The sequence below is a fragment of the Hesperophylax consimilis genome, chromosome 30 (genome assembly GCF_061612785.1).
Source record: "Hesperophylax consimilis isolate HC1 chromosome 30, BYU_Hcon_1.0, whole genome shotgun sequence".
Taxonomy (NCBI): domain Eukaryota; kingdom Metazoa; phylum Arthropoda; class Insecta; order Trichoptera; family Limnephilidae; genus Hesperophylax; species Hesperophylax consimilis.
Window position 1 is genome coordinate 12,249,787 of NC_142865.1, and position 72,089 is coordinate 12,321,875.

Here is a 72,089-nt window from a genome sequence, read left to right on the forward strand (position 1 = left end):
CGTAATCATACGCGGACAATATTATGGCCCAACGCTGCAAACGACTCGCTGCCATTACTGGTACTCCCGTCTTAGGCCCTGCAAAAAACCGGTTGAGCGCCCGGCCTCACACGCAATTTTGCCAATCCACCGATGAACCGTCCCAAGCCTCCACGGAATACGTCTTAATACCTAGAAACATCGAAATTTTTGTTTTGATTATTCTTAATAAAATTATTGTTATATTCTAAAAGTGGAATATTAATTTTTAATTCGGCAAGCCACTGCCTCCCCAATAAATTCGTCACGCCGCCGTCAATAACATAGAGGTCTAAAGTTTTTTTTTTTTTTTTTTTCTTCATATGAAGCGGTTACTTTGTGATGTGACATTATAATTTAAAATTAAACAATAACTTTCTAAACATCACTTATAGGTAAATACTTAATGCCGACCGGGTTTCGCTACAACCGTAGCTTCATCCGGGCAGTATAATACTAAACATCTAAAATCTAAATTAACATGTGTTGATATCACGGTGAGTGGACAGTCTGAGCTACAGTGGAAGAGGTAGGGATAGTTGAGAGGCGAGTGCTCTTTGTCAATAGGGAACAATCTGAGTATAGGACTTTTATTTAGGTTTATTTGGTTGTTGATGACTTTGCTAGTGACGTTTTTGGCTTTCCTTAACTCTAGCGCCTCTAAGTTATCCAACTTAAGACCTATTCCGTTTTTATGTAATTGACTGACGCCAGTATTTTTGTCAAACGTATGGTTGGTTGCTATGAGATGATTTGCAAATTTGAAGAACCCATTACTGTTTAAGCATCTTAGGTGTTCTTTGACTCGCGTGTTGATATTACGCGTTGTTTTGCCTATGTAAAACGCGGGACAGTCACTACATTGCGGTGAGTAAATACCTGAGTGATTTAACCGATGTTCTTTGTCCTTAACGTTCATCAAAAATTTACCTATACTATTGTTAGTTTAAAAAGCTGGTTTGATATCTGGTGGGAGGTTTTTTATGCTTTTTTGAGAGAAATTATTGATGTACAAAATTCTACGCCATTGTTGAGGTTGATTATTATTAGTTGATATATTATTATTATGAGGGGAGCTGTTAAATAGAAATTTACTTGTCGATAATCTTTTTAATTTCTTCCATTTGACAACTACGACATCATCGCTCACGAACTGCTGAGATTCACCGTGCTGCATACGACGATCTTGTTTAAAATCTATGCTCTTCCGCTCGGGTATTCAATTCATCATTAGCGTACCTGTGCCGTACAGTCCCATAGCGTTCAATTTTTCAAGTAATGGTATGGACGAGAAGTAGCGGTCAAAATAAATGCAACTTCCTCTTGGAATGCTTTTCGAAAGATGCATTATTATCGATTACCCCGATTCCTAACGATCTGTCCCCAATGGGAGTGCTAGCACCTCGATAGACTTCAAAATCAATCATGAGTCGTAGCCACGAAAGCTTTTAGACCTTGGGGTCGTGGCTTAGTTTTGATGACCTGTCGCAGTCCACGCGGGCATAAACCACTAAAAGGGATCATTTGCTCATCTATAGAATAAAATCCCGGCTGCCTTTCCAGTCTATCACATGCCTTTTTAACCTGGTTTAGTACAGGCTGTACCTTCCAAAGTGTGTTGTTATTCCCTGGTGGAGGTGTATCACTGTCAACAACGTGTAACGCTGTACACAGAGTCTTGAGTCGGTCTCTGGCCATTACGTCCGCAACTAAGCTCAATCGCATTCCTTCTCGCCAGTACATCCGCGGGTATGGGATGTATCCCATGATAAAATGAATGAGCTTCTTTAACTCCACGACATTCATATTTAAAATACGGCCAGTGTGGCGCATGTGATAGTTATTGGTACACATTGCAGAGTGTTCGAAAAACTCGTCGTTGAAGTAGTCTTCAAAATATTTATTTGGTTCTCGAATTACTCCTAGGTCGTATAATAAGCTCTGCTCTGGCTCCCTGTCAAAGGTCATCAGTGTCGCACAGAGCATATGCTCCTGTTACTCTTTTAGCTACACCTACGGCTCCTTGACATACTCCATTTCTGACGGCGATGAGTCGCTGTTGTTCGTTTTGGTATAATGCCTCTATTCATTAATAGATTCATAATGCTAGATGCATTTTCTTTTTCAAAACCGACTATTTTCTACATTTTTGAATTTCCATTTCTTGACAATTTATTATTTTATTTTTTACTTAAAAAATTGTGGACTGACCTTAGAGCCATGCTAATTTACATATTCACTGGCCCTTTTATAATTTTTATATACACTGGCACTTTTATAATTTTCATATTCACTGGAACTTGTTATTTTCTACCTTTGTTTTTCACAAAACTGATAATTTTATATTTAAAAAAATATATCAAAAACTGTAAGCTAGAAATTCAATATTGAATTTCTAAATTACTTGAATTATTGTTCTTTTTGAAACTTAAAAAAAGTATTTGAAATTATTAAATAAACAATTAATGCAAACATTCAATTACTCGAAACGTATGAATATATTATTTATTTTAAACTTCCGATTTAGTTGTCCGGGTTAAATCTTCCCCAAAGGAAAAACTTAACCCTTCCACTCACTTTTCCACAAATGATCATCTAGTCAATCAACATTATGTAAGTGCATTATATAAGCAAAATAAATACAAAACAATACAAGAACAACACGTCAAATCACCAGAGATCAAATGGGAAAATAATTCACCGTCTCCAGATATTTTCATATCAGAGGGTTCGGCTCGGTAGAACTTCTAACAGGGCCTATAAATCCTACTGATCCCTCAACATAAATATTTAAAAAATCTTTTGTTATCCTACATGTATTCAAAATGACCGACTTTTGCATCTTTATATATAATTTTTTTGATAGATCTAATACGCCTAAATTTTTAATTAGAGAGCTAGGTATAATGCCAGTAGCCGAAATAACGAATGGTAATATTTTTATAGTCTGAGAATGCCAAATTCTTTTTATTTCATTTCCTAAATCTGTGTATTTTCTTATTTTTTCACTAACAGATTTTTGAATATTACAGGAATTTGGAATAGCGACATCAATGATATAAGTTATTTTTTTAATTTTGTCATGTAAAACTATATCGGGTCTATTATGACTAATCGCTCGGTCTGTTAGTATAGTTTTATCATAATATATTTTATAAAATTCGTTTTCTAAAAATGAATTTGGTTCGTATTCATAATATGGTACTACATTACGGCAGTCAATCAAGTTATGTTTAATTACCAAATTTTGGTGAATTATTTTTAAAACTTGATTGTGCCTAAATGTATACTCGGACGGTGCTAGTATAGAACATCCCGATATAATATGTTCTATAGTTTCCGGAAAAGTCAAACATTTTCTACACAAATCATCAATTTGATTTGTATCTTTGATTATATGCTTTCTATAATTTTTAGTATTAATGACTCTATCCTGAATGGCAAGCATAAATCCTTCTATTTCTGCGCTCAACTCTCCAATACTCAACCATTTGTTTGACGAAATTTTGTCAACATACGTTTGGTTGAGATAATTGAAGTGTTTTGCGTGTAAAATTTTATTTGACCAGGAATCTAATAATTCCTGGTTGGGATTTATAAAAATGTTGGCATTCTCATCGTATAAATTTAAAGGTGTAATATTTCTATCTGCCTTGCAAATTATTTTGTGCATTTCTGAGCTATGAGCTTTCCTATGGAAAAAAGTTCTTAGCATTTCTACCTGATTATGTTTCAAAGAAGTTATTTTGACTATACCTCTACCTCCTAAATTTCTAGGTAAATTAACTCGTTCTATAGTTGAATTTGGATGATGGCAATTAAACTTTGTTAGCGTAGTTCTAATTAATCTTTCTAAGTTATCTAAATCTGTATTAGACCATTTAATTATGCCAAATGAGTACGTTAATAGAGGTATTGCCCAAGTATTTATTGCTTTTACTAAATTTTTAGCAGATAGATTGCATTTTAAAATTTTCCTGATCCTAGTTTGAAATTTAATCCTAATATCCTAATATATTATTATTATACAATAAGTTAATTTTATTCTGGCTTGAATTCTTCTTAAAACTGTTGTTTTCAATCAATATTTTCATTATTTCAAAATAGAATTCTTTTAACCCAATGGCCTCCGAATTGTTTGGGTAAAAATGGTCCTTCACATCTGAATTAATTTTGTACCAAAAGTTAAAAGTGCAGTGGTGTACTAAATCTTACATAACTTTTAAACTAAACATGCGAACGAAACAATCTTTTTTAATTTACTTGTGCATTGAATCAAGGTATGTAAAAAATATATGCATTGTTTAAAAAAAAATAATAATATGATTAAACGAGGATATGAAATTTTTTTTTTTTTCAAAAACCATTTTTTTCTTCATTTTTTTATAATTGGATTAAGAAAAGTTGTACATTAATCATACCTATTACCATAATATATATTTTTTGCCATTTGGGCTCTTGTTAGCAGCCCACCATGCGTTTTACGAACAAGCTGGTCAATTCCCGAACCACACGCCATTTTGAAATAATTCAATGAAGCTGAAATATAACAAAATTTCAATCGTAAATATCAGGAAAAAAATGTAACAACGGAGTCCTGCCAATTACTACAAAATAAATGCTATATTATCTACAGAGCGATTGGCATTTAAAATTTTAAACACAGATGTCAATTATGTATCCCTTTTTCGTTTTTAAGCCGACAGACATCAGACCCTCAGTCGTTTGAGGCCAATGGGTTAACTAGTAACTGCAGTCATTTTTCTAAACAAAACAAAACTATTTCTTTTTCCTTGGTTTTTTTAAAACACTTTACATCAATTCCGTTTAAATCATTTTAGGTTGTCTGCGCAAAATTTAAATAAACTTTTACTATGCGATTTTTAACAATTAGATATTTATTATATTTTCTTTATCCGAGTTTTATAATGTTTTAGTAGAACTTTCACTTGAAATTATTATTAGATTTTTGATATTATTAACCTTTTTTTTACGTTTCATTAGAACCCAACGTTTATTTTATAAAAAGGATACCTACTAACTTTAGGGAAGAAAAACACAGTTATATAACAAATAATACAATTTGATGATTTCTTAAGAGATGTTACACAAGTCGCCAGTTTTATAAAAAGTAACACTTTTATTACGTTTATTTTATAAAAATGATATCATTTCCGTATAAAAATGATGTCATAGCAAAATGCAAGCGCGAGATCGATACTAGCAGTTAAAGGCCGTGCGCACAGCGTTTTGCGCAGTCTGGGAACATCACCGAATTTTATGCCGAAGAATTGCTATTCTAAGAACTGCCATTCGAAAAATGTGTATTTCGAAGAACTGCCATTCGAAAAATGTGTATTTCAAAGAAATGCCATTTGAAAAAAGTATATTTCGAAGAACTGCCATTCGAAAAATGTGTATTTCGTAGAAATGCCATTCGAAAAATGTATATTTCGAAGAACTGCCTTTCGAAAAATGTGTATTTCGAAGAACTGCCATTCGAAAAATATGTATTTCGAAGAAATGCCATTCGAAAAATTTGTGTTTGAAAAATTAATTTTGAAGAATATACCTATAATCATTTTTTACAGACCGTCATTTCAAATTTTGAAAAGTTTGCTTAGAAAAGAAATTATCATAATATTTGTGTTAGGAATTTAGCCTGTAAACGTAAACCATTACACTACGGAGATTTGTATTGCTTTTCAAAACAAACTACTACTCGTCAAGCAATCAACTGAATTCTCAATTAATTAATTATTTATAATGCTATCTGAAATTATTTATTTTTATAGTCGGTTTGAGTCTTGGATAAGTGGAGACATTAGTTTCTCCCGTTGATCACAGATGTCAGTTCATACCTCACCTCAAACAACAAATTATGTGATAACTAGATATAATATATATATTTTTGTATTAATGATTATTTAAAATTTGTTTAGATATTGTAACAATAATAATGACGATCGTTCCATTTTTAAATTTAATTCTGATTGCAATATTGTGCGATTATTGAGATTCTATTGTAGTCAACATGGCACGATCAAGTAAAGTAAATATTTGAGACAATATGTCATGTCAAATAAAAAATAGAACACGTGTATAAAAAAACTATTCAATATTATTAAAATGTATAATGTAAATAATGTCTTTAATTAGGTCTTATTTATTTTGTATTAAATTAAATATTAATACACAAAAATTTGGTTGTAAAAATAAAAAAAATGTAAATTTAGTTTAGGATTTATTTATAGGATAATATTGCTATTTATAAGATTTTGTTGTAAATTAATTCTTCGAATAAACATTTTGATAAAAAAATATTTTTATTATTGTAGAAAGCAATCACTTTGTGGTTTGACATATTTAAAATGAAATAAAATACTTTTTGTTTTAAAACCACGATTTTATAATAATTTTTAGAACTGACCGGTTTTGCTTTACTCAAGCACCTTCAGGGTACAAATTATTACTGTATTACCCTGAAGATGCTTGAGTAAAGCAAAACCGGTCGGTTCTAAAAATTATTAAAAACTCGTGGTTTTAAAACAAAAAGAATTTTATTTCATTTTTAAAAATATTTGTTTTATGCATTTTTAATGTTTATGTACCTACCCGGAAAAAGTCTGCAGACCTACACTAGTACTGGTCACACAGGTTTAGTAGTCATCAAATGCGGTGGAGTCACAAATGTTGTATGCGAATCAGTTTGTGGTTTTATTGTGGACTGTAATCAATATTTGACACAACACAACGGGGATCTGGTGAGGAGACACGAAATGAAAGAGGTTGTGAAGATCACAGCGTTTTATTGAGTCAGGATGCCGTAGATGAGTTGACTTCAGGACCGATGATGAAGACTCCGGATGCAGGCAGTGAGGTGCTGGTCAATGTGCGGGCCTTTGAGTTGACGCCGCTTGCCGGTGACCGGACTCGTGGAGGTGTCAGGTACTGGTGAAGACCATGGGTCTTCCGGGTGCTCCAGTGCTGAACAGGGAAGCCGAAGGTGCGGTGGACCTGGTCGGCGGTTGTGCGGGAGATGCATAGACCGGCGAGGTACCGCGGGGTCTAGGTGCGTGGATGTAGGACTGGTCAGATGTGCTGGAGCCAGGGCGCTGAGATTATCCCGTTGGGAGTCCATGTGTTTCGTCACTCGCGAGACTTGCAAATTGTTGAACGACTAATGACCGACTGACTGCTCGGTGCGTCAGGCCTATTTATATAGTCCAGCCGATGGCGGTAGTAACTACGCGAGACCGCTGGTAAACTGGAGGTTGGTCGTTCAAACCGGATACTTCTGGTAGTTTCTATAGCGCTGGAATTATGCCTAGGTGATTGTCTAGACCAGGGGTCCCAACATTCTAAAATATCAGTAGGGTGGCGGGCACCGCATATTTTTAATCGACAAACTTGGGGCAGCAATCGCAATCAAAATGATAACAACGCGGTTCCAGGGGGGGAATGCTATTTGCACATTACTCCTTGTACACGCCGAAAACCCTAAGTGAGCCAATGATCGCCGAACCGATCGGGACGGTACGAGCACGTGACTACTGTCAGTTTGGCTGTCGGGGCCATGCTTATTGCTTTCACTGACAGACAGAGCTGGCAGAGTCATGTGCCATGTGTTTTGGCGCCTTCGGCGTTCATCGGCTCAGTTCGTGGTGTTCGTTCACTTCGGGTTTTCTGCGTGTACAAGGAGTGATGTGCAAATAGAACTCTCCGTTCCAGGTTAGCGTGAAGAGTGCAGTCTAGCTCGCCGCTAGACAGGTTGCGACAAGTACTGTCAGCAAAGGAACCACCCATACATACAATATCGCAAACATACAAATGTATTTAATAAAACCTAGGCATTAAAAAAAATTAAAACTCTAACAAATAAATAAAAATAGTTCACATTTTTAATTAATGTTTATGAAAAAATTATTTCACTGTCGAATAGTGGCGGGCACATACGAATCGTTCAGGCACGGGGTTGGGAACCCCTGGTCTAGACCTTTCTAGTAGATGCGCGAAATATACCTGGTCAAACTCGCAACGTGTTGACGTAGGTAGTTCTCTCAGCGGCAAGTACTCGTAGGCCATAGGTAGGGACGTAGGAACGTTTCGCATTGCGTCTGGAGTGTTCTAGATAAACCTCGTAGCATCGCTACAGAACTATTGGGGTAACTGTGGTTAACAGTTAGAATTGGAAAAGGATTTTGACTTACTCTTGGTCTTTTCGATCGGTATCATGGATTTGAGGGACACTGCTTGGTCATCACTGCACAAGCTTCCATAATAGACTCAAATTAAACGCACTGAAGGGACATGTCCACTGGACCGGTTTTCTTAACAGACTGGTAATGTAAAATAACTTGTTGCAATGTCACTGATGTAGGTATGTAGGTACTCCACACTGTGAGACAGGGACAGGTAATCGAGTAACAGGTAATTGGGTAAAAGGTAATTGGGTGGAGGAATGCAGGAACATGTGTTAAAGGGAGATGCATATGTCTTGAAGAAGAAGATTATTCTAATAATTTTTTTTTTAAATTGCCGGCTTCTCGGGCGTTTATTGAAATAACATTTATCATAAACAAATAAGTAAGTAACCCGCCTCACTAGAAGATTTCTGTTCTGAGGCGGGTACATATATATGCTTACATATACACATACATACGTACGCATATATTTATATACACATACAATCAAATACTCATGCATGCACATAATCATAAAACATAAGTATACAAAGTTTAAATAAAATTATTGGAAAATGTTATAAAATGTCATAAATCCAAAAATAAAACAAAAATATTGGTAATTGCTAAAAGGTTAACATGGAGTGTACATAGTGTCATATAACCAAAGATCTAGTAAGAATTATTGGTAGTTGCTAAGAGGTTATTATGGAATGTAAATATTGTCATAAAACCAAATATCTAAAAGAATAACTGGAGATTATAACAAGGTTATCATTAAATGTACATAGTAATCATAAAACCAAAAATCTAAAAAGAATTATTGAAAGTTGATAAAAGGTTTTCATGGAATGTACATAAAAACAGGAATTTCAAATTCACGTAAATGCTAGCGTCTAAATCTAAAAATAATAATGTATCAAAAAATAGTTTAAACAAAATTAGTAGGTATTGATAAACTAAGCATGCGTAAAACATAAGCAGTATTAATAAGAAAGAGTAAATCTCTATAAATGTAAATAACACATGTATGTAAAAAGAGAATGAGAATTAGACTAAGAAGGGATTACTAGTAATTTATTGATGTTGTCTAACTTCGTAACACTTTCTTCAGGGGTACCTCAGGGATCTGTTTTGGGTCCACTTCTCTTCATCCTTTTTACAAATGATGTCGCCAAAATAATCGAGTCATTCGGTCTCTTGTCTCACTGCTACGCTGACGATCAGCAAGTTTATTTTTACTGTTCTCCAAACGAAAAGAATAGCCTCGAGATCTGTATAACTGAATGTCTAGAAGCAATAACTCGTTGGATGTCTTCAAACAAGCTGAAGCTGAATCCATCTAAGACTGAGTTTCTCTGGGCGGCCACAAACAACATTTCATAGACGATTCACCTATTTATATTTCCGGCAGCGATATCATCCCAAAAACAACAGTCAAACTTCTGGGTATCAATTTAGATTCAGACTTTTCGTTTAAAAGTCAAATAAATAGGACTGTAAGCACCAGTTTTTTTCACCTAAGACAACTCAAGTCTGTCCGAAGAAATCTTCCTACAGAAGCAACAAAACTACTTATAAACACTTACGTAGTCTAACGTCTCGATTACTGCAACGGCATTTATGCTAGCCTTCCAAAATATCAAATTGACAAGCTTCAATCAGTGTTTAATGCAGCAGCGCGGCTCATAACCGGGGTTTCAAAATATTCGCACATTTCAAAACATCTTCGTAACCTTCACTGGCTCAAGTGCCCTGAAAGAATCCAGTACAGATTGTGCCGGATGGTGTTTAAATCCATCAATGAAATGGCCCCACCCTACATCTCTGAACTATGCGTCCCGGAAGAGACTGGTCTGAGGCAGTCAACTCTTATATCAGCAACATCATCAGCTGTAGGCAGACTGATGGAAACTAAGCGCAAGCCAAATACTAAGTTTGGTGATCGCGCTTTCGGAATATCTGGGCCGAAGGCTTGGAATAAACTTCCTCCAGAACTAAGATCCATAACAAGTCCAACAGAATTCAGGTCTAAACTAAAAACTTACCTTTTTAAGCTGTCATACACTTAAATTAAATATACCATTCCTGAGAGAAAGCCTAGTTATATCCAATTATGTCCTAAATCCTGTATCTAAATTTCGCTAATAAACAATTAGTTAATGTTAATTAAGTGTTAATCTCAAGTGACCTACCAGGTAAGTATTGTACTGTATATTATCTCCATATATAGTTAGTAATAACATAGTAGAAATGTATTATATACTTGTACAGCGCCCTTGCACAAAAACGGCGCTATAAAAATCATCCAAATATTATTTTTATTATTATTATAACCATGTGTTGAAATGTTTAAGTAAACTTTTTTGAGTGTTGCAGTAAGTCATTTCTTTTAGAAAGGTGTTGATAATGAGAGGTGCTTTTTGGCAAAGGTTCAACTAATTTTTGGTACTTGATGTTGATTATGCGATTTCGTTCTTGTGTTATGTGGGTGAGTAATGTGGCTTGGTGAGGATTTTATGCAGTTTATTTAATGATGTTTTTAATGAATAGTTTCCTAATATCTAGTAGAGGGTTTTCCAATAAGAGGTGTTATTTTGAATAGCCCGCTATTTCGGTAGATGTTACTTTTGAAGCTGTCATTTTTTGACATTTGACAAATAGAAACTACGCCATTAATAAAAATGGAACGATACGCGTTTCGATTGGGTCCTTGAAATGCGTGAAAATGATCCGGAATTCCATCGAAAAATCATGTTGAGTGATGAGGCCCATTTCCACCTCGGTGGCTTCATCAACTCGCAAAATTGTCGCATCTGGGGCTCGGAAAACCCAAGATTTAAAAAGCCTTTCTATCGTGTGACTGTTTGGTGCGGTTTATGGTCTGGCGGAGTCATTGGACCTTACTTTTTCGAAAATGAGGCTGGAGCAACAGTTACGGTGAATGGATTGCGCTATCGAGAGATGATTAATGATTTTTCATGGCCGGAATTGGATGGTATTGATCTGGACAACGTTTACTTTCAACAAGACGGCGCTACGTGCCACACAAGCAACGAAACCATTAATCTTTTACGATTGAATATCAAAATAACACCTCTTATTGGAAAACCCTGTATATTATTTGTAATAAGGAGATTTTCCGTTGGATGCATATATGGTTTTTTGAACATAATCCTAATTAATGGTTTATGAGTTGTGTTGAGGAGCTTAGAAAACTTGTCAGCGGCTCCCCCCCAGGCTGATAAATCGTACGTTAAAAGGTTGACATAGCGCGAAGTAAACATTTTTTATTTGTTTTTGTGACATGTTTCTTTTTAAAAATGAATAATAGTTTACGGATTTTCATTATGAGCAAGTTAATATGAAGTTCCTAGTTTAATTTATGGTCCACTGTAAAGCCTAGATATTTCAGTATGTTGTATTTGTTCGCGGGGTTGGTTTGAGGGTTTTGAGGGAGTATATGGGTGTAGGTATAAAGGGTTAAAACGAAACGTGAATCAGAAAAATAAAAAGATAATGGTCACAACTAGGAATCGAATCCAGGATTCTCTCGGGACAGGCGTCTCATTATTTTTAAAATTCTAATAAACACACTGGAAATTTTTTGAAAACACTTGTCCCTTTTCATTAAAGTTAAAAAAATACGAGGGTGGTCTGAAAAGTTTCCGACCTCAACGCAAAGATGGCGGTACTCGTCAATAAAAGCTAGTTGTGCATCTTTTGACAGTTACTCACCAGTTTCGGCCATTTTGGACGCGCAGTTTTTAGTTAACAGTCGTTTTTAGTCAGTCTATGTGTGTGTTTTTGTGAAAATGGAAAAAATTGAGTATCGAGCTGTTATTAAATTTTTGTTTTTGAAAGGCAATACGCCTACGAAAATCAAAGATGAGTTGGACTCTGTGTATGGGGACTCTGCACCATCATTTACCACAGTGAAATTTTGGGCAGCTGAATTTAAACGTGGCCGTAAGAGCTTGGGGTCAAAACAGTGGAATGCAAAGGGGGAACCTGCTCCAAAAAAAAAAAAAAAACTGTTTTCTCGGCTGGGAAAGTGATGGCGACTGTTTTTTGGGATAGTCATGGAGTTATCTTAATTATCTCCAAAAAGAAAAAAACTATTACAGGAGCATACATCATTACTTGACAAGCTGAAGGTAGAAATTGCGGAAAACGGGCACATTTAGTTAATGTTAATTAATGACGGCCGGCATAGTCCAGTGGTAACGCATTGGACTGCCATTCCGAAGGTCGCGGGTTCGAACCCGGCGTGCGCAAATAAATTTTATTCGATTAATTTGTGTTATATTTCACAATTAATTAATTAAATAAAAATTAATTAAATAAAATAATATATAGTATATTTGCGGCACGTTCCAGAGTGGAAGATACTACCAGTATATCGCCCTGGTGTAAGACCACCATTCAGAATTGAAACGTTGCTCCAAATGGCTTTAGCCGTGTTTAGTGACTAGATCTGAATAGCCAGGTACTTCCCCACCTTCCTCTTTCCCTTCCCCACTTACCTTCAGCCTCACAACATCCCCCAATTGGGGATGCCATAGTCTCACTGGCTCCAGACGGGAGCAGTTGGGACTCTTGTGAGGTATTCACTATAAAAAAAAAAAAAAAAAAAAAAAACATTTGCAGAAAAAGAAAATCCTGTTTCACCAAGACAACGCATTTTCATGCCAATAACATATAACAAAACAAAACGTGTTTTAAACAATTTTCAGAGCTTACTTTGCGATTTTTTTCTATCGAGGGAATTTCACATAATTAATGTTTCGACATAACAAATGTATAAATATTATCTTCAAAAATAGCTCTTTTTTTTTTGGAACTTAACTAAAAGAGGTAACGAGAAACTTGTTATAAATCGGTAGATATTGATTGGGTATGGGGGGATAACGAAAAAAAATAAAACAATGACATAATTTATCATTTAATATTTATTAATTAAAATAATATAACATTCTTCTCAATTGAATACTTCCTTACATTTAATAATTAACCTAGTATTTCCCAAAAAAATGGAATGAATTTCCGAACACTTCCTCGTACTGCCGACTGTAATTGATTCTCCATGTTTTATTCACGACTCACGCAAAACCTGACATCTCTTGGCTGCTTCCAAAACTAAAACTTAGACATCCGACAATCTATTCACAAAAGTATTTCTATATTTGAAAACGTTTAATTAATTTAACCAGACACACGATTCTAGAATCGGTTTATGTTTTCAGTGCACCAAAATATATAAATAATTTTTATCAATTATTAGCTGTAACCCGCCACGCGTTGCTGTAACTCAGTCTGTCTGTGCAAATAGAGAAACAATAGTGCGTATTGTATTTCTTTTACGTATAACAGATGGCGCTGTTTAAACATGTTTTTATCTGTCACAGGTGACATCTATATAAAAATATGTACATGCATATTCGAGTTGTGTCAAAATTTCAAAGCAATCGGTGAAGAATTTTCAGAGATTTAAGATTTCGAACCAACAAACGATTACATTTTTATTTTTAGACACCATTTTATAGCATAGCACTAATAATATCATTGTGTACTAGCGCAGAGCCACTAAAAATCAGGGGATATTATAACTATAGGATTTGTGAAGCTGAAAGTTTATGTAACAAACACATCAGAACGAGGACAACAATTGCCACAGAAATGATATTACAACAGCAATTCTTTAATAACAACTTTTTTTCTCAATCAGTAATGCACATTATCAAAATATGAAATCCAATTTTGAAAATGACACTTAAATTCAAAATAAATCATCACTCACAGACAGAGCCACAATTGTAAGTAATATGTTTGATGGTTAGAAAAATACAAGTTATTGAAAGGTTATTTATTGCTTCTCGAAATTGGAACTTTCCGCCATCCAGGTGGTTAAGTTTTCTGTATTTTTTTAATACTTCCGATTTTATGTCCGCGTTAAATCTTCCCCATAGGAAAAACTAAACCCTTCCACACACTTTTCCACAAATGATCATCTAGTCAATCAACATTATGCAAGTGCATTATATAAGCAAAATAAATACAAAACAGTACAAGAACAACAACACGTCAACTCACCAGAGATCAAATGGGAAAATAATTCACCGACTCCAGATATTTTCATATCAGAGGGTTCGGCTCGGTAGAACTCCTAACAGGGCCTATAAATCCTACTGATCCCTCAACATAAATATTTAAAAAATCTTTTGTTATTCTACATGTATTCAAAATGACCGACTTTTGCATCTTTATATATAAATTTTTTGACAGATCTAATACGCCTAAATTTTGAATGAGAGAGCTAGGTATAATGCCAGTAGCCGAAATAACAAATGGTAATATTTTTATTTCTAATATTATTTTTGTTTTAAAAATGATTAATATCGTTAAAGAAGCAAAGCCAGCAGCCACTATGGAGTGCTGGTACCAACCCTGATGTCTGGCAGTGAGGCAAGAAACTGGCAGAGTAAGGATGAAAGAAGACTGAATGCTGTAGAAATGAGATCTGTGAGGCATACGTGCGGTAAAATCATGTATGATCGTGTCTAAAATGTTGAAATCTTGATGAATAAAATTAAGAAAGGGACCTTTAGAAGGTTTAGGAATGTGAAGCAGATGAACTTAAGTAGTATGGAAAATATATAATGCAAAAAGTGAACAGTAAAATAAGTCGGGGATGCTGTAAGGATAAACATGGCAAATATCAAATATTTATATAAAGCACAAGCCGTGTCACGAGTCAGAGTAACAGAAGGGGATGAATGAATGTGAATAAAGCAAGGAGTGTTTGCCAAGACGAGTTGTGTGGCGGTCTATTTTATCTGCCTACCCCTGCTGAGAAACGGCGTGATAGTTAGTTATTTTAATAAATAAAAAAGATATAGAATATTTTTAAAATGCTTTTTTTTTTAAATCACGATCATCTTTACACTAAAGTATAAAACTTAATTTAAATAAAAAAATCATAGAAAAGTTATAATTATTAACTATAATAATAAATACATAGTAAATTGATTTATATTTCCATTTGTGTGACTAGGTTAAGTAGAAAGTTCATTCATTGAGAAATTTGTGTTCTTAATTCCATTTTTGTCATCAATCACAAACATAGACATTTAAATTAATGGACGAGCCAATCAGGAAGAGGGGAACAAATCAACTTGTGCAGAAACCAATTTGTCAATAAATGAATCTGACAGTATACAGGCAACTCGCTTTTATTTTTCTCTAAAATAAAATTGGCTTACAAATGAATGGTCGTTTTTAACACGCCAAATCGAGTAGATAAAAGTTATTACTGGTTTCCAAAATTTTACATTTTGTTACACTATTTTGCTAGACACTTTAACAAATGTGTTATAATTTATTTATTTAGTTTATTAACCCTCCTGATGCCAAAAATATGGTCACGTGGTTCACCACTATTAATATGAACGTCTATGAACATAAATTATTTTTGATTTAACAAAAATAAAATTAAATGTTATCTCTAGAAACTGAATCAGAGAAAATGATTGGAAACTTTGGCACTTTTGTCAATGATTAAAAAAAATCACAAAATGGGAAAGTAACATAGATAATAGTAACAAAGATACGGCATGTTTGCGTGCTGCCTTGCTACAATCAAACTGCACAGACTATCAAAGCAGCTTCGCAATGAAAGTCGTGCGTTTGGTGTGTCGGTAGACAAAAGGCTGGTCGCCACATTAGTATGGATGAACCATTTTAGCGACATGCACACATTGCAATATTATTAATGGATCATCTCCCTTGTTTCTATTATCTTTGGAAGTACAGAATGCCTCTCAAGTTAAAAAGTAGCGAAAAGTTGGGGTGTTTCAAATTCCATCACATTTGAATGCCAATCAAATCGACAGTCAGCGCCATCATGAAAAGTCGAAATGAGCCGAGAATCGGCATTTAATACCACTATGAAATGTCGGGTGACCATAATTTTCGATCAAAAGCCGAAACGGGCCGAGAATTGGCGTACAACGCCATTATGAATGTGAGAATCGGAGAGATGTCGTTTGTAACACCCCAAGCTTAGTGTTGCGTGTGTCGGCTGGTTGAGCAAAGAGTGAAGGATAGGAGACTGCGGCAGTGATCTTCAGCAGGTGGAACGACCAAGCTAACTGGCGCGGGGACCCAGTTTCCGTAGACAGTTGAAACCCTGCAAACAGAAAATAAATGCGGTTATATTATTTATAGGTCTACAGTCAAGTGGCAGGAAATAGTAAGTATTATAGACAGTGTCGAACAATTTTCACACGAGCGATCATTGGCTTTTTATGCCAAGTTTGCAAAAATGTTTTGAGCGATTGCTCGCCATAATGTGTCAAATACAGGGTTTTCCAATAAGAGGTATTATTTTGATATTTAATCGTAAAAGATCAATGGTTTCGTTGCTTGTGTGGCACGTAGCGCCGTCTTGTTGAAAGTAAACGTTGTCCAGATCAATACCATCCAATTCCGGCCATAAAAAATCATTAATCATCTCTTGATAGCGCAATCCATTCACCGTACTGTTGCTCCAGCCTCATTTTCGAAAAAGTAAGGTCCAATGACTCCGCCGGACCATAAACCGCACCAAACAGTCACACGTTGAGGATACATAGGCTTTTCAACAATAACTCTTGGGTTTTCAGAGCCCCAGATGCGACAATTTTGCTTGTTGACGAAGCCACCGAGGTGGAAATGGGCCTTAATAATTTCAATGCGTTGTTGAAGCGTGTATCGTTCCATTTTTATTAATGGCGTAGTTTCTACTTGTCAAATGTCAAAAAATGACAGCTTCAAAAATAACATCTACCGAAATAGCGGGCTATTCAAAATAACACCTCTTATTGGAAAACACTTTATATAAAACCTAAAAATATGGTATAAACAGTGAAATGTAGGTGGATCCATTGACTTTAAACCGTAGTAAGCAGATTCATATGTTTCAATATTAATATTTTGAGGAATGATATTAATTAAATAATATGGTAAAAGTATATATTTTTTTTAAATAATAACATTTTCCATTTTCTTGTCAACTAAACGGTTAAAAAAAACGGGTCTTCGCTTCGACCTGGTAAGAGACATTAAACAGTTGATATTAACCCTCGAGATACAATTTTTTTCCAAATTTGATCACATTAATTCCATCTTCGAACTCAACAACACAACTACACCACCAGAACAATAACCAACGGTCACTACAAAGTATCTACACTACATACCACGTCAGCTCAAAGATAATTTTTCTTCCTAGCTCCTAAAATCTTTAACCTTATCCCTGAAAACTTAAAAACCGTGAGTCAATCCCATTCCTTTAACCTGTCCGGGAGTATGGACGGAATTGAACGTCAACATGCGCTTTCGCCAAAGGAGTATGGACGGCCATTCACGTCAAGCATCGCAAACTAAAATTTGGCGCCACTTTGCTGTAAATGTGCATCGTACTGCCATCTGTGGACCTATTCCTACAACTTTACACCATTTTAAAACACTTAACTTCATTATCGACAGAGATATAGGCAGTTATTCATTTTTGATGACGTCACACTTACAAATTCGAACGTAAACAGAAATCTGCAACCGTTGATTTCGGCGCGCACGTGTTTTGATGATTTGCTCGCGGATTTTTAATAGTTTGTTGGTATATCTAGGCAATACAGTTTAAATTTAATGTGTTTTGTGTTTTTAGTGAGATTATGAGTTCATAGCGAAGTGCATGGCATTGTGTCAACACATAATTTTTATAGTTTTGAAACTTCTAACCTTTCTTGTGACGTATCCTTGTGTAAAACAGTATGAAAATAACTTTTTTTGTGTTTTGTGAATTTTTAAGCATTCTGATCGACGTGTTTAACCTTTTTTCCTTGTTATTTGTATTTGTCAGCGAGAAATTATATTAATTTGTGGTGATTTTTCTTAACGAAATCATACTATTTAAATCTTCAAAAACCTACAACCTCTAACCTTTCTTGTGACGTATCCTCGTGTAAAACAGTATTAAAATAACTTTTTTGTGGTTTTGTGAATTTTCAAGCATTTTGATCGACGTGTTTAATCTTTTTTCATTGTTATTTGTGTTTCTCAGCGAGAAGTTATATTAATTTGTGGTGATTTTTCTAACGAAATCATACTATTAAAATCTTCAAAAACCTACTCAAGATGGATTTACGAGATGATGAAATCACTGATATTTTGATGAACAGTGACAATGAAGACGAAAATATCGAAACCATCGATGACCTGACATTATTCTCCGATGATTCCTCTTCTGATGACGAGGAACCCGTTGCCGTAGAATCCCAACCAAGTGCTAAACGGAGACGAGAAGAAGCCAGGATATGGAATGATACAAATTTCATTCCAACACTGCACAACTTCGATGAGAAAAGAGACAAGATACATGTGCTATGAGTGTGACGTTGCTCTTTGTGTACATCTGTGTTTCATGGATTTCCATACAAAAAAACAGTATTAATTAAATACTAATTTATGTAGATAGTTTAAAATTTTCTCCATATACTTTCCAATAATAGTGCTAAGTGAAAATAATTGTGTTGCATACATTTTTTTTACCGTTTTGTTCCTGTGCCAATGGTTTGTGACTCCTAAAAAACAATCCCGGTTTTTTGCTATAAAATCTGAAAATGGTGAGTAAGATTTTTTTAACCATTTTTGGGTCATTGATACTATCATTATGCATACATTTAATCAAAAAAATATTTTTTTTATTTTAAAAAAAAAACTCACTCCCGGGAGCACGGCCAGTATCACGAAACTTACTCCCGGAAAGGTTAAAAAACAAATTACGAAATGGATCCTAACACACGGAATACATTACAACTACAATACCCATTCATTCTACACTCTATCAATTTAATCACCTTTCAGACAAAACATAATATATCCTTATTCCCTAACTTAGCGGTATATCATGTACATAATTAATTAGTGTGATCTATTTACTAATATGTAATTTCTCAAATTTTTCATCTTATAATTCTCTAACTTCTCCATCCTCTTCTTGCAACCCCAACTAGCTATACATAATTTTTCTTATTTATACTATAGTAATGTCTATGTCCACAAACTGTAAAATTCACCCGCCATAACACAAGGTCATCCCTAGCATGGAGGGTGAAATATCACAAAAAACCACATGTACTATCTAAATCATGTATCAATAAAATAAATAAATTCACTCGAAAACGAAAGCTCAAATCAATAAAGATATTCTACAAAATCGACTTGTTTGATCGTTGAGAATATACATTATATGCATTTTGACTCGCTCTGTGCGTTGCATTGTGGTGTCTGCTAAATCTCAGAGGACGGGTTGGTGACATTCGATTGCAACATCTAGTGCTATTTATGACTAGAAAAAATTAGTCCAAAGCTTTTTTTATTCTGAATAAATAAATACTAATAGTTTTTTGTTTAATAATGTCTTTAGAAGGCGAAAGAGCTGTCCCGCGTAATGCGGAGCATCCAAAGCATGTACGAAGGGACCGCGCCTGCTGTATATAGTGCCGAATACCACTTATGAGTCACTGTCTCTGGCCACTCACCAGTTCATCATACTCCGCCTTGGAGATCCAGAAGGTGTCTCGGTCCTTCATGACTTCGGCCAAAACGGCGCCCCCGATGAACACCATGTCCTTGCGCATGGGCGGGTCTTCTATGCGGATCTTGAATTTCTGTAACACGATATTATATTATGGTATCATTGAAATGGTTATCTCTTATTTCAGAAGATGGCAATTTGAGTGCCAACCGGCAGACGTGAGGAATTCTATACTCATGGCAGACTGCACTGAGAGACAGGCTGGCTTCTCACTGTCTAGTAAACTCAGGACCTACATCAAGACGATTAGGTGCTTCCACAGCCGTTGTGCCCATGTGATGCATAGGTGGGCCTTAACCCTTCCGCACCAGAAGGGGTAATACATATCCCCCAAACGAGAGTTGAGATAATAAGTTGTTTTTTACATCGCATACTCTATAATTTAGGTAATAATAGAAAACTATTCATGATCGATTTGCATTTAAAAAAAAATTATCCCGTTATTATTTTTTACGATATTAAATAATATTTATCCAATTCTGACAAAATTATTCTCCCCTCCCCACTCCCCCCCCTGCCAGATCTCGATCAGAAACTTTCTCGCCGCAAATAGACTACCAGTAAAAAGTGCATAATACTGGAAAGGGCTCCAATAATAATAATAATATGTATCCGAGTTATACTCGATCTTGTACTATCTCTTTTAACGTTTTGCATTAATTATTGATAACTGCTGGGCGAAGACGGGCAATGTCCGGTGAAGATGGTAGGTATAAAAAAAATTGTAACTAATATCTAATTACATACTGAAAAGGGCAAAAGAGTATTAAGAGAAAAGATTGCTTTGTGATGTATGGGGGACTCTAGAGACCCCTTCGGGTGATGACGTGGTTTTTACCTTCTGGTACGTAAAGGTTAAAGAGTCGGCGATGTATGAATGCGGTGCAGTGCAGCTCATCCCCCACAAGAATAGATGAGGTTCTGAGACCTTGGACTGGCTCGCAGGCCTAGATGTCTTCTAATACGCCCCCACTCCCCGCAATACAATGGAAGAATTAGACTGTATGTTTGAGTGTGTACTTACGGCAAGCTTGTCGGTGTCGTTCTTGAGCACGCGTTCCAGGTACAGCTGTTTGATCTCGCGTTCCAGCCGCGAGGGCAGGCCCGGGTACATGGTGGAGCCTCCGGAGAGAACAATGTGCTTGTACAGTTCGTTACGGATGTCTATGTCTGCCGCCTAAACAAACAAACAAACAAACATCGTACAGAGGGCTTCATTTCAGTGGGGATCGTTATTATAAGAAGAGAACTTTATTTATATATATAGTTAAGTTTGGAGCTCCCCACGTTATGCGCCAGTGTGACGGTCCGCGTGGGGCGCTAGTGCCGGCTTTGGCATTGTCAGTGGTAGAATCATGGGAATCTAATTATTCAGCTCAGGTTTGGGTCGGCAAATAATGCCTTTACACGGGGGACATTCAACAATCTAGACTCCACTTCCCTCGTCAAATGAAACTCCTATGGGAATGATAAATGAGTGTATTTACAGCCAACAGCTACATAGTATAACACAAAATGGGGACACAGTATACATCCTAAATTATTTCCTGGCTGATTGAATTGAAAAATCTCTTTGTCATATTTGCTCTGACTGGCAGACGTGTTTAACAGACATTAAAAGAAGGCACATAATGGGGCAAAGGTTTGGTATACGCTTACATGAGTCGTCCCGGAGGATGCAGGAGTTGCGAGTTTTGTTTCGCGGGGTTTTTAAAATGCTTTTGAGATATCTGCTTCGTGACAATATTAAGGACTGAATCGATAGCAGATAATCTGGAAAGTTCGAAGCAGATGGCGCTAGTGTGGTCGGTGGCCATTTGTGATACATTAATGGTTGTTTGACAATTGTGTGGGGTTTTAAGTGTGTTTATTAGTAGGCCCTTATTTATCTTTTAAAAACGAATTTAATTTTATTTTGTAATGTTCTTAACACATTGTTTGCGGGAGACGCTTAAACGCGTCTTTTGCGTACTGTTGGTAGAGAGAGGGAGACGCTTAAAAGCGTTTTTCGTATTTGTACACTATTGGTAAAGAGCGGGAGACGCCAAAATGCGTTGTACACTTAGAGTAACAATATATTACGAGTAACGTATGATGTTGGTTACTCTGTGAAGTAAAAATTATGAGTCAGCTCTCGTGACACGTGTACCAGGTACCTGGCAATTCGTGGAATTAAGGTCGGGTGGCCGGCCGACTGTGGTCATAAAACATGCACTTGAAATAAAATAACTGTAAGATAAATGTTTCGTTTTTTCTTTATATTTCTTCAGTGTTAAAGCGATATTGTTTCGTCCAAGACGTTCTCTATTTTCTTTTCTGCCTACATTTCGCTTTAAAAATTTCGTACACAGTATTCGTGTGCTGTGCTCGAAAAGTTATTTGTTACATATTTGTTAGTTATTTGTTACATAATAAAGGGATATTTTTTCATAAAAAATACCCTATAAAATGGACTACGGTAATGATAATCGATTACAATAAATATATGAAAGGCATTGACCGAGCAGACGAATATCTTTCGTATTATTCTATTTTACGAAAAACCACTAAATGGACAAAAAGGCTAGCGATGTATGTATATAATAAATTGTGCATTATTCAACTCATTTGTTGTGTACAACTCCGTAAAAAAAGGAAAATAAAATGTAAACAATTTTTTAAGGAAATCGCAGAGCACTGGGTGGCTGATCAGATTTCGTCAGATAATAGTCAAGACCCGGAACCAACACCTTCAACATCTGGTATCCGAAAAAAATCTTCAAAATCTGATCCTCCAGGAAGACTATCAATGGATATGTAAAAACATATATTGGAAAAGATTGAAGGCCCTGGTAAAAATAAGAATCCGCGAAAGCGATGTTTTGTGTGCGCGGTACACAAAATACTTAGTGAAACCCGGTACATGTGTAAATTCTATGATGTACCTTTACATGAAGGGAATTGTTTCCAACGATTTCATACTTTCAAACAATATTAGTGTTTAGTGGTGTATATTTAAAAAAATATATATACTATGTTGAATGTGCATAAAATGACTAAATCGACAATATGACAAAAGTGCAGTTTTTTCAATTTTTTTTAATTTAAACTTATATATCATAATTGTTTCTTCAAAAATGTAAAAATTTGTGACCAGATCATAATAAAAAATTTCGAATAAGGTAAAATACTGAAAATTTTATTTGCGTGGAGGATATATGATGCAAATGTGAATGGTAGCAGAAGTCGGGGACGCCCGAGGAAGACATGGCACGATCAAGTGAATCAGATACTCGAGTCGGGCCATGTCAAGAGTCAGAATAATAGAAGAGTATGTATGAGACGATGTATGAATGTGAATGAGGCAAGGAGTGTGTGCCAAGACCGAGTTGTTTGGCGGTCCGTCCTCTCTGCCTACCCCTGCGGGGAAACGGCGTGATGGTTAGTTAGTTAGTTAGTTAAATTTGATCAGAAGTTCTGTTTAGAAGTTATAGCTATTTTACATGAAATAGTTCAGAATCTGTTCAGAAGTTATAGCTATTTTACATGAAACGGAATTTTGCGCGCGAACGTGATAAAAATTGCCCGCTTTACGGCGTAGATTGATTAAAAAACCCCCTGCAAACATTGTGTTAAAAACGAATTGAAATTTTATTTTGTAATGGTCTTAAAATAAATAAAAATAACGATTGATTGAATCCAGAGAAGCTATGGGGGGTGCAGTTTTTCCACTGAAGAGAAGTGTATAACGGAGAGGTGATTGTAAGAGTTAAAGAACCTGTATGGTGTTGAAGACCATCTCAGCGATGCCCTGTCCCTCCACGTTGATGAGATGCGGCTGGAACAGGATCTCCGGGGCCTCGAACCTCTCGCCACCCACTTTGATCACCCGCCCATCGGGTAACTGTAACAAATAACAAAAAATCATTAACTTTTCCTCATCTGTGGTGTGTATTTACTACACATTGCTTCTAATAACTTTAATAACTCTATAAATATAATAAATTCTGGGTTCAGATTTTAGGTATTCCTCCGTTATACATTTATGCACTGAATTAAATAATAATATTTTACATAGTTTTCAAATTCAATTTAAAATCAGAGATTTTTGTTAAAAATCGGGAACAAATACACCAATACAATCAACCGTGTGACACTGCTACGTGAAGAGTGTGCGAGGAAATGACACGCTATTGATGTCCCGCTTTAATTCACAATGCGGGAACATGAGAAATCCACATGTCCGCTGTTGTATTTTGATTTAGACCATCGATACCTACGACCGCACAGCTAGCACTGCTAGCCGCCAGCCAGTCGGTCGCGGACCGTCGTTAGATGTGGACTCCTCGCACGTTTTTTTAGCATTTGCCAATGGTTTTTTCATGTTTTCAGCAATTAAATTACAATTATTATCACTTTTGATATAGAATATAATAAACATAAGCGATTAGCTTTAAATATTCATATTTTTCCGATATTAAATAGCTTATTTTGAGATGTGTATTGACTACACAGCACCGGAACGCGTGGATTTTTTTAGCACAGTAAGGGAAAGGTTAAAGATAAACACCAGTAGAGAATTCTTGTGTACTTTACGGCATAAGCCGATATGGACTCGAAGGTCGTTCTATCTCCTTTTGTATTATGTGAGATACATTATGATTTAAGCAGAGTTAGAAAGTTGAAACACCACGCTTTGTATTTGCGTTTATAATTTAACCATAGACACATAATAATTATGATATATTCCACAAAGTCATTATGCCTATTAACTGCCATAATGTACTTTCATTTTGCAAAAGATTTTTCAAAGTTTGTGAATTTTTAATTGATTACTTTTATATGAAATGAAAAAACGTAAGGTAACAAATAACCTTTATACAGAGTATGTACGTTTATGTAATTAAATATGTTTTTTTCTAGTTTCGTATTTATTTTTACAGAATTTAAACATTTTTAATTGCAAATGTTTGTTTGCAATATTTTAATCTGAAAGAGTCTTTTATCAGCTTCCAAAAACAGTGTTTCATTTTGAGATAATTTAAAAAACAGCGAATCTATTTTTAAATTAATGTATAGGAATATTTCTATATAAATCATTAATCTGACAGATCTTTTAAAGTTATTTGATAACAAAATCTAAAAAGACCAAAGGGGTTAATAAATAACCGGTAACATTTGACTATGCACCAATGTCGAAGGAATCAGTGAGGCCTGTTCCTTGGAGCATCTTCCATTGAAATACCGGTAGAACAAGGACGGATAGGAGAATCTGATGTGTTTTTTTAGATATTTTACAGCTCCAAACCGGAGGTTAGTATGCCGCTCCAGAGAGCGAGTACTGACCACGTACGGCTCCACGAGGACTGTGGTCTCCAGGGCCAGCTTCTGCTCCTGCTCGATGTTGTAGCCGATGTAGCACAGCTTCTCCTTCATCATGCGCACCGTCTCAAAGTCCGCCGAGTGGTTGAAGGCGTAACCTCGTAACAGGAGCAACTAAACAAGCAATGGATATCTTTATTCAACAGAGCCAGAAAAGCAACAACTCAATAGGTATCCAGTAGTACTAGACGGCTACATCAAAACGAAACGCCAAAAACCACATTAATTTAACACATTTTTATATTGAAATATCAGTCCTAAGAGGATTGACATGCGCAACATGGTAGCGCATCTAAATACAGAGTGTCCGGGGGTAAAGTGCGCTAACTTCGGGGGGTGATTCTACACGATTTTAGAAGTAGAAAAGATGAATAATTTTTTTTTAAATTCCAAAGTTTTAAGGTAGTTTTTAGGTTAAAATGTTGAATTGTTTGGATGAGAAAATAATAATTATTATGTATGTTCCAAATTTTGTTGGTGTAAAAACATTAGGTTTGACTGTTTCAAACAACATTAAATTTGAATGGTCCCTGTTTAATCTTGACGCCTGTCAGCCAATAAGCTAATGAGTTTAACGGGAACGTTAAAAAAACGGGGATATTCTCACCTTGATCAGGTACCTGGTGATGTCTCTGCCAGCCACGTCCATCCTCCGCGTCAGATGAGGCAGAGAAAACTCCTCGTATACAGGGCAGATATGGGTCACACCATCACCTGAAGACATCAAACAACGACAACACCCATAGATAAAAGAAACAAAAAAATTTTTTTTCGAAGGAAGCAAATACTTTGTGGCGTAACATTATATATATTATATTAAATGAAAAACTCACTTTGTAATACAGTACTTTTATCTTTGAATTAACAAAGACCGCCAATCGGGTATCGCTTAACTGAAAAGCAGTTAATAATTAATTAATTTAAACCAGTTAATAATAAGCCCTGACGAAGCTTGGGAAAAGCGAAACCTGGTTGTCGATCTTCAAAATAAATGTGGTGTATTACAAAGTATGTTTTTTAATTTAATATAAATTGTTTTTTTTTTTGTGCCAACCGTCACCGAGCTACGACCAGATTGCATGACACAGGAGGCCCTGATGAAAATAATTTCCCTCAAGATTTATTTCATCTTTGGGGTTGCTGTGTAGCGGGAATAATCTGATTGATCCACAGACATATGAATATATAGACTAGAAATTAAAGGTGAGGGGTAAAATCAACTGTTGAAGAACGAAGGGGGTAAAGCTGACTGTGATTTGTCAATAAATCAATCTGACAGTATATAGGCATCTCGCATTATAATATCACCATTTAGTTCTTAAAAGTAAAATCTGCTTTTGAATGAATAGACATTTTTACATGGGAGCGCAAATTACTCGCCACGTTATGAACAAATTTGCAAAGTCCAAATTCGCAAAAAAAAATTTCTTCTATTTTCAGAGTCGAATATTTTGTTTACGTATTTAGTTAAGACACTTTTATAAGTGTTCATAATTTACTTCCCAGTAACAACGATGCGCACACTTGAGAATCGCTACATTCGACCAGATGTATCTCGATGTGATAGTATATGTTTCTACAACTGATTCATATTATACGATGTGAATAAGCTTAAAATGATGCTTACATATGGAATGTAATACGACAATTGGGTTTATTCTCTTTTTCACATCTATTTTTACAAGTTTTCATAGCACAAGCCACATTTTGCCGTGTTATTTCATAAAATGCCTCGACCATAGCTCGACGCTAGTTCGAACAAGAATGATGACGTCACATTCTCAAGATTCACGGGAAGCCATACGTGAGCCCAGCCGGCTCCAATGGAACCGGTATGGGGAGTGGGAAATAATACACTTTTAATCACTTAGGGCAGGTCTACTAATATTCATATGTCTATGGATTGATCCAACTCTGAACAATTTGATTTGATTTAATTTTGAATGGCTTTATTGTTAAATCAGTTCCACACAGGAGAGAAAGAAAGGAGAGGTAGTTCTGGAAAGAAAAAGAAGGTACGAGGGGTGGGTAGGAAGCTGGTGTCAGTGTGTCCTGGAGTGACGAACATATATATCCATCCAATGCGTTGGGTCGAGAGAGTTCTGCTGGAGAGGTCCGAGTAGGTGGGCAGACGCATCGGCCACCGAGACCTGGATAAACCTCACCCCATGAACCCGGGCATCTCTGCTAAGTCACCGTAGCTTGTAGCTTGCCGTTACCTACGGCAGGGATGTTGTTCATCCAACAAATGGTTCCTGGGGCGGCGGTACTGGTACCGTCACAGATTATATTTTCTGCCTGTGATGATGATATACGCCCCGCCCACTGCACTTGCCTCAATGTTATGGTATTTCGGACATTAAAAAATGCTCCTAGCATACGAATTTGTCTTTTATTTACTTGGCAAGGAAACAATTTATCTCAATATTATTCTAGCTTGTAGTTTCGTCACTTTCAAATGTGGTACAATTTACAAAACCATCACTTTGGAAAAAAACAAATAAGTTATTACAAAAAAGAGTCAGCGGGCGTACGGCATTTTATCCCCGACATACTAAGGGTTAACAAAGGGGAGGTAGGAAGCCATTTGTTAGTAGATGTGTAGCGATGCTACGGGATTCATCTAGAACGTCTCGCCAATACAAAAAGCATCGTAACCCGAACACTCCAGACATAATGCGAAGCGTTCCTATCTTGCTACCTACTCGTCTACGAGCACCTACTTGCGAGCGAACTACCTACGACAATACGTTGCGAGTTGGACTAGCACATTACGCGCATTCGCTAGAAGGTTCTAGCATAATTCCAGCGCCAACGAAAGTACCAGAAGTACCCAGACTGAGCGAGTGACCCATAGTTTACCAGCGATCTCGCGCAGCTACTGATGCCATCGACCGGGCTATGTAAATAGGCCTGACGCAGCGAGCAGTCAGTCAGTCAGTCATTAGTCAGCCAACAATCTACCAGTCTCAACGAGTGACAACCCGCGCACCTCCGCTGCGCGCAGAACAATATACCCGGTTCTGCACGGTTCATTCATGGACTCCCCGGGATCACAGCGCCCTGGCCCTAGCATTCCTGGCCAGTGCTATCGGATCATACAGCGCCCTGATTCCAGCACATCTGACCAGCGCTACATCCACTCACCTAGATCCTGCGGCATTCTCGCCGGTCTATGCATCTCCCGCACAACCGCCGACCAGATGTTTAGAAAAGATGTACACTTAACATACCTGAATCTACAACGACTCCGGATAACAATCCCTGTGCATACAGCGTCAACACAGCCTGGATGGCGATGTAAGCACCATCAAAGCCATACTTCTCGAACATGGTCTGAAAACAATAAAGTCACTCTATAAATTAGCCAAATATTATTATATTATTTGGATGAAAATCATGATTCACAAATTGATAGAATGCATTGTCATCGACAGCGAGTCTAATAGACTTTATCGATTCAAGGTTTTTTTTTGTTCATTGACTCCACATAAAGGAAAATAATGAATGAGGGGGGTTAGGAATCAGGGTGAGTGTGTCCAGGAGTGACGGATGCATAAATCTTTCCCTCCCACTGCGGCGCAAGGCAATGGCCGATAAGAGTCCTGCTGAAGATGTCAAAAGGTCTTCCTCAACTACACTCTGCCAATTCGGTCCGCCACACAGTAGGTGGGCTGGTGGTACCCATACCCGCCTCCCAAACTATGAATACTCTGAACAATTTGATTAATCCAACAGTAAGCAAACTTTGATAATGATTCAACACCGAACAATCTGATTGATTTGCCGTTCAACTATTACCTCAATCATTTTTATCCTGTTCTTGGTGGGATTCATGGGGGGCTCTGTGAGCAGAATCTTGGTTTCTTTCGGGTCGACGTTCATCTTGCTCGGACCAAAAGTGTAGTCCCAAACGTGACACATATCCTCCCAGTTTCGTACAACCTACACACAAACACAAATACATATTAACATTTGTTCATATGAAGCAGATACTTTGTGGTGTGACATTATAAAATTGACTTACAAAATAAATAAATAATATATATAAATAAAAATGTAAATGTTCAAAATCTTAAATCTATTAAACCTACAGTATATATATATATATGTCACATGTGACAGGTAAAATAACCTTTTTTTTTAAAACAGCGCCATTTGTTGGATGTAAAAGCAACACGCACTATTGTTTCTCTATCTGCACAAACAGACTGAACCACAGTAACGCGTGGCGGGGTACAGCTAGTTTAAAATAAAATAATAACTTAGTAAACTCTACTTTTATTTTTTTCACTGTAGCTTCTTCAGGGCTGTTTAATACTGTATTCAATTCTAAAAACTACAATCTACAAGTAACATGTGTTAAATTAGGCTGAGTTCCAGTGGATGGGGTTAGTGGGAGTAAGCAGGGGGTTGGGAAGAGGGTGCTCTTTATCAATAGGGAACAACCTATGTGTTGGGTTTTTGTTTAGGTTGATTTGATTGTTAATGACTTTGCTATTAATGTTTTTAGCTTTTCATAACTCTAGTGCCTCCAAGTTATCCAAGTATGATATTCTATTTTTATGAAGTAACCTGACCTCTGTGTGTTCATTATATTTGTGGTGTGTTTCAACGATTGGCGATTGAAGAAGCTACGTTTGAAGCAAAAACCAGTCGGCATTAAGTATAAAAATAAAAGTGTTGTTTACTAAGATATTGTTTTATTTTTTAAAGTATTATCCTGTTAAACTACAATTAAGCAGCTTGTCAACAGGATGTACATGTTCAATTACAATGTAAATATTTATACATATTATTATTACTAATTATAAACACACATAATGTTAATATTTGTGTGGAACGAACTTCCACAACATTTCATCCATGCTACTATAGAGTAGTGGATGTATAGAACAAATGTCCACAACATGTCATCCATGCTACTATAGAGTAGTGGATGTATGGAACAAATGTCCACAACATGTCATCCATGCTACTATAGAGTAGTGGATGTATGTAACAAACTTCCACAACATGTCATCCATGCTACTATAGAGTATTGGATGTATGGAACAAATTTCCACAACATGTCATCCATGCTAATATAGAGTGGTGGATGTATGGAACAAATTTCCACAACATGTCATCCATGCTAATATAGAGTGGTGGATGTATGGAACAAATGTTCACAACATGTCATCCATGCTACTATAGAGTAGTGGATGTATGGAACAAATGTCCACAACATGTCATCCATGCTACTATAGAGTAGTGGATGTATGTAACAAACTTCCACAACATGTCATCCATGCTACTATAGAGTAGTGGATGTATGGAACAAATTTCCACAACATGTCATCCATGCTAATATAGAGTGGTGGATGTATGGAACAAATTTCCACAACATGTCATCCATGCTAATATAGAGTGGTGGATGTATGGAACAAATGTTCACAACATGTCGTCCATGCTACTATAGAGTAGTGGATGTATGTAACAAACTTCCACAACATGTCATCCATGCTACTATAGAGTATTGGATGTATGGAACAAATTTCCACAACATTTCATCCATGCTACTATAGAGTAGTGGATGTATAGAACAAATGTCCACAACATGTCATCCATGCTACTATAGAGTAGTGGATGTATGTAACAAACTTCCACAACATGTCATCCATGCTACTATAGAGTATTGGATGTATGGAACAAATTTCCACAACATGTCATCCATGCTAATATAGAGTGGTGGATGTATGGAACAAATTTCCACAACATGTCATCCATGCTAATATAGAGTGGTGGATGTATGGAACAAATGTTCACAACATGTCATCCATGCTACTATAGAGTAGTGGATGTATGGAACAAATGTCCACAACATGTCATCCATGCTACTATAGAGTAGTGGATGTATGTAACAAACTTCCACAACATGTCATCCATGCTACTATAGAGTAGTGGATGTATGGAACAAATTTCCACAACATGTCATCCATGCTAATATAGAGTGGTGGATGTATGGAACAAATTTCCACAACATGTCATCCATGCTAATATAGAGTGGTGGATGTATGGAACAAATGTTCACAACATGTCGTCCATGCTACTATAGAGTAGTGGATGTATGTAACAAACTTCCACAACATGTCATCCATGCTACTATAGAGTAGTGGATGTATGGAACAAATTTCCACAACATGTCATCCATGCTAATATAGAGTGGTGGATGTATGGAACAAATTTCCACAACATGTCATCCATGCTAATATAGAGTGGTGGATGTATGGAACAAATGTTCACAACATGTCGTCCATGCTAATATAGAGTAGTGGATGTATGGAACAAATGTCCACAACATGTCGTCCATGCTACATACTATAAATTTATTTAAAGCTCCAGGCTCCATTTTACCATCAGAGGTGGTGAAATACCTGCCATGTATGTAATGATTAACTTACGCCATTCTCCATGGGGTAGTTGACTTCCAGCATTGACCTTAGCTTGGACGCCTCATCTCCAACCATCAGATCCTGTCACATTAATATTAAAATTATTACAAATAAATACGGAAATTATCATGTATTATACATTTAAACTCTTTTGAAACATCTTTTATACACGGTGTCCTAAAACTCGCAGTATAAGCGGGAAATTGGAGATTCTAAATCACGGAGAACTAAAAAATTTTTTTTTTCAAAATGAGAATTTGTATTTTTTTAAACACATTTTTTTTTTATTTTTCGGCCAGGTAAACAGCCGAAATTAACCTCCAAGCCACCAATTTTTTTAAAAATGTAACTTAAAAAATTCTAGCTTTAGACTCAATTCACTCAAAAACGAAAGCTAATACAACAAATTCAATGAAGTTATACCACAAAATCGAGTCCAATGTGTTGTAGATTCATCAGTTTCCCGCATGTACTACGAGTTTCCAGACACTGCGTAAATAAATAATACATAGGTACAATAATTAGTATAACTTGTTATAACTCGTTACAAAACTGTTATTTTATAAAAAATAATATACATATACAAAATCTACACAGTTCCTTGTAATAATTTATAAATTCACTATTTTTCATTATAATAACTCAACACATTTCAATTTGATATTGTAAGAACTCAACACACTTCAATATAATATTGTGCAAACTTAACACAAGTCAATATAATAATATTGTACAAACTCAACGTACTTCATTAAAATATTATATAAAATCAAAATGTTTCGACGCAATATTTTACAAAATCAACATAATATGTTGCAACAAGAAAGGAGTGTAAGAACAATACATGGAGTTCTATTCACATTGTTATTATCTAAGTAGATACTGCGACAGTAACAACTGGCCCATGATAGAATAATAACAGTTCTGTGAAACAACCGGCCATCAATCTCCCAACTCTAAATCCTTGATCATATTATAAAAAGTAACCAATTTACAATATTTTATAAGCTTGACACTTCAGCATTTACTCAACTCACCACACTTCGACATAATATTGTAAAAACTCACCACACTTTAACATAATGTTGTACAAACTCCCCACACTTCAACACAATTCTCTATAAATCTCATCACACTTTTATGGACTCACCTGAATAGTCTCCGAGGGACCGTCCTTAAGGGCGCATGCAAAATAAGCCATCTTCAGCACAAATATTTCAAGCAACGTGAGTACAAATAATTTCAATACAATATAAAAAAAACTAAATGACGGTGAATGACAAATACATGTTAAATAATTATGAAAAACCTTTTATCTAATAACAATAATTGGATCTGGAATTTAAAATGCAAAAGGCATTTAAAATGAATACTTAATCACTGAATTTTTTTTGGACATGTATTTTATTATATTCAATATTTGACGTAAAACAACACCGTACAAGAGTTTCACTTTGCAGAGACAGTGGGTCTATAACCAACCATCAACAACCTCAACCCAAGCTACGACACTGAATCAAGTTGGCTGCCTATTTATATAAGTACTCCTTTGAAACATACATTATAAGCCGTTCCACCTTATATAACTACTCAATTCATTCATTTTTCCAAACTCACAACATTTGAACATAGTATCTACTGTACAAACTTACCACAATATTTTCCACACTCTACACTTCAGCATAATATTGTACAATTTTACCACACTTCGATACAATATTGCACAAAGTCACCACACTTCAACGCAAAATTTCACAAACTCATCACACTTCAACACAATACTTTTTTTATTTTTTTTTTTATTCAGTGAATTTTATGAATTACAATTTTTGTGTACTTAATAACTCCCACACTAGGCTTATGCCCGTGTTGTGGTAGTCATAATGCTATAAATTACAATAAAACCATATGTTGTAGTAAGAAAAAATAAAACATAAAATAGAAGAAAAAAAAAAAACATTTAAGGAAAATATAATATGTTTTTTATACATGCAAACATACATACATACACATATATAGATGCTCAGATATATATACATATACATACATACATAGACATACATACATGCATACATAAATACATTCATTTATAAAAATATATATATAACTGTATAAACTCACCACACTTCAAAACAACGCAGTACAAACTCACCACACATCTACACAGTTAGGTGCAAACTTACCACACTTCAACATAATATTGTACAAACTCACCACATTTCAACATAATATTGTAAAAACTCACCACATTTCAACACATTATTGTACAAACTCACAATACTTCAACACAATGTTATACAAACTCATCAGACTTCAACATAATATTGTATAAACTCACCACATCTCAACACAATATTGTACAAACTCAACACACTTCAATACAATATTGTACAAACTCACCACACTTCATTACAATATTTTTTCCAAACTCGCCAAAAGTCAACACAATTCTTTATATGTAATGGCTTATAACATATTTTTTTACAAAGATCTTATAAAAATAGCAAACAAACTTGGTTCAGTGCCCTGTCATTAGTTGAGGTAGTTTTGTTTCAATGATTCCATAATTGGGTAAGGGAATAAAGGATAAAAAGAAGATCAAATGGTTGGTTTGAATTCTTGTTAGTTTCACAGAAAACTGCTACAGTACTAGCTCGATAATCAAAGAGTCTGTTAGTTAACACATGCAGATGTTGGAAGAGGAAAACTAACACTAATAAGTGGAGGAAATGTTAATTAATCTATGGTGGCAACGTTCCGCCTCGATGGGAAGAAGGCTGATACCTGGGAAGTTGAACACCATGTTGTGGCACCAGGAGAAATGGCCAAACACACAACGACAACCCTGCTGAACTCAATAAAAGGACTGAGCTACTGGGAGAATGGGTCTATGGCCTTAGTGCGTACGGGAGCTACATATGCAGACCGTTTTCGAATTAAAAAAATATTTACGTGAAATCCTGCACTAGAATTCCAGCCGCACGGAGGCATTGGAACTATGGCATCTGGTTATGTTTTGAGTAGAGTTCAGTAAAATAGCGTGAAATCGTTGAAGTTTTGAAGCGGTTGTAGCAGTTTTATAGATTTTGGGATAACAGTTTAAAAAAACCTCACAGTGATTCCAACAGAGCAGAAATTGAAACAACAACAAATTTTAAGGCGATGCACTACGTCGTGTAATATTTTAAATTGAGCCACTATCAATAACAATAACAATCCGCCTGTTTTGATTTATGCAAGAAAAAAACATGGCCAAAAAGTGCCTTTTATTTTATTTTGTGGATGTTCAGGCAAAAATATTTAATTTTTTTTCGATCATTTTATAAATAATTTAATTTGCCACATTATACAATAAAATCATAACCGAAAATGGGTTCGTAAGTAGGAGATTTTGAACTTTAAAGCAGTTTTCATAGGCCTTATACATTATTTTTTTCTGGGCTTATAAAAAGACTTATCTAAAAAATACTCGATTATTTCAAAGGCCAAGATGAATTCTACTTGCAGTATTTAATTAAAGCATCTTAAACATTTCTAGGCGACCAAATTTTCAAACCAATAACACATGATTTTGCATTACTACGTATGGCATCGCCTTAAGGGAAACGTTTAAAACAGCTCCCGTAATACTTAACTAAACTGTTATACCCTTCGTAAACTGTTGAGACAAAACGCTTTAGTCGCAACTGTTTTTTTGTCTTCTAATTTATTACATTATTTTCAAGCTATTTATTTTGAGAAATCTAAAAAGTTAAGATGTAAACTGAAATGCCCACCACTAGTTTTGGGGCACGGATGGAAAGAAATTGAAAGAGGAAGGTTGAAAAGTGCCTAGCTATTCAGATCTGGTCAAAAAAAATTCAAAAGCCATTTGTCTCTATCTATCTGATGTGTATTTAGTTATTAACCTTTTCACAATGTTCCTGATGTTTGTAGGTCAACGATTGTACAAAGCACTTTTTATGACATTCATACGATTTCTATGAAAATGAACGCACATACATGTGCGTGCAACGCTGGGAGCACAATTTATTCACGCACATATATGCGCTTGTAGCGGCGAAGCTGTTAATGAAAAATCTGATTAAAATGACAAACAGTGCAATAAATGATTTAAAAATCGAATTTTTAAGCACTATCTATTTAACATCTTGGCAAAGGTACAGTCTGACAAATAATAGTAGAAATAGCATAAAATGGCAACACCAAGATGATTAAAAGGTGTAACATTAAAAATCAAGTGCATATTTTACACATGATGCAGGTGTATACATGATACATGGTGTTCAGAAATCAGTGGTACTCATCGAAAGGGGATGATTTTACATTTAATTATTCTAAAATACAAGGTAATTCATGTTCAAACCTTTATTTTATTTTTAATTTTTTGTAACTCAGATAATTGCATGGATTTTTTTTATATTTATCAAGAAGCCATTTATTGGAAGTGAAATCAAAATAAAACTAAAACTATTCGGAAAAAACAACACGCGGAGTAAAATAAAACCTTTAAAAATATTGAGTTATACCATTTTTTCTACAAAATTCAAGTATAACCTCACATCTGAATGTACATTGATTTTTACAAAATCGGTGTTGCCATGGTAAAAAGAAAAATTCTGCGGATTTATTAAATTTCTACATTTTCTTGTCAAGCTGTAAGCGACATTTTCGAAAACAGCATTCAACGATTAGTATATATTATTCAAAAGAGAAAAAATATTAATGTAAGTTTTTGTTGCATGGGAAAAATAAACAGGCAATATTTTGAGACACTTACACCAATCACAATATCCTGAAATATTAAGAAATAAATACATTAAAATAACACTTAATTATTAAATTTACTACAAAACTGCAAAACCTATGTCAAAATTTTTTTAACTTTTAAAAAATATATTTTCGTCATTTTGAACAGAAAAATTGGATGTCGATAAATATACAGTAAATAGGGACACGCTTAATATGCACATTTTATTTTAAAAACATCCTGTAGTTACAAATTATTATAAGCAATAATTACTCGCCTGAAATATCCAAACAAAATTGAAAATAGCGAGTAAAAATAAATGGCGCCAACGGGAATTGAACCCGCACCTTCTGATGTCCAGTCAGGTGCTCTAAACCACTAAGCTACGTAGTAATTTGTTATCCTTTGTACCATGCATAAAAAAAACCTTATCTTATAAACATTAGTTAATTATTAAAAATGATATCTTTAAAACTATGTAACCATCACGCCGTTTCTCGCAGAGGCAGGCAGAGAGGATGGACTGTCAAATAACTCGGTCTTGGCACAAACTCCTTGCCTTATTCACATCCATACATACTCTTCTATTATTTTGACTCTTGACATGGCCCGACTCGAGTATCTGATTCACTTGGTCGTGCCATGTCTTCCTCGAGCCTCCCCGACTTCTGCTACCATTCACATTTGCGTAATATATTCTCCTTACACTCCTTTTTTCATTCATTCGCTCTACATGCCCAAACCATCTAAGTATCCCTTTCACCGGTCGGTGGCCGAGTTGATATCGCGTTTGGGTCCCACCCAGGCGTAGTGTGTTCAATTCATCGGCTGGCTAAGTCCTCCATCACAACACAAGCAACATTTTCAGCTAACTGTGGTGGTAGTAGGAGATTTTCAAATATTTTCAGGTTATTCGTAACCCGGGAATGTTTGTCTTTCTTTTAAAAATTAAATTAAATTAGTTTTCATGATCATACATAGCTTTACTGTATAAACGCCTCAGGGATCTCATTTCTAGACCTTGTAATAGTTAGATAATAATTATGTTATTCCATTAAAATTAAAATAGATTGTTCACTGTGCGGCCATTGTTATTGATATGAAAGTTTTAAGGATAATTTTTTCTTTTATTATTTCACTCAAAATATGAATTTACAAACCTAAAATAGAGTATTAGGTTCTTAGTTTGGGTTTAATTAAAAAATCAATAAAAAACTACAAAAAAAACAACATTATTCCTATGCCAAAACATGACGTGAAGAAAAAGCGTCAAATTATCAGTTTTTTAAACAAAATAGCTAACAAAAAACATTATTTTCCATTTTCCATTACTGAAATAGTTGCTTCTCGTTATTAACTTGATGATACAAAGTGTTTTTAAAATACAATGTCCATATTAACCGCGTCCCATTTTTCTGTACATTTAACACTGATTCTAATACATAATTGAGGACGCCCAAGGAAAACAAGACCCAGTACTCGGGTCGAGTCGTATCAGGAGTATGAAATGTTCTGCCAAATAGTTGGTTCGGGCCTGATTTTTAATTGTTAATTTACTAATCAAATAAGTTTTAAAACATGGTTTTAAATGTTATCTACAATGACTCATCTAAGATAACATTATCCATTTCAACACAAAATAACCGATCCTTATTACACTGTTTAATATTTAAAAACCATTAATATCTGACATGGATGTGGATGAAGTTGACTAATAATATAAACCCGTTGTTTTCACTTTTCAATTGTATAAAATAACACTTTTTATAACGTAAAAATGGACATTTTATTTACCTGAATGTCAATGTCTCCAATTTTGTTTTCCGCCCTAATTATGGGCCTACCGACCATCGAGGGGAATATATGAGCTGGAAAATTGCTTCCAGCATATCCGCATTTTACAAACTGGAACAAAATCGTGATAATTATTAGAAATTTAGCTGAAAACTATACGTCAAAAAATTAGCGATAACCAAAAAGTGACATGGTGCATTCCGGCAAGAGAAATTGATAGGAAAAATTAGTTTTTGCAGTGTTTTAATAGCTTACCCCTGTGCCGTTGTCACATACGATGACTTTTCTCCCTTGGCTGTCCATTTTTGTGTAGTTTTTAACTTGTTTTATGCGAATTCCACTATTAACTTGACAGTTGTACAGCGAAAATCATCAAATCAACAACCCCACGAAGATGACAAATTCGAGCCGGGCGTTAGACATGAAGTATTGCAATACGAGAAGCAAAAATAGCCCTTACTGCCTTTAGAAATCTCAACATAACACAGTTGATTTTAGCGTGGCAAAGGTGTCGACACACCTAGAGACATGAAGGGAATCAATGTGAGAAGCTAAAATAGTCCTTACGAAACACACCAGCATAATATATCAAAGTCTGTTTTAACAAGACAATAATTTTGACACACCTAGAAAGTTTGTAGACATAAAGCGAAGCAGCGTACAAGTTATAATAGCCCTTATGACCAGTACATATACGAACATATTACTTTCTATTTTGTCGTGCCAACATTTTGACACGCCCACGTTTTTGTGACAGACCCGCCAAAATATTAATTCTTATTAAAAAAGATGTGTTATTTCGAAATGTAATATGTAGGATTTACTAAAATGAAGGAATAAAGAGATAAACATTCAAATGGCGTGGATATTTTTAACAAAATGCTATTTTGTTGGTTGGATCTTTTTAACAAATAGGTACCGATAAACTAACTAACTAACCATCACGCCGTTTCCCTGTAGGGGTAGGCAGAGAGGACGGACCGCCAAGCAACTCGCTCTTGACACATACTCCTTGACTCATTCACATTCATACATCGTCTCATACATACTCTTCTATATTCTGATTTGATTGCTAACAGTATGGAAGATCTACAGTTTCTCGTGTCTAGGGTGAACGAAGTATGTGTGAAGAATGAGTTAATGATGAATGTAAGTAAGTCTAAAGTAATGGTGTTTGAAGGAGAGAGTACGAAAACAGTATGCAATATAGTTGTGAATGAGGAATACTTGGAGTAGGTGGATGAATTTGTGTATTTAGGAAGTATGTTCTAGATCAGAGATTCCCAAAGTGGTCTATATAGACCCCCAGGGGTCGATATCGGCTTGCTGGGGGTTTATGTCAGCGAGAAAAAAATTTGGGGGTCCACGAGATTCAAATGGGGGTACATACGAGCGGACCCCCATTTACCGTAAGTCAACATTTAGGAGTTCCGTAAATGACACAACACACCTAACACAAATAACGCAGTTTGCGTACAACTAATAATAGACTGAGAAATTACTTATTTGATATTTGTATTTTTATATTTCTTAAAGTTGTTTATTGAGGTATATAAATAAAAATATACGTTCCTTTTCTTGTCAGTATTAATATATTCAAGCAAAACATTGCAAATCGGAAGCCGCGAATTTTCCTAGTTCCCCAACTTGTTTTTGAAAAACGTCCAAGGTAATAATGACGTTCAAAATTTAAATGTACTTCACACAGACTTCAAAACTAAATTTAAGGACTTTTTGACTGTGGAAGTGGAATGTTGAAGAATCGGATATCATATGACAAGAAGAACTGACCGGAATAAGCGCTAACAAAGCACTTAAGGGGTAGTTCTGTAGGGCCAGCTACAGAAAGAAATTCACGTTGCTTATCCCGCTCCATTTTCATTTGGTGTAATATCTCACAAGGGTGCACCTGTCTGCACAACGTAAAGACAGAGGAACTATACCCGCCACCCGCTTGTTGGACAGGCAAGGGAAGGGAATCTTTTTACGAAAAAAAGAAATAATTTTCACATGGGACGTTAATAGTTTTAGGAAAATTCAATATTCGGCAGGCAGGGGGTCTACGGAAAAAAAAATATTTGGCAAGTGGTCTACGGGGCAAAAAAGTTTGGGAACCTCTGTTCTAGATTCTAAAGGGATGGGATGGCTTACAAAGATATTGAAATAAGGGTAAATGCAGGTAACTCCATTAATGGAGGACTGAACGCAGTTGGCGCTAGCAAAAAAATGTCCAGGGAAGCGAAGCTAGCAGTCCACAATGGAGTGCTGGTACCTACCCTGATGTATGACAGTGATGCATGGAACTAGCAGAGAAAGGATGAAAGTAGACTGAATGCTGTAGAAATGATATCCCTGAGGCGTATGCGTGGTAAAACCATGTATGATCGTGTGAGAAATGTGGAGATCCGCAAAGAGTGCAAGGCTGATGTAAGCATAATGAGTAAGATCAAGAAAGGTACGCTTAGATGGTTTGGGCATGTAGGGCGAATGAGTGGACAAAAAGTGTAAGGAGAATGTAGCAGAAGTCGGGGACGCCCGAGGAAGACATGGCACGACCAAGTGAATCAGATACTTGAGTCAAGTCACTTCTTATTTTATTTTGCAAACACTTCCATAAATTTGTAACCCGGGAATGTTTGTCTTTCTTTTTAAAGAAAAAAAAAGAATGCGGTCTGCACTCATTCCCCGGCGGGATTGGTGAGGTCCACACGGCGACGCCTAAGGTCTAGACTACCTCACTGACCTAAATATTCCCCTCTGACACTCCCACTATACGAAAGAAGAAGAAGAATTACCTCATAAAAATATTGACTCGCTAGCCAGCCAAGTAGCCGACCCATATCATAATGTATCGTGTTTTTTATAGTTTGTTCAAAACAAATGGGTAAAACTGGCCACTTTCCCTAATTACCGGCCGGCGGCCATCAGCCGAAAAGATAAATTACCGATACATGATACGGCAGCATTTTGTTACGTTGGAAAATACGTATAATGTAATGCCGTGAAATTTTTATTTTGATAATAACATTTATTCATGTTATAACTATCAGAGGAGTGCAGTCCATAATCTTTGAATCGCTGTGCTTAGATAATGAAAACGTAATAGAAAAAAACGACAAAATTATTATCAATGTGTGTTTTTAGATCAATTTGTTGTACACTCATTTATTAAGTTGACTTCAACAATCATCGGAAGATGGTAGAAAAATGGCCATTTTTAAATATTCAATGCACAATCTCGTGGCATATACGTATTATATGTTGGGCTGATACACTACGCTAGAGTGACTTAGACAAAATTAACAGTTGGCTCCAAACAATGAATGTTAAAAAAACAGGATACATGATTTTAAGCTCAACTCGTAAAATAATTCCTCCTCACGTCCTCTTAAAAATTGAAAATAACAACCTTCAAATCCTGATACAGGAGAAATATCTTGGACTGTGCATTGATAAACACCTAACTTTTAAACAGCATATTCAAGATATTAAAGATAAAATCACCCCTTTAATTAGCGTATTCAGCCGGATATCATATCTGTTACCAAATAAAATTAAAAAAGGTTTATATTATAGCCTCGTACACTCACATTTAAACTACTTGGTTGAAATCTGGGGAAATACATGTGAAACATATATAAATAAACTACAGGTAACACAAAACAAAGTAATCAAAAAACTATTTCACTTCAAATCTAGAACATCAACAAAAAAATTATATATGAAAAAAAACTATTAAAATTAAGAAAATTATATGAATATAATACATGTCTTCTTATTTACAAAATAAATAATAAACTCATACATACAAATACAGAACTCATTAAAACGTCCCAAGTACACACACACTTTACACGGCAACACGATAAAATACATTTAAACACCATAAATACTCATTATGGCAAGCAATCCATTGGTTACGAGGGAAGCAACATATACAATTGCCTCCCAGACGAAATTAAAAATGAAAAAAGTATAGGTACATTTAAAAAAAAATTGTTCAGTTTTATGCTCAATCAACAAAACAATGAAAGTGAATAATATCAGTGTGTAATATATTTATGTGTAATATATATGTTATTTCTAGTTAAATAAGTGAAAAATGTAATTTTCTTTTATCTAGAATAAAAAAAATAAAAAATAATAAAATAAATAATATTCCCCAGGAGAGGGGGTCAGATCAATTGGGGGGGCTGTCGCTGAATATCATTTTTTTGTATGGGATCTGTCACTTTGACAGATGACAGCCGCGTAATTACGGCGCACTGTAAATTGTTCTGACCCCTTGCATGCGGAAGGTAGGAGAGGGGGGTCGCTTAATTTTTAAATATATCCTGGCTAGCAGACCACGGTGCGTATGGTCGCCACGCTCACACTTATAACACATCATCTTTTTAGATGTGACAGGTATGTATTTTTTTTTTTTTTTTTAAAGAAAGACAAACATTCCCGGGTTACGAATAACCTGACAATATTTGGATATCTCCTACTACCACACAGCAAGCTGAAAATGTTGCTTGTGTTGTGATGGAGGACTTAGCCAGCCGAGGAATTGAACACACTACGCCTGGGTGGGACCCAAACGCGATTTCATGGTCATGGCTATCTGTATGTACATAGTTTTCCAATAAGAGGTGTTATTTTGATATTCAATCGTAAAAGATCAATGGTTCCGTTGCTTGTGTGGCACGTAGCGCCGTCTTGTTGAAAGTAAACGTTGTCCAGATCAATACCATCCAATTCCGGCCATAAAAAATCATTGACGAAGCCACCGAGGTGGAAATGGGCTTCATCACTCAAGATGATTTTTCGATGGAATTCCGGATCATTTTCACGCATTTCAAGGACCCGTTGTTTAAGCGTGTATCGTTCCATCGTTTCAACTTGTCAAATGTCAAAAAATGACAGCTTCAAAAGTAACATCTACCGAAATAGCGGGCTATTCAAAATAACACCTCTTATTGGAAAACCCTGTATATATATATTGTAACGTCAAAGAATTGTGCAAGTTTGGATTGCCACGGTAGTGCCTGATTATTGTTTTGTTGAGAGTTTTTCGGGTGGCTGCCCTGCGATCGGTTTGACGGGCGAACAAAAATTACGCGGGTAGGTAGATTGGGAACAATACGCGGGAGGACGATTCCGCGGTGCGCGTGGCGTTAGGCGAGAAAAGATGGAGATTGAAATTTTGAGAAAAAGATCGCGCGGATACCTTGAACTTATCCTTTGGAGACTTTCCGTTTAAATTTACAAAACACATAACCAACGTTTCGACTCCTGTGTGAGATCGGCCTGTGCTTGTTCGAGTGTTGTGGCTTGAAGAGATGAAAATATACAATCGGTTATTTGGATTAAAAAATGGTTTTATTTGTGAAGCGTAATTCCTTGGAGACTACACTGGATTACCAAGCATGCTGTCGAGGTGACACAAAGATGAATCATCATTGTTCCGTTAAACGTTCAATGGATGCTGTTTAATTGAGGATGGCCTCGCGCACTCCATCAGACGAATCTCTACCCGGCGCAACCTGCTCACCGCTGGCGGAATCTCAAAACACCTTCAGACGTGACAACATGATCAAGGTTCTTCAATGCTTTTACACATTATGTCTTCTTGCCTTAGCCCCATAATAGCCCTGGTGATTGACAAGGGTCCATGCTCATCAGACGCTCATCAGACGCTCATCAGACGCTCATCAGACGTGACATCAAACGTGACATTGGCGCCCAACGTGGGGCTAAATGCGAGCTATACACTTATATAGAATTTGAACACATTTGTTACGACTTGCGGTAACGTGTTAGTGTACCAGATTTTTTTTTAAATTTAAGAGTTAATGTTTTTTAAATAATTTTTGAAAAATTTCTCAAAAAATTTTTTTTTTTTCCTTTCAATTAAAATGGCGATTCCTAACATCAATAGTTGTACGAGGGAGGAGTTGATGATACTTTTAGAAGATAGAAAAATTGTTCCAGAAGCAACCCTAACAGCGATGAGACAACAGGCACGTAATTTTAATCTATCATTAAAAGAAGGGGGCTCCGAATCAATAGACAAATCCTTGGATCCTCAAGTAAATAATATAACAAATAACTACTATTATTCAGCAAGAAAGGAAGATGAAGTCTATTCATGGCAGTTACGTTTTGACGGGACGTCAGACGTCAGGGATTTTTTGTACAGGGTCGAGGAACTGAGTAGAGCCAGGAAAACTAAGACAGAAAATTTGGTTTTGGGTTTTGGTGAACTTCTTGAAGGAAAAGCGGCAAACTGGTTTCGTGCATTAGATAAAGAGAATTTAAATTGGAGTACATTGAGAAATAAGCTTATAGATCGTTATGAACGTGAAGACAGCCAGGTAGAAGCAACGCGAGCAATTTACACTATGCGACAGGAACCTAACGACACTGTTGCTGATTTCGTGGACAATTTGAGAATAGCGAATTCCAAATTACTAGAATCCCTATCTGATCAGCAGTTGGTGCGTCTGGCAAGGCATAGTCTTTTAGACAAATATGCAAGTGTATTAGCCTCCAGCGACACATCCGATCTAGAGTCCCTAGTTTTAGCTTGCACAAAAATAGAGATGTACACTTCAAAGCAACCCTCACATAGTCAACCTCGGCGAGCTGTTCATTTTGAAGGACCGACTTCTTCTTCTTCTTCTCGAAATAATTCTTCCCAGAACAATAGATCTTTTTATTGCAATTTTTGTAAATTACAGGGCCACTCTTGGAATAACTGCAGGAAAAGGCAAAATCAAAATCAACCTCGGTTTTCAAAAAACTAAAGGGCGGTTTTCACCATCTTACGTACGAGGATGAGGGGAACCGTACTTTGTTTTCATCTTTAGAGTGTTCTAAGACACGTGCAATGCAGGCATTCACGCCTCTGGAACATGCTAAGGATGACATCAGACCACATATTAATATTAACATTGCAAATAGGATCTTTTCATGTTTATTGGATAGCGGCGCTTCGGTTAGTTGTTTTGGGGGGAATATTTATAATTTTTTTACTAGTTTAGGATTTGAATTAAGATATTTAAATTCTTTTGTTACCACTGCAGACGGTAAACACCAAGATGTAATAGGCACGATGCGAATACCTGTTACCTTTAATGAAAAAATTAAAGATATTTTATTCTTTGTAATTCCGTCACTTTCACCTACGATTATTTTGGGGGTCGACTTTTGGAGACAGTTCCAAGTAGCTCCGCAACTGTTTCCAGAAGTAAACATCACAAGTAATGATTTTGAGAGGGGCATTAATGAAATTAGAAAAATTACTGCAGCTTCTTTTCTCTCTCCAAAAGATAATTGGAAGTTAAAAGAAATCATCAAAAAATTTGAAACAATTTCATTTGAAAAATGTGGGTTAGGACTCACCCATCTTGTGCAACATCATATAGAAACCACGGGACCACCGATAAAGCAACGTTACTATCCTTTGTCTCCAGCGCGTCAACGCTTATTAGAAGCTGAATTAAAGGAAATGTTAGCTTTAGGTGTTGTTCGCCCTTCACGATCGGCTTGGTCTAGTCCAGTGCTTCTAGTAACAAAAAAAGATGGTTCCGCAAGATTCTGTCTTGACAGTCGAAAAATCAACGCAATTATGAGGCGAGATTCATATCCACTACCATACGTGTCACGCATTTTGGACAAGCTTCGTGGCGCGCGTTTTATTTCGTCTGTGGACCTCTCGAAAGCTTTTTGGCAGATTGCTCTAGATGAGTCCTCAGCTCCTGTCACAGCATTTGTTGTACCTGGTTATGGTCTTTACGAGTTTACGCGTATGCCCTTTGGCCTAAAAAATGCACCCAGCGAATTACAACGTCTAATTGATAAGCTATTTGGCCCTGAATTTGATGAAAATGTTTTTGGATATGTAGACGACTTAATTTTAATATCGGTTGATTTTGAATCTCACTTAAAACTACTACGAAAGGTTTTCGAACGATTAAAAGAAGCTGGTCTAACAATAAATTTAAAAAAGAGTGAGTTTTGCAAGAAAGAACTAAAATACTTAGGTTACGTGGTAGATTCAGAAGGACTACGGACAGATCCGGTTAAAGTTGATTGTATCAAACAATATCCAATCCCGAAAAATTCAAAGCAAATTAAAGCTTTCATTGGATTGTGCGGTTATTACCGCAGGTTTATTAAAGACTTTTCCACCGTAGCAGCACCGTTAACTAAACTTACTGGCTCAAGAAAAGGAGTAAGTAATTTTAAATGGTCTCAAGAAGCAGAGGACGCATTCAACAAATTAAAAGAAGCCCTTACAACAGCTCCCGTAATGAATTGTCCAGACTTCAAGTTACCTTTCATTATACATTGCGATGCCAGCGCAGTCGGAATCGGTGGAGTTTTAACGCAGAACTTTAACGGTGAGGAACACCCGGTGTGTTACTTTTCGCGTTGCTTAAACGTTCATGAAAAAAATTATGGTGTCACAGAGCGCGAGCTTCTTGCAGTTTTGGACTCGGTTAATCACTTCAGACCATATATAGAGGGGACTCATTTCACTGTGATTACGGATCACTCAAGTTTGCAATGGTTGGTGTCTCTTTCGAACCCTACCGGTCGGTTAGCTAGATGGTCTACGCGATTGTCGCAATTTTCTTTTGATGTCATACATAGAAAAGGCAAATTACATACGGTACCTGACGCACTATCCCGTATGGAAGTCTCATTATTGTCGACAGGGGATGCGCCTGCTCCAGTTCCCACAAGTACTGATACGTGGTACAATAATTTGTTCTCTAATTGTCTTAATGCACCTCAAAGATTTATTAATTTCAGAATTCTGGGTAACGAACTATTTAGACACTGTAAGACCCGTTTCGCCCTTTGCGAAGATACGGCGTGGAAATTAGTAGTACCTGCAGAGAAACGTATAGATATCTTGAGGAAAGAACACGAATCAGACCTTTCATGTCATCCGGGAATATTTAGGACTTACAAAAAGGTTCATCTACATTATTATTGGCCTGGAATGTATAAGGATGTGAAAAACTTCGTAAATCGGTGCAAAACATGCAAAGCTCATAAGATTAATACAGCTGCACCGGCGGGGATTTCTGTTAATCCAAAAATAGTCAACAGACCAATGAAAATGTTGTCCATTGACCTTGTCGGTCCACTGCCAAGAAGTTATTCCGGATTCACATATATTTTGTCAGTCGTAGACGTGTTTTCAAAATACACATGGATTTTCCCACTTAGGAACGCTACCACAAAAAGCATTGTTAAAAATGTAGAGCAGTACATTTTTCTCATTCATGGGGTCCCACAAACATTTGTTTGCGACAATGGCAAACAATTTATATCTAATGAATTTAAAAAATTGCTATCTGATTATAATGTTCCGGCACCTTTCTATAATGCTTACTACACGCCACAAAATAACGTCGTAGAACGTTATAACCAAACGATAGGTACTACACTGTCTATTTTGACCGAGTCCGACCAACGTAATTGGTCTAGGTTTCTGCCACAAGTACAGTCAGCACTTAACAATACGGTTAACTTTGCGACAGGTTACACACCTTTTTTTTTAATGCACGGGCGTGAACAAATAATTGATGGCAATTTTCATAAAAATTTGATATCTAGCGGTGCGGATTCGAATTTAGAGGAATCAAGAGATAGTTTTGCTAAGAAATTAAAGGACTTGGCTCCGATTTACAATAAAGTTTCGGAGGCCTTGTTGCAGGCTTATAGGAAAAATGCTCAACATTATAATTTACGTAGGAAGTCGGTAAATTATGAAGTTGGAGATGTGGTGTGGAGGAAAAATTTTGTCCAATCGAGTGGACCCAATTTCTTTTCGCACAAATTGGCTCCGAGGTTTGTGCGAAACGTTATCAAAAACAAAGTTTCTAATTTAGTGTATACCCTTGCAGACATGCAAGGCAAGGTAGTAGGAAATTTTCATGTTAAGGACATAGTTCTTTTAGATTAAGTTTAGTTTAGTATATCATAGGAAGCCAATGAAATAGTGTAAAGGACTACCAACCCTTCATGCTGCTTCATTCCCTTCTTTATGTGTTTGTTCCGGTCACGTGTTCTGGAGTTTGGTACCTTCAGGACTTGTGCTTGGAATAAACGCAACATTCTAGTGTACTGATGATAGATTTCATTTTTTTATCCTCGTTGGACTAGAATAGGAACATCTTCACAAAAGATGTTTCTCTGATCCTAGTGATCAGTGGCGCCCATTAATTTAGTTTAGGTCTTAATTCTTTATTATCACTTAAACTTTACTGAGATTTATTCTTATTTACGTTTTGAGTAATTTTCATTTTTTTAAATGAGACGATTCGTCTTCTTACTGTTGTGAGCTTAGTAGTGCGACGCACACACGCACACACACACATTGGTACTTTCCGTCAGCATAATGGACATAAGTTTGGTTGTCATTATCCTTTGGTCTGAACCCTTCTTCCACAAGTTCATTGGAGTTTTCTTATACTTTTGTCAAGTATCGAAGTTTTATTAGTATCCAAAGAGTCTCCAGGGGACTTGGAAAGAAGGATTCTTATTTTTTTTGTGTGTGAAAGAATTGAGCAATTTTTCATACACAAGATTATGTGATTTCTATTTTAGTTGTTCAATGTACTAGTTTTATGGTTAAATATATTAAGTTTAATATATATATATATATATTTTTAAGTCTTAGTTTCTTAAGGAAATTCTCAAATTGTGTTGTTTCAAACAAAGGGAAGTACATACTGCTTTGGCGTGCTTACCTATTAAATAATTCCGTCTGGATATTATCACTTTACCTCTGCTACGTAAGAGTGTGTCTTTGTACAGTTTTGTTAGTTATAAGTACAATTTGGTTAGTTATAAGTAATATATGCATAAGTATCTCATTGCTAGTACCAGTGTTATGCTGTAAATTTTGTAGTACAAGTGTCGATCTCTTGAATTGTGCTCGTACACCTCGTAACCTGTGTCAATTATCTAAAGCACATAGTTGAACACCAATTATATTTTGTTTGTCCAAGAAATTTCGACTCTTTGCTTACGTGGTAAGTGAAATTTTTGTTAGAATGCCATCTAGGTTACTTCCTTAGTCATATTTCTTGAGCAAGCAATGTTCATTCGAAGAGAATATGCTGGGTATTTTTTATATGTAAACCCTGATTCAACCACGATAGACAGGTTTATCTTCTGATTGTAAAACCTCATCTAAAATTCTTGCCATTAAGTTATGTAAACCCTGCTCTGAATATTTTTTTTTACATCAATTTTGTAATTGATTTAGTGAAGATCTCTTAGAGATTTGGTGGATTTTTTATTTTGTTAAGTTCTATTGTTTCAAGTTTTTATCTTAGAATGGTAAATTTGTTTTATATAAACATAGGGAGAGAAAGAGAGTTTATGTAGTTACTTTATTTATTTTCTGTTAAAAATATATATGTGTTTTTGTTTTCTTCTTCAAAGAATAAAGTGGGAGCTTGAGTTCTCCATACTCACTGGTGTCTCAGAGAGATTGTCTCTCGATAAGTGAGTAAGTGTTTGCGAATCTCATATTAGAGATATAAAAGTGAAGGTACAATCCCCATGTAAATATTGATAATAATATCGGTTGTGCAACACCAATCTGCGAATTGGTTAACTCTTTTCGTTTTCTTGGTTTATAACTTGTTTAGTTTTATGGTTTTCTGTAAAAGCTTATTTATTTCTACTAGCTTTGTCTTTTATGTACATGTCCGGGAAAGAAAGGTATTTGCGTGATTTTTTTTGTTTTGGTAATTTTACTTCACTTCGCGGCGTAAAATTTCCGGGGGTTGCGGGGAATTGTAACGTCAAAGAATTGTGCAAGTTTGGATTGCCACGGTAGTGCCTGATTATTGTTTTGTTGAGAGTTTTTCGGGTGGCTGCCCTGCGATCGGTTTGACGGGCGAACAAAAATTACGCGGGTAGGTAGATTGGGAACAATACGCGGGAGGACGATTCCGCGGTGCGCGTGGCGTTAGGCGAGAAAAGATGGAGATTGAAATTTTGAGAAAAAGATCGCGCGGATACCTTGAACTTATCCTTTGGAGACTTTCCGTTTAAATTTACAAAACACATAACCAACGTTTCGACTCCTGTGTGAGATCGGCCTGTGCTTGTTCGAGTGTTGTGGCTTGAAGAGATGAAAATATACAATCGGTTATTTGGATTAAAAAATGGTTTTATTTGTGAAGCGTAATTTCTTGGAGACTACACTGGATTACCAAGCATGCTGTCGAGGTGACACAAAGATGAATCATCATTGTTCCGTTAAACGTTCAATGGATGCTGTTTAATTGAGGATGGCCTCGCGCACTCCATCAGACGAATCTCTACCCGGCGCAACCTGCTCACCGCTGGCGGAATCTCAAAACACCTTCAGACGTGACAACATGATCAAGGTTCTTCAATGCTTTTACACATTATGTCTTCTTGCCTTAGCCCCATAATAGCCCTGGTGATTGACAAGGGTCCATGCTCATCAGACGCTCATCAGACGCTCATCAGACGCTCATCAGACGTGACATCAAACGTGACAATATACAGGGTGTATCGGCACGTACCCGACAAACTTTAACCAGCTATTCCTTAGCATATTTGGAGTAAAAAATCTTATGTGCACTTTGCTGTCCGGTAACGTTTTTTTTTAATAAAAAATTTATTATTCATATTTTCACCACATGTCACCACTGTTTTATCCTTTGACCAAGTTTGAAAACCCATCTGGCAAATATTTTATTCGAATTCCGTTGAATAATGCACGTGTGTACCTATATTGGCGCACGTTTACAGTCACAACGAAATAGCACGGCACCATTCGTCTCATTTTTAACTATTATTATTTAGTGTGTGCGCAAGAGCGAAGACGCTTTTTGACATACTTGCTTATAACATCTGTTGAACACGAAACGCCTGCCAATGACAGTGATGTAGTGTGGAAATTTTAAAATTTTTTGTTTTTAATTGAAAAAAAAATGCTACCGGACAGCAAAGTGCCCATAACATTTTTTACTCCAAATGTGCTAAGGAATAGCTGGTTAAAGTTTGTCGGGTTAGTGCCGATACACCCTGTATATATATATATTAATATAAAACGCTTTGAAATTATAACATAATATGTCACCCCCTTAAATAACAGAGAGCTTCGACTAATTTATACCTACAGTAAACTTTACGAGTACTTAGCGACAGCGCTGACTAAGTAATTTGGCGGTCGCACGCCCGGGCCTGTACTCTACGTCCTTGGCAATGCACGGCACTGGTATCTGGATTTCTATATTTCTAAAATACATGAATATGTTTTAAGAGTCCCAATTACCCGAAGATCAGCATTAAGAGAGTAAGTACTTACCCAGTGTGGTAGATATTGATACAATGAATATTCCAACATCGATCACGCTGATTGTCTATTATCATATACCTAAGAGATGCATAAAACAAAAATTGTCGATTAATACCATACCATCATAATGATTATGTACTTCAGATTAAAAACTACTAGTACTCGATAGGTAGAAGCTGATATCAGTGCATTATATATCATAGTAATCATAGGTACTATGTAAAACTTTATCGGACTGTCAAGCAGTGTCGCACATTATTATTATACACGCGATTCTCCCTGTAGATTTACGTAATTTATTACTTTTGTTTCCTTTTCATATTATAATAGTATATATTTTATTCCTTTCATTTTCTAATAGTATATACCTTTCTAATATCTTTTATTTTATTTTTTACAAACTCTTAATGCCTTTTAGACATTTTATAAGCACTTCATTCTTCCTTTTACTACTTTATTGTATATTATTACATGTAATTTCTTACTTTGACTTATTACTTTACTACAGATTGCTACTTAAATTATATTTATATCTCTTTGTTTTTTCATACTTTTAACCTTACTATTTACTGATTATACCATTATACTTACATTTATATTGTTGCATTCCTTATGTTGCTGTACTATTCTCTGTAAATTAGTATGTGAATGGCACATGTTGTGCCGTATATGTGAAATAAATAAATAAATAAATAGATAGGCACCCTGACCACCATTCAGAATTGAAACGTCGCTTGAAATGGCTTTAGTCGTATCTGAATAATCAGGAACTTCCTCCCTATCATCTCCTTCACTTCCACACCTTTAGACTCACAACTTCCACCAATTATTGGGGATGCCGTAGTTCCACTGGCTCCAAACGGTTAGGAACAGTTGGGACTCTTGAGGAATTCTCATTAAAAACTAATGTTTTTTTTTCAACATTGTTGAGTTAAGTTATTCATCGTTATGACGCATTTAAAATTACAGAAATAAATCGCATGTGATTTTATGCAAACTGTTCATTTGTCCTCGTGGAATTAATAATACTGTAAATGTAAAAAGGTAATAACGCGAAATAATGTATTATTCATTACAAAGAAACAAAGCTAGCTTTTCAGGGTGTATGTTGACATTTAAACTTCTCCACAATTTCTTCCTCCCCCTCCATACCAGAGACAGTTTGTGCGGTGAACTCTCATAAAATTGATGAGAAAATAAGATACACCTGTATTGATAATTTTATCACTCATTGAACAGCGCGCAATCCAAATTCTGTGTTAAAAATCTCCCAAGCGAATTATATTGCCCAATAGCAAGTCCGAAATGAATCCGGTTTTTATTTATTCACTATCGGGAAATCGACAGTTTACATTTAATCAGTTTGTACATAAGTATTAGGGGAAGGGAGGGTAAGATGGAAGGAGCGGGCAAGATGGAAACTATCAACCTATCGCAAACCGCGCGACAAAGTGCCCGTGTCTCTATGCACACAGATATAAGCGCCCATGTTGTATTTATGTCCGGTGACTCGGTTCGGCTCGCGCCACCAAGCGACTTACACGCGTGTTTTGTATTTTCGCGACGAATTATTACAAAATCAGTTGACTTTAAAAGTGTGATTACTCATAACAAGTAAGTAATACTACCATTTTGTTTTTATAAACACTAACTATAAGGGATAGATTGTATGAATTGATATTTAAAGAGGAAAAAAATTAAAGGATTTTTTAAGATATTGGTATTATTATTGGCAGTTAGCTTATGGGCAAGATGGAAAATTGCATTTTAGGGCAAGATGGAATAGTTTCCATTTTGCCCGCGTGCAATTATTTTGATTTCTGTTTTAATTTTTTTCAACTAATTGAGAATGATTCTCTTTATAGATGGTGTTCAAGTATATTAGAAAGAGCAACATTGGATCTTGGATCTTGACTTGGCAGATAGCGATGGACGAAGCTGTAACTACTACAATACGCGCAGCTTCATAGAAATATGGAATTGCGGTCGGAACTTACACCGCTATATCAAAAAAGGTATCACGTCCAAAAACCTACGTAGATTTCAAACTGTTTTTTCGAAAGAACTTGGTAGAAAAATTTGTGACCTTGCCATTGAACGGGACGCCCTTTTTTACGGCTTAACAAAAGAAAGTCTACAGCAATTTGCTTATGAGGTGGCGGTACAAAACAAATACCGCATCCATTTACATGTGAGAAGGCTGGGGGATCATGGCTTAACGAATTTATGAAAAGGCATCACCAACTAACTTACAGGACACCGGAACCCACAGCTTTAGATCGTTGTTCTGCTTTTAATCGCACGCAGGTGACATCTATAATATGGATGAGACTGGTGTTAAGACTAGTGCCTCTAAACCTCCTCGGGTAATTTCTAGAAAAGGCAAAACACAAGTAGGCGTTGTAGCAACAGCAGAAAAAGGGCTACTTACCACAATGTATTGTGCTTGCAGTGCAACTGGTCGCTTCATTCCACCTTTCTTTATATTTGGCCACAAGATAAGAATGAATAAACGTCTTTTGGATGGAGCTCTCAATGGCTCTCAAGCTTGGTGTTCTGATTCGGGCTGGATAACTAATGACACCTTTAACAACTGGCTTCAAATATTTATTGAGAAAACAAGACCAACAGCAGATAGACCTGTTTAATTAATTTCAGATAATCATGTTACTCATCAAAACCTAGAAACTTTAAATTTTGCTCGAGAAAAACATATAATCATGGTCAGTATTCCCCCCCACACAAGCCACAAGCTGCAACCATTGGACGTCTCGGTTTACCGTTCATTCAAAGTGGCTTTTGAGCAAGCCCTGACACTTTTCAAAATAATCATCCTGGAAGAAGAGTAAATCAGTTTGATATAGCTAGGCTAGTATGATCGCCTATGAAAAAAGTGCTACGGTGCAAAATGCCACTAGTGGGTTCAGAAAGGCTGGCATCTTCCCATATAATAGACATTTGTTTACAGATTTAGACTTTGCACCGGCCACTGTTTATGAAAACGCTCCAGTAATTGAAGGCGAACAAAATTCCATTGTAACTGATGAGGGAAATAAAAATACCGACACAAATGATTCAGCAATTGAAAGCCAATCTCACGTCAACGTCAATATTGCAGACAATATTACCAATGAAACATCTACTTTCCATGATGGTTATGAAAAAATACAGGATGAAGAAGTGCAACTTAATTTTGATAATACACAGAATACGATGTCAAAAGAAACGAGTTCAGGTGTGATTGATAAGAGTTTGGAACAACCATCCACCTCGTACCTTGTTTCTCCAATTAAAATACTTCTATCACCAAAAGTTACTCCTACAATAAAGAAACGAAAATTGAGATGTCAAAAATTAAAAATCCTAACTAGTTCTCCATTCAAAGAAACTATTGAAAAAAATAAGGAGCTGAAAGCGAAACCAAAATTAGTCCTTAATCCGGTCATCAATGGCAAGAAAAACAAAGGAAAGGGCAAAGGAAAGGGTAAAGGAAAGGGGAAAAGGACAGGAAAAGATGAGAACATACTACAACATCCGGAGCAGTCAACACAAGACGATGTGTTGTGTGTATTATGTGGAGAAGCATATGTGGAGCCGCCCACAGAGGACTGGGTACAGTGTCCAGAGTGTTGTGGTTAGGCACATGAACTATGTTCAGACATAGAAAACGGTTGTCTTTTATGTGTCAATTGTAAAATGCAAGGATATCCTATTCATTCCATCTTGCCCTTATAAGCTTTCCATCCTGCCCTCAGGGTTAGGGCAAGATGGAATTATTCCTGTTTTTCTTTTATGAGTCTTAACAGATTTTATACTCAGTTTTAATTATTTTTAATAACGCAATTTTATAAGCATGTAAGATCTCTATGAAGACTTATTAAAATAAAGGATTAATATTATGTTGTTCTAATTTTTTTTACATCTTAAAGTTAAGCCTTCCATCCTGCCCTCCCTTCCCCTATGTAGTAAAATAAAACCAATTATGGATTTCCTCCTTGTGACTTTACCTCTCCTGAGACAGCATGATATGGAATAAGTCATTGAAATAAATTATACAAAACAAAGTTTATATAAAACGAAAAATTAACAAAACAATACATTTATAGCCATGGAGAGAGGTTGTAGGTATAAATGAAATCATAATAGAGATATAAACAATAGAGACATAAACATTATTCACAAAACAATCAGAGAAATATTCATTTATGGACCTCTTGTATTTGGTAAGTTCGCTACTGAAAATATCAACCTAGGATAATATGCTATTGTAATTATTGCATAGTCTGTTCGGGCAAGATTTCTGCTTAGAGTTCGTTTTGCTTTAATTCGTTTTTTGTGCGTTATACAGGGTGTCCGGAAACTCGTAGTACAAGCGGGAAACTGGTGAATCTACATCACATTTGGAGTCGATTTTGTAGTATATATTTTTTTATTTGAGCTTTCGTTATCGAGTAAATCGAGTTTGAAGTTGATTTTTTTTTTTTTTTTTTTTTTTTTAATCAAATTCTTATAAATTATTACTGAAGATCAAAGTACCCAACTAATTAAAACTATTTGAAAGTAAAACAAATGAAGAAACTCGGATTTGAAGCATTATTTTGAAATCACCCTTCATTTAACCCGGTGTAATCATAAAATATTTCTGCTCTGCAGGGTTAAAACATCTGTTATTCAACCCTGAACACCAGAAAAAACTTTAACCCCAAAATAGCCGAAAAATATTTTTTTTTGGTTTTTTTTTTTTTTTTGAAAATGCTCAAATCAAAAAACTTTATGTTTTTTTGGGTTCCCCATGTGGTGTAGATTCTCCAGTTTCCCGCTTGTACTACGAGTTTCCGGACACCGTGTATATGCATATGCATGTAAGCGACTATGGGAATATTATTATATAAGGAATAGTTATGTAGATATTTCCTCTTTTTGACAAAATTCGAAATTTTTCGACTTCTTGGTAAATAAAGATAGCTTTTCACAAATGAATTGACTTTTCTCTATCATTATATATTGACTCAGAGTGATTATTCACCTTGGCTTCGTAGTAAGCGTTCAAATATGGTTTGAAAGGGAGATATGTAAATACGAATATTAAAGGGAGAGGAATTTGTGGAAGAATTTCTAGAAAAATCAAAAGTTTTACGGACACCATTTGAAGACTTGGGATCGAACTCAAAATACCATTTTTTCTGGTTCTATGGCGCCGAACGGGCTGAAATTTTGGAATAGTGGTTAAAATCACGCTCTTAAGCAAAATCAATAACAATATTTGAAAGATGTTTCATTTCTTGAAAAATCAAAAGTTTTACGGGTATTATTTGAAGACTTGGGTTCAAAATTAAAATGCCATTTTTTTCTGATTCTATGGCGTCAAACGGGCTGAAATTTTGGAATAGTGGTTTAAATCACGGTTTCAAGCGAAATCAATAAAAATATTTGCAAAAAGTAGCATTTCTAGAAAAGTCATCAAGCCTACGGGCACTATTTGAGGACTTGGGTTCGAACATAAAATGCAAATTTTTCTGGTTCTATGGCGCCGAACGGGCTGAAATTTTGGAATATGGGTTTAAATCACCGTCTCAAGCGAAACCATTTACAATATTTGAAAAATGTTTCATTTCTAGAAAAATCAAAAGTTTTACGGACTTGGGTTCGAACTTAAAATGCCATTTTTTTCTGGTTCTATGGCGCCGAACAGTCTGAAATTTTGGAATAGTGGTTAAAATCACGGTCTCAAGCGAAATCAATATCAATATTTGAAAAATGTTTCATTTCTAGAAAAATCAAAAGTTTTACGGGCATTATTTGAAGACTTGGGTTCGAAATTAAAATGCCATTTTTTCTGATTCTATGGCGTCGAACGGGCTAAAATATTGGAATAGTGGTTAAAATCACGGTCTCAAGCGAAATCAATAAAAATATTTGAAAAAAGTAGCATTTCTAGAAAAGTCTTCAGGCTTACGGGCACTATTTGAAGACTTGGGTTCGAACAGAAAATGCCATTTTTTCTGGTTCTATGGCGCCGAACGGGCTGAAATTTTGGTATCGCGGTTGAAATCATGGTTAATCATGGCGGAAAATTATTATCAATGTGTGTTTTTAGATCAATTTGTTGTACACTCATTTATTAAGTTGACTTCAACAATCATCGGAAGATGGTAGTAAAATGGCCATTTTTAAATATTCAACGCACAATCGCGTGGCATATACGTACAGATCAATTGGGGGACTGTCGCTGAATATAAATTTTTGTATGGGATCTGTCACTTTGACAGATGACAGCCGCGTAATTACGGCGCAATGTAAATTGTTCTGACCCCTTGGCTGCCGAAGGTAGGAGAAGGGTCGTTTAATTTACAAATATATCCTGGCTAGCAGATCACAGTGCGTATCGTTGCCACGCGCACACTTATAACACATCATCTTTTTAGATGTGACAGGTATATATATACATATCGGACGCTATAAGTCGGTGGACGCTACAATGCTATGGAGTTTTTAGGGGTCGGACGTAACAAATATAGCGGGATATACCTATATAGATATATATATTTTTTAAAAAGGTAATAACACGAAATAATGTATTATTCATTACAAAGAAACAAAGCGAGCTTTTCAGGGTGTATGTTGACATTTAAACTTCTCCACAATTTCTTCCTCCCCCTCCATACCAGAGACAGTTTGTGCGGTGAACTCTCATAAAATTGATGAGAAAATAAGATACACATAATATATTAAAATTTTTATCACTCATTGAACAGTGCGCAATCCAAATTCTGTGTTAAAAATCTCCCAAGAGAATTATATTGCCCAATAGCAAGTCCGAAATGAATCCGGTTTTTATTTATTCATTATCGGGAAATCGACAGTTTACATTTAATCAGTTTGTACATAAGTATTATGTAGTAAAATAAAACCAATTATGGATTTCCTCCTAGTGACTTTAACTGAGACAGCATAATAATATGGAATAAGTTATTTAAATAAATTATACAAAACATAGATGATATAAAACGAAAAATTTACAGAACACTACATTTCTAGCCATGGAGAGAGGTTGTAGGTATAAATCAAATCATAATAGAGATATAAACAATAGAGACATAAACATTATTCACAAAACAATCAGAGAAATATTCTTTTATGGACCTCTTGTATTTGGTAAGTTCGCTACTGAAAATATCAACCTAGGATTAATATGCTATTGTAATTATTGCATAGTCTGTTCGGGCAAGAATTCTGCTTAGAGTTCGTTTTGCTTTAATTCGTTTTAGGTGCGTTATATATGCATATGCATGTAAGCGACTATGGGAATATTATTATATAAGGAATAGTTATGTAGATATTTCCTCTTTTTGACAAAATTCGAAATTTTTCGACTTCTTGGTAAATAAAGATAGCTTTTCACAAATGAATTGACTTTTCTCTATCATTATATATTGACTCAGAGTGATTATTCACCTTGGCTTCGTAGTAAGCGTTCAAATATGGTTTGAAAGGGAGATATGTAAATACGAATGTTAAAGGGAGAGGAATTTGTGGAAGAATTTCTAGAAAAATCAAAAGTTTTACGGACACCATTTGAAGACTTGGGTTTTTTTTTTTTTTTTTTTTTTTATTGGTTTTCAAGTTACAATCCCGTTAAACTTCAATAAAGCAGTTTGTCAACAGGATGTTAATGATCAATTACATACATACACACATAATATTATTACTATAACCATACAATTAACACAACTAAATTAATATAAACTATCTCTATTTAGTAACCATTGTTTCAGCATATATCTCAATCTATTTGTGGAATCGCAATTTTTTATATTAATGGGTAACATGTTAAGCATTTTTGGCACGTTAAATTCTAGGGTTCGCCGTCCGTATTTATTATTATATTTTGGAACAAGCATTCCGTCATTCTTTGTAAACCTTGTATTATATTCATGTTGCACTTTCCTTTTATAATCAGACTCAGATATATGTTGGATCAATATTTTGTACCATAATAAGGCCTGCACCGGTAATATTGTTAAATTTCGATACAACAATGAAATGTTTCGTCTCTGTGAAAAAATATGTTTTTGAGCTAATAACTTCACCATAGAATTTTGTACTGATTGCAGGTGGTTTAAATTAGTTTTACAAGAGTGACCCCAAGTAGTTAAACCATACCGTAAAGTTGATTCTGCGAGTGATAGGTAAATAATTTTTAAAATATTCACCGGAACGAAACATTTTAGTTTGTATATCCTACCCACTATCGCTCTCAGCCGCTTGCAAGTTTTGTTTATTTGTGAATCCCACTTGAAATGACAATCAACAGTCACCCCCAAATAAACGTATTCATTTACCAGTTCAATACTTTCACACATACATGGCTGTAGAATGTTTTGATGAATACATATAAAGCTATGTGAAATTATTTTAGGCATGATCTGAAATGAAGCATGTGGAGACCGTATGTGCATCAATTTAGTTTTCTTGGTATTAATGATTAGACCTGCGTCATGTGACCATTTTATCAGGGACGTAAAGTCATGTTGCATATATTTAATCGCAATGGATAATTGTTCATCAGATATGACAAGAGCAGTGTCGTCAGCATATACAAAGTGTCTTACATATTTAAATAATTTTTTCATTATTGATACAAATATAATATAAAGGGTTGGACCCAAAATCGACCCCTGCGGGACTCCAGCACAGATTTTTTTTCTCCCACTCATTTTTTCTAATATTTTTACACATATATGTCTATTAGATAAATAATTTTTAAACAAATTAAGTAGGTTACCTCTAATTCCAATTGCTTCTAAGATTTTTAATAATTTTTGTGGGTCAATTGTATCAAACGCTTTGGAGTTATCTATAAATAGTACTAAAACATGTCTTTTATGGTTTAATTCATTATTAATATAATTTGAAAAATCCTGTAATAAATGCTCTGTGCTTTTTTTCTTTTGAAAGCCATATTGTTTTTGGTCTATAATGTCAAATTTTTCTAGGTATTTATTTAATTTTAAGGAAATATATTTTTCAAAAATTTTTTCAAGTGCAGGCATTATACTGATAGGTCGATAGTTTCCTATTTCTGAGTGCTTTCCTCCTTTGTATATAGGTCTAATAATAGCACATTTAAGATCATTTGGCAATTCAGCTTCTATAATAAGTCTATTAACTAAGTGCGTTATAATAGGTCCTAAAATATCTATATGTCTTTTTATGTCGTACATTCTTATGTTGTCCATTCCCAAGGATTTTGAATTTTTCATTTTCTTAACAATATTTTTTATCTCAGTGAGAGTTGCCTTTGGTAAATACATACTGTGAGGTAATTCTATTTGATTAACATTGGATGCCTTAAAATCACATCTGTGTAACATTTGGCTTATACTATCTGAGAAATAATTTACATATTGGTTTGTTACATTTTCCACCGTCTGTTCCTTTAACACATAATAATATCGAACTCAAAATGCCATTTTTTCTGGATCTATGGCGCCGAACGGGCTGAAATTTTGGAATAGTGGTTTAAATCACGGTCTCAAACGAAATCAATAAAAATATTTGCAAAAAGTAGGATTTCTAGAAAAATCATCAGGCTTACGGGCACTATTTAAAGAGATGGGTTCGATTTTTAAAAGCCTTTTTTTCTGGTTCTATGGCGCTGAACGGGCTGAAATTTTGGAATCGTGGTTTAAATATTGGTCTCATTCGAAATCATTTACAATATTTGCAAAAAGTTGCGTTTCTGGAAAAATCTTGATTCTTACGGACACTATTCAAAGATTTAGGTTCGAACTTTAAAAACCATTTATTCTGGTTCTGTGTAAGGCCAAACGGGTTGAAATTTCATAATCGTGCTTTGATTCATAGTCCTATGCCAAATCAATAACAATATTTGAAAAAAGATTCATTTTTAGAAAAATAATAATAAAAGTTTTACGGGCACTATTTGAAGACATGGGTTCGAACTTAAAATGCCATTTTTTTCTGATTCTATGGCGTCAAACGGGCTGAAATTTTGGAATAGTGGTTTAAATCACGGTTTCAAGCGAAATCAATAAAAATATTTGCAAAAAGTGGCATTTCTAGAAAAGTCATCAGGCCTACGGGCACTATTTGAAGACTTGGGTTCGAACATAAAATGTCATTTTTTCTGGTTCTATGGCGCCGAACAGTCTGAAATTTTTGAGTAGGGGTTTAAATCACGCTCTCAAGCGAAATCAATAACAATATTTGAAAGATGTTCCATTTCTTGAAAAATGAAAAGTTTTACGGGCATTATTTGAAGACTTGGGTTCGAACTCAAAATGCAATTTTTTCTGGTTCTATGGCGCCGAACGGACTGAAATTTTCTAATCGTGGTTAAAATCATGGTTTAAAGCGAAATCAATAACAATATTTGAAAAATGTTTCATTTCTTGAAAAAACAAAAGTTTTACGGGCACTATTTGAAGACTTGGGTTCGAACTTAAAATGCATTTTTTTCTGGTTCTAGCGCGCCGAACGGGTTGAAATTTAGAAATCGTGGTTTAAATCACGGTCTTAAGCGAAATACATAAAAATATTTGCAAAAAGTAGCATTTCTATAAAAGTCATCAGGCTAACGGGCACTATTTGAAGATTTGGGTTCGAACTTAAAATGCAATTTTTTCTGCTTCTATAGCGCCGAACGGGTTGAAATTTAGGAATAGTGGTTTAAATCACGTTCTCAAGCGAAATCAATAAAAATATTTGCAAAAAGTAGGATTTCTAGAAAAGTCATCAGGCTCACGGGCACTATTTGAAGACTTGGGTTCCAACTCAAAATGCCATTTTTCTGGTTCTATGGCGCCGAACGGGCTGAAATTTTCTATTCGTGGTTATAATCATGGTTTAAAGCGAAATCAATAACAATATTTGCAAAAAGTAGCATTTCTACAAAAGTCATCAGGCCTACGGGCACTATTTGGAGACTTGGGTTTGAACATAAAATGCCATTTTTTCTGGTTCTATGGCGCCGAACAGTCTGACATTTTTGAGTAGGGGTTTAAATCACGGTCTCAAGCGAAATCAATAACAATATTTGAAAAATGTTTCATTTCTTGAAAAAACAAAAGTTTTACGGGCACTATTTGAAGACTTGGGTTTTTATTTTTATTTTTTTATTTTTTTATTTTTTATTAATTATACCCGCTAAACTGCTCAAGCAGTTTGTCAGCAGGTCAGTTTAACATAATATATTATCAAAGCATACAAAAAGCGAGAAATCACAATATTTAAAATATATACAGAAGAATTTAAATAAGAACTTAAATAATCACAAAAACAGAGCCATACATAAAAAAAGAAACAATAAAAAGAAACTTTTAACTTACTACAATACAAAATAATAAAATACAAAGACAGTCAGTTGTAACACAGGCAAATTACTCATATTCATATGTTTATTTATATATATGCATAAGATTATAAACAATATCAGTATAAAAAAGCTTGATCTATTAACCATTTTTTAATTTTATTTTTGAATTCGGGGGTGCAATTTGATTGAATTTTTATGTCTATTGGAATCTTATTAAATATGGTAGGCACAAGATAAGAGAAAGTCCGTTGTCCGTATTTATTTATAATTTTCGGAATGGACATACCTTCATTTCTATTGAATCTTGTGTCATATGCATGATCTACTTTTTCTTTGTATATTGAATCTGACGTTATGTTTTGACATATAATTTTTAACCATAATATTCCTCGAACAGATAATACGTTAACTGACTCATATAATAATTTTATATCTCTTCTTTGTGCATAAATACGTTTGTTTACCAAAAGCTTAGTCATGGAGTTTTGAATTGATTGGATGTAACCTATATTTGTCTTGCAGGAGTTTCCCCAGGACGTTATTCCGTATCTGATTGTAGATTCCGCTAGTGACAAATAGATTATTTTTAACGTACTTATAGGCATAAAATATTTAATTTTGTAAATTCGCCCCGCAATAGCTCGTAGGCGTTTGCATATGTTGCTAACGTGTGTATCCCATTTCATATGCGCATCCACAGTTATCCCCAAATATACATAAGTTTGTACCAGTTCAATGGTTCCACATTTACAGGACTGTGAAGAATTGTGTATACACTCAGATGTATGCGACTTTATTATAGGCGTGATGGAGTATTTGGCATGTGGAGATCGTATATGCATCAATTTAGTCTTTTTGGAATTTATTATTAGGCCGGCATCATGTGACCATTTCTGTAAAGAAAAGAAATCATGCTGCATGAGTTTTATTGCAATAGATCTTCATGCGAAATGACTAGCGCCGTATCATCAGCATAAACGTAATGCTTAACAAAGGTGAAAATTTTATTCACGAGTGAAACAAATATTATGTATAATGTTGGAACGAGAATTGACCCCTGCGGGACTCCTGTTGACATATATTTAGCTTTGCTGTAAGTTTGAAAGAGTTTCACTTTAATTTGTCGATTGGTTAAATAGTTTTTGAGAAGTTTTAGTAATTTTCCCCTAATTCCTATCGCCTCCAATATCTGTAAAAGTTTTTTCGGATCAATAGTATCAAACGCTTTAGAGTTGTCTATGAATAATACAAGAATATGTTTTTTATCATTGAGTTCTTGATTTACGTAATTGGAAAAGTCCTGTAGTAAAATTTCTGTGCTTTTATTTTTTTGAAATCCGTATTGGTTGCGATCAATAATGGAGAAACTTTCTAGGTATTTTATTAAATTTACGGAGATGTATTTTTCTAGAATTTTTTCAATTGCTGGCAATATACTGATAGGTCTATAATTTTCCATTTCAGTGTGCTTTCCCCCTTTGTATATTGGCCTAATAATGCTACATTTAAGCTCATTCGGTATAACTGCTTGAGATAAGATTTTATTAATTAAATGAGTAATTATCGGACATAGAATAGTTATATGTTTTTTAATGTCGAACATTCTAATATTATCAATCCCCGGCGACTTGGAATTATTTAGTTGACTGACTATCCTGCGTATATCTTCACAGGTCGCTCTGGGCAAGTACATGCCATGCGGCAAATCAACAGGGGCTATGTTGGACGCTTTGTAGTCACATTTGTGTAACATCGAGCTGATACTATTGGTAAACTGCTCAGCGAATCTATTTACAATGATTTCCTCTGTTTGCCCGCTATTATTCAACATGTACTTTGAGATAATTTCATCGCAGTTTGTTTTTGTTTTACGTCCCAATAATTTATCAATTTGATCCCAAGTTTTTTTAGAATTGCTGAAATAGCTTTTAAATGTTTCATTAAAATACGTAGTTTTACTTTTTATGATTAATTTGGAAACAGTATTTCGGGTTGATTTGTATTGTTTTTCGTAGGTTTTATTAGTAGGTGAATTTTTCCATCTTCTGTACATGGAGTCTCTTATTTTATTTTTTTCTAAAATATCATCCGTTATCCATAATTTTATTGCATGTGGTCTTTTTTTGGGTTTTGGATAAAAAGTGATTTTAATTTTTTCATATAGGTCGTTAAAAATGTTTTTGAGTTTATTGTATATGTCAACGCAATTTTCTTCAGCAAGCAGGGCGTTCCAATTAAAACTACGTATGTTTTTATCAATTCGTTTTTGGGATATTATTGAAATACTTTCCCCGCGATGTTTGGTTTTTGTAATTGCGCTACTATACGTGATGTTAAGAGCTGTCGCGAAGTGATCCGCTATAGTAAAATCACAAATACGAGAAGAAAATACGTCAGCTTGTTGCTGCCTGCTGTTGAACCTTATAAAAATGTGATCTATGCATGTGCGTGTAACATTTCCGGCTACTAATGCTTCCCTTGTCACATCGTTGATACACTTTATTAAATGATGGCTAGATAATATGTTTTCGTAAGACATAATAACTGGGTGTTGAGGGTTTAATAAATCTAAATTAACATCTCCAAGAAACAACATATTTTCCATGGGGTTAATAATATTTGATAAGATGGATGAGATTTCATTCAGAAACAATGATTTTCTATGATTTGGAGGGCGGTATATTGCTAAAATGTTCATTGTTATATTATTGGGTAAAGTTATTATGCCAAATATACTTTCAAAATATTTTGTTTCTAGTGATTTTTGTAGAAAAGTGATTTCATCTCTAACATAGAGCAATATACCACCTCCTGTTTTTTTTGTTCTACAATAGTTATAAGCTTTGAAACCAGGAACTTCGTAGAGACAAGTAAGGTCATTTGTAATTGCTATTTCACATAACATCAAAATATGTATATGTTTCCAGCAGGTATTAAGATAAATTTTAAGAGTGTCCCAGTATTTGTAAATGAACCTTAAGTTCAGTTGTACAATATTTAATTTTTCCTTGTTGCAATCTTTATTATAAATGTGTGTTTTGTCCTCAATCCATTTTTGAAGATCACTGGTTTTGCAAAAATTTACCTCATTGTCCTCCTCAAAATAATAATTATTGGACGCCATAGTCGATCGTAGCAAGGTCCTTTTTCAGTGCAGCTTTGTAGGCCGGGCAGTTGTCCTTGTCTCCAGTCGAGTGCGTAGCGGGCTTTCCAAATCTAGTGCACGTAGCGCAGACTGGTTTGGCAGCGGCATTTGGGCAGGATTCGTTGGTGTGGTTCTCTTCAGCACAGTGTCCACATCTAAGAGTGTCTCTGCAGTACTTATATGAGTGTCCTATCATTTGGCACTTAGTACATACGGTTAGTCCAATAAAGTCTCTGACACGGCACACAGTCCAATTGACGAACACCTTCTCCTGTTCCACCAGCAGTTTTCGTATTGTAGCGGGCATCTCATAAACCCGATGACAGGTGGTTCCAGAGCGAGCGCCGGCCAATTTTAAAATGCAATTTTTTCTGGATCTATGGCGCCGAACGGGCTGAAATTTTGGAATAGTGGTTTAAATCACGGTCTCAAGCGAAATCAATAAAAATATTTCCAAAAAGTAGCATTTCTAGAAAAATCATCAGGCTTATGGGCACTATTTGAAGACTTGGGTTCAATTTTGAAAAGCTTTTTTTCCTCCGTTTCCGTTTTGACTCCGTTTGTCATGCAATTTTAATGCCAATTACCTCCAATATAATGTCCACGAAGAATATACACATTTTTGGCTTGTAGCTTCCTTCTAAGATCTTTATCATTTTCCTTTTTCCTATATTGATATTTCTTAAGTTAACATATCAAAGATAGTGGTTAAGTTTTTTACTGTACTAGCTGTACCGATGCTGTGGCTCATTTTGTTTGTGCAGATAGAGAAACGATATTGTGGGTTGCTTTAACGTCAAACAAATTTTCAAAAATAGTATGTTTGTCCAAGAGATGGCGCTGTTTTTTAAAAAATACATGTTTATACCTGTCACAGGTGACATCTTCCTAATATAGGTATATAAACACACACGCTTATTCGAATGCAATTTTTTTTCAAAAGCAATCGGTGAAGATTTTTTGGAGATTTAAGATTTTGAACAAACGAACACTTACATTTTTATTTATATAGATAGATTGGTAGCGGCGCTGTGCGTTCTGCGGCTGTCGTGTGTGCGAAGCCATTGAAAATGCAAACAACATTTACCATCAATAATGACACAGAAAAATGAGTACCTTTGGCTTTTAAATAAATCAAAATTCTGTTATAAATGTCACTGCATGACCATTTTCCTAGTAAAATATTAGTCATTCAGAATATTGTTGTTGTGTGACGAGACGCGAAAATGTTATAATATTATAAACACTACTAGGTTAACAAATGAAGGAATGCTTGTACCAATATATAACAATAAATACGGACAGCGAACCCTGGAATACAACATACCCAAAATATTCAACATGTTACCAAGCAATATAAAAAATTGCGAATTACCTAAGAAATTCAGATATATGCTGAAAACATGGCTACTAAGCAAAGATACTCTGTATTAGTAATACTATTGATTATGGCAGTGGTTAGTGATAAATATTATATTGTTATATAATAATTGTATACGAACATCGTCTTGACAAACTGCTTAAGGCGATGCCATACGTAGTAATGCAAAATCATGTGTTTTTGGTTTGTAAATTTCGTCGCCTAGAAATGTTCCGGATGCTTTAATTAAATACTGCGAGTAGAATACATCTTGGCCTTTGAAATAATCTAGTATTTTAAACAACAATACCAATTGTCACAGTGAACACATACTTTTTTTGCTCCACAAAATTTAACAGTAAACATTAATCTAAGGCTCTATGTAGTGATTTTTATTACAAAAACTCAACTAAAATCTAAACTTAAACAGTGAAATAATAGTTGCAGCTGCCTAACTGGTAACTCTTTATTTATAACTTAATATCTCAAATCTCAACTGTCACCAGAGCCCATTAGACACACACAAACAAACGCCATACAGAAGGAAGTACTACTGACATACACATTCAGAGTATCGAAGTGTGCAAGTGAATAGCCCATCTAACTTGTCACAGACAACTCAAGTGCAGGGTTGTCACCGCTATATTATATAAAATAAAATTAAAATAATTTTATAAATTCCAACTTGCAAGATGAGTGCCACAGATGCTCTTTCTTATATCAATAAAGCGAAAGAAGAAATTAGTGCTCTATACAGTAACATAACGGATCCCGCTTTAAAACTAACTAAAGACCAGATGACCAAACTACTCAATAAACTGTCCAACCTCTCTGGCACTATGTTGGATGTAGGTGTAAAAGTTGGAATTCTCGAGGGACAGATCAAGTCGTACGAGCACATGATCTCTTCAAAATTGATAGATTCAAACTCATCACAAGAATCCACAAACTCATCAACTGTATCAATGTGTGAAGCTGCCGATGAGCTCGAAGAGAGGAAAAAACGGTGAAAAAACATAATTATTTTTAACTTCCCTGAAAGCTCAGCCAGTTCCCATATAGAACAAAATACTGATGATACAACGAGAATCTTAACCACACTAACAACTCTTAACTCATCCATCACCCGAGCCAACATAACAACTTTTCGTCTAGGAATCACAAAACCTGACAAACCTAGACCTCTTAAAGTCATCCTTGACAGTTCCATCCAAGCCATAGACATACTGAAGAAAAAGAACAACATAACCGAATACCCCGGTATTAAAATTTATTCAGACCAAACCCCAGCTCAAAGAAACTATCTCACCAAGCTACGTTTAACACTAGACCAAAGAACCAAAGACAGTGAGATTGGACTCACAATAAAATACAAAAATAATAAACCTGTTATTGTAAATAGTAACCCAAAAAACTAAAACCTATCATGGCTTACTATCAGAATATCAGAGGATGCCACACAAAACTTAATGAGCTAAGATCATCGATTCCAATCCATCCCTTTCATATATATTTCCTGACTGAAACTTGGTTGGATCCGTCCTTTAACACAGAAAAACTAGGCTTCACTTCACACAACACCTACCGCTTAGATAGAAGTACCGCCACCAGCACCAAATCAAGAGGAGGAGGTGTATTAATATCAGTCACCAAATCTATAACTTCATCCAGGCTAAAATGCAAACACAAAAATATAGAACAAATTTTTCTACTACTCAAGACGAACCTAGGAAAAATCATTCTTGGATGTGTTTATATTCCTCCCGGATCAATTACACAAATTTACGTAAACCACATTGAAGATGTAGAGGCCCTCAAGCTCAAATATCCGGAAGCTAGAATGCTGCTAATCGGCGACTACAATACTCCCAATACAGACTGGATTACCCATAGTGATAACTCAACAACTCATTTTAATACATCTGCTAATGCTCGTGAAATTATAAATATGTCAAATTTTCTAGGTCTTAAACAAATTAATAACGTATACAATTCTAATCACCACTTACTAGATCTTGCATTTAGTAGCGATCCTTCAGTAAAATTATGTAAATCCATAGACCCCCTTCTTCCCGAAGATTCCCACCATCCTCCCTTAAACATCACCATTACTAACAACTTCCTAAACATTTACTCTAATAGTGTTCCTAAATATTCATACAATTTTGCAAGGGCAGATTATCCACTGATAACAAAATACTTAGAAAGTAGACTGGTCCTTTTTAGACAAAAACACAAATGTTAACCAAAATATTGAATCTTTCTACTCCATCATCAACACGGCTATTGAAAAATATGTTCCCTTAATTTAATTCAAACCATCAAAGTTCCCCAAATGGTTTAATAATGACTTAAAACACTTAATAATTAACAAAAAAATCTGGCACAAAAATTTCAAAGAGAGCAACTCTATCTCAGACTACAAAATATTTCATAAATATAGAACTGACTGTAAAAAGCTCTCCAAAAAATTATATCAATCATACATACTCAACACAGAAAAGTCTATTCCTTCAAATACCAAAAACTTTATTACACATATAAACTCACTAAGAAAAAACAAACCTAGCCTACCAACATACATGTATTTCGAAGGGAAAAGTAGTAGTGATACTAATGACATCGTTAATTTGTTTGCCGACTTCTTCAAAAATGTTTACGATAATGATATCCCAAATGTTCAACTTCCACCCTTTGATCCAAAGAAATCGGTCCACATTCCCGCTTTACATATAAATGTTCCTGATGTTATACGCAAAATAAAAACACTCGACTTAAAGAAAAAAACGGGTCCTGACAAAATTAGTCCTGCCTTTCTAATTAACTGTGCATCAATAATAGTCAATCCACTATGTCATATATTTAACCAATCAATAAATTCTGGCTGCTTCCCCGACCTATGGAAAAATTGCTGTCTAACACCTGTATTTAAAAAAGGCGATATTCATGATGTCACTAATTACCGACCCATTTGCATGCTCTCAACTATCCCCAAACTGTTTGAAAAACTTATCCTTGATAAAATCTCCATACATATTAACAACATCATTGTAACTAATCAACACGGATTTATGCCAGGCAGATCCACACTAACAAATCTCTCCTTATATGAAAATTTTATAGCATGTTCACTCGAAAACAAAACCCAAGTCGACTCAATATATACAGACTTTGTAAAAGCGTTTGACAAAGTTAACCACAAAATTCTTCTCAATAAACTTAGTCAAATCGGAATTGAGGGTAAACTATTGGAATGGATAAATAGCTATTTAACAAATAGAAATCTTTAAGTAAAAAATAATTCTAACCTTTCACACAAATTCATAGCTACTAGCGGTGTACCCCAAGGGTCACATTTAGGCCCAATACTGTTTCTCCTTTTCATAAACGATATTGTTACTGTATTTGATAAAAATGTTGAAGTGCTACTTTTTGCCGATGACCTTAAACTATTTAAAATTATAAAAACAATAAATGACTGTATTCACATTCAAATAAATTTAAATAAACTTCAAGATTGGTGCAAAACTAACAAACTTTATCTCAATTATATTTATTTTGCAAACTATGAAATACATATTTAAAAACAAAAATAAATTCGAAATAAATGAAAACAGAACCAACATTAGAAATAATAATGTATTTTATACTCCCCAAACGAACACAAAACAAATGCAAACACACTGCAGTTTCATTGGACCTCGTACTTTCAATCTTTTACCGAATAATATTTAAGTGATAACTAAACTTCCTCAATATTTAAAAGAATTAAAATTATGGCTTTTCGATACAGCAGTTGAAACTTTTTTTATTTAATTTGTTTTAATCAATTTATGTTTCTCATAAAATATTCACCATATATTACACTAAACTCTTATAACTTCACTATACACTATTATAAACACTTTTTATACAAAACGCTAATACAAAATGTAATCTTGTTTTTTATTTTATATGCCCACAATTTGATTTATTTCTAGGTACAATAAAATAATAACTTAAATATATTACCCACGCACAGGCTGCGCCTTAGTGGGTTCCCATTATTCTTATTGATTTATAAAATATTGTATGTAATTAATGTAAAAATTGGGAAAAATAAAGGAATTAAAAAAAAAAAAATAAAAAAAAATATTAGTAAATGCCACATTATAAGATTTTTCAGAACAAAACAACCCCTTAACTATCAATACAAAATTAACAATGTTTCTCTCGCCTCTGTAAGTGAAATTAACGATCTCGGCATTATTTTCGATTCAAAATTTAACTTTCTTTCACATGTAGAAACTGCCTAGTGACGACATCCCCGTTAGCCTCAGACCAACCAATGAGAGGCTGAGGAGAAAAGTGTGGCACTATAGGTCAGCAGATTGGTTCGGTATGCGGGCCCATTTCAATGCTTTTCCGTGGTCAGCTGTTTGTTTTCGGACTTCGGACCCTTCAAGATGTGCCCAGGAGATTGGTGAAGTCATCAAATCGGCGATGGATGGCTTCATACAATCGACTACTAAAGAAACTGGTGTGGGCTCAAAGCCGTGGTTCAGTCGACAATGCTCCGAAGCAGTTCGACGAAAAAACGCGGCTTACCGAGCCTACAACACATCTCGAACGCCCGAAAGCAGATCAGCATACAACAAATCGGCAAAGGAATGCAAGAGAATCATCAATAGGTCAAAATTCGAACACGACCTGCAGATCAGCAAAAAGCTGGCTGCCT

At 35.3% G+C, this 72,089-nt stretch overlaps 1 protein-coding gene across 4 annotated transcripts; it reads right to left on the minus strand.

Annotated features, from left to right (window-relative positions):
• Nucleotides 1-12,847: 12,847 nt before the first annotated feature.
• Nucleotides 12,848-38,565, minus strand: Arp2 (Actin-related protein 2). Of its 4 annotated transcripts, XM_089649582.1 has the most exons (13): nucleotides 38,434-38,565; nucleotides 38,179-38,289; nucleotides 36,415-36,429; nucleotides 32,785-32,808; nucleotides 31,644-31,715; nucleotides 29,002-29,145; nucleotides 28,434-28,536; nucleotides 25,808-25,914; nucleotides 25,165-25,314; nucleotides 23,597-23,722; nucleotides 20,864-21,016; nucleotides 19,784-19,912; nucleotides 12,848-16,389 (listed from the first exon to the last, which is right to left on the minus strand). In XM_089649582.1, exons 1-13 carry the CDS (start codon nucleotides 38,479-38,481, stop codon nucleotides 16,348-16,350), a joined length of 1,224 nt encoding a protein of 407 aa, XP_089505708.1. In that variant the 5' UTR covers nucleotides 38,482-38,565; the 3' UTR covers nucleotides 12,848-16,347. The 4 variants fall into 4 exon arrangements, with proteins under 4 accessions (XP_089505708.1, XP_089505709.1, XP_089505710.1 ...); XM_089649583.1 differs by lacking the exon at nucleotides 36,415-36,429; XM_089649584.1 differs by lacking the exon at nucleotides 32,785-32,808.
• Nucleotides 38,566-72,089: the final 33,524 nt, after the last annotated feature.

Coding starts and splice junctions, on each gene's coding strand:
- Arp2 (XM_089649582.1), bottom strand. CDS start 38,481: ATGGACAGCCAAGGGAGAAAAGTCATCGTATGTGACAACGGCACAGGG. Junction 29,146..31,643: donor ACTACCCCATGGAGAATGGC/GTAAGTTAATCA, acceptor GTTTGTGTGTAG/GTTGTACGAAACTGGGAGGA. Junction 28,537..29,001: donor ACAGGATAAAAATGATTGAG/GTAATAGTTGAA, acceptor TATTGTTTTCAG/ACCATGTTCGAGAAGTATGG.